This window comes from Myotis nattereri (genome assembly GCF_964212035.1).
Source record: "Myotis nattereri genome assembly, chromosome: 6".
NCBI classification, from domain to species: domain Eukaryota; kingdom Metazoa; phylum Chordata; class Mammalia; order Chiroptera; family Vespertilionidae; genus Myotis; species Myotis nattereri.
The window spans coordinates 72,234,471-72,306,559 of NC_138081.1; positions in this window are offsets into that span (position 1 = coordinate 72,234,471).

Sequence of the window (72,089 nt, forward strand, 5' to 3'; positions counted from 1 at the left end):
ATATTTCTTGAGTATTTATATCCATAAAAACCTATGTCACTTTCACTCTCATCTTAATTAGAGTGAATGGAAACTTCAAAGGAATTGCAATGTAATTTTTTGTAGATTTAAAAAATAACCCCAATATTTTTACATTTGTTTCTAATTTGTGTGTACTTTAAACTATTTTTTTTTCAATGGTGGCAGGATAGGTGATTAATAAGTCATTTTCACTCATATGTGGGATATAAAACCAAAAGCAACAAATGAGCAAACAAGAAAAACAAACAAAGACTCAGACACAGACAATATTATGGTGGTTACTAGAGGTAAGGGGTAGGGAGGTAGTAAAGAGTAAAAAAAAGAGCTTAATATATAGGGATGGAAGATTTGACTTTGGGTGGTAGGCACACAATGCAATCAATACAGATGTATCATAGAATTGTACACTTGAAACCTATGTAATTTTATTAACCAATGTCAACCCAATACATTTAATTAAAAGTTAGGTAGTCACAATAACAACTTGACATAAAGAGATGGAACTGTTGAAGCAGAACATGGACGTATGGAAGAGTAGACAATAAGCCACCAGAGTTCAGTGTCCCATGGATAACCTAGCTGGTATTCAATGGGAATGCATAAGGTGAGTTTTTCTGGCAAAACCATGAAATAGAAGTCACTTAAAATAATATCTACTGTATAAATTAAGAGTAAAGTAAGCCATATCCTTTGATTATGCCCCCTGTTCAGTTATGAAATCTTAGATGAGATTCTTAACTAATTTGGAGAAGTTATAAAATTGGGTTAGCTCTTATCATGTTTAATGAAGACTATTTCTGTAGGTATGAAATATCTGATCACTTAGCAGATAAGGTGTTCAAAGTTTATGCAAAAGAGAAAATAGATGGAGAAGCAAATAAAACATGGCTGGTCTCTTCAAGTTGCTAGAATGCTTCACTAGAGGGTCACTGGTATTCATTTTTCAAATTTATTTTTCAGTTTTAAAAAATAATATAATTTTATAAAAAATTCATATTTTTGCATTGTCTCCTGTAATTATCTTTGTTGGAATATGCCTTAAGATTTTCCTATGTAATATGCAATAAAAAGTGCATAATTTTAAAATTTCTTTTCTATTTTACATAGTTTTCTCTTTAATGCCTTACCATCTTATTATTAAAAAGTATAAGACATTATTTCCATCACCATTTATTCCCCCTATACAGTCTTTCATTTCCACCCACCCTCCTCCTCCCCACAAGCACCACAGTGTTGTCCATGTCCATGAGTTCTTTCTTTTTCTTCTTCCTTTTTAGCTAAATCCCACCACTAATTTCTTTCTTATGTGAAATGATTATGTCTTCACCTTTGGTTATTCTTTCAGAATCGTCTGACAGCAGTGTCATCTTCAAGCTAATTTAGCTATAGAGTTATTTTAAAAGTCTGAATCATATTTTTCCAGAAGTTACAAAGATTGCATGGCATATTTTCTATCTTTGAAACAGAGCAGCTGGCTCAGTGTACATGTATTTTGCTGCTGGCAAAGTCTTTCTTTTTCCAAATTAAAAATATGCAATGAGTTGTTTTTTTTAATAAAATATACATTTTTAAAAATAAGCCCTACTCACACAAAATCATATCAGTGTAAAGGTAAGATATGCTTCCACAGTAAGTCAACACAGAAAGGACCGAGTGGGAAAAAAGTATATCAAGGGAACAGGCAGACACGAACCACTTCCCTAAATACATCAGTTCTTAGAATTTTAAAAGTCTGCATTATTCATATGTTAAGGTATACTCTGCATTTGTCACTGGAGATGTATTGGATATTGCATAGAAGAAAAGCATGAAACCCTTAAGGGTAACTATATACACCAACGTTATAGTAAAATTTATCCTGTAAAGCTGTTCTGAAGCAGAGCGTGGAAGGTACCTTACATAGTACCTGGTATGTGGTATGTGCTCTCTGCTTGGTGCATGTTTATATTTTCTTCTAAAAGGCCGCAGTAAAAATGAAAGGGTGAAATAATGATATCAAATATCCAATATTTAATGGTATATGCTCTCTAGCTGGGTTATTGATGTCCATTGAAAATTTTTAGAATTATTCAGATAGACTCTAAAGCAAGCATGTCAAACACATGGCCCACTGACTGCATGCAGCCCACAATGAATATTTTTGCAGCCCAGCCAATATAATAGTATGTAATAAATGTTTTCAAAAAAATTTCGTAACTTAATTTTTACAATATCCTGTTATACATAATCCTAGATAATAAAAGCCCAGATACCGAAACAGAATGACCAGAACAACCAGAGACCAGGATGACCATGGCCCCTCCCCCCGGCTGGCCCCACTCCTCAACAAGTTGTTAGGGGTGGTCAGGCAGGCAGGCAAGTGGTTAGGGGAAACCAGACAGGCAGGTGAGTGGTTAGGAGTCAGTGGTCCCGGATTGCATGAGGGATGTCTGACTGCCAGTTTAGTCCTGATCTGCTGGGTTTGGGCCTAAACCAGCAGTCAGACATCTCCTGAAAGGTCCCGGATTGCAGGAGGGTGCAGGCCAGGCTGAGGGACCCACCCCATGCATGAATTTTGTGCACCGGGCATCTAGTTATTAATAACAAACTACAATGTTCACCAATGACTGTTTACTGTCATTGTGTTGCATTCATTTCCCTTACACACCTTACACGCAGGCATGCCATTTCGCTCCACTAATAATAGCAGGGAGTATTTTAGCTGTCGACTGCCACGTCATTAGTACTGGTTTGTTTGGTGTGCACAACAGGAAATATTTCGCTTCCAGAGAACAAGAAAAATAGGTTTATTTCAGTGTCTGGTAAGTTAATGTTCAAGAAAAGATATTAATTTTTATGAAAATGTTCTATTATTTTATGTTAATGATTACTCATTTATTTCAGACTTTTGTATTCAGCACATCTCTATCAAAATAAACCTATGAAAAATGAAGCTTTTGATTTTTTGTGGCCCACATACTTAAACCTTGTTTATTTGGTCTGTGTTAGCCTTTGAGTTTAACGTGCTTGCTCTAAAGGCAAGTGTGTAGTATTTAAATAATTGGTGGGGAATCTCACCCAGAAAAGGACTGAGGCTCATGAATAGCATAAGCCTTTTGATAGTTACATTTACAAAAATTTTGCTGTGGTCAGAGTCAGGGCTGTATTAATAAGAGAAAATATTTAAAGAAGAGATATCTTTAAAAAGAAATCTTCTTAATGAATTTACTAATAGTTGAAAACATATTTGAACACTAATACCAAAATTTTAAAATATTAACTTCTGGATTTAGAATTCAAATTACATTGAACAAGTGTTTTCCATTCAGTTTAAAAAATCCATTTCTTTACCCAGATTAAGTATGGACTGTTCAGATCTTTCCTTCCTAAGGCTCAAATATAGAATTAATCACTTCCTCTTTGTCATCCACAGTATGCATTGTTCATATTTTATGTAACTCAAATCACATTCTAATTTGTTTTCACATTTTTCCTCCTCAATATGCTGTGAACTCATTGTGTCTGTTCTGATCACTTTTGTCTCCTTGGTACATAATCTGATACATTGGAGAGTCAGAATGTCTTTAAATAAGTGACCAAAATCATTTATCAAAGAACAATATTCCAAATTTTGTTTTTCATAACTGATGCATCAGTAAAACAATTCTATCATCTGGTGCTCTGATCCTTCTGCACTAGCTGGATTACAAAAGACATACATTATGCCTATCAATGTGAAATTATATATCTAAGATATTAGTGTTGCCTCTAAATTAACTGGTGTGAAATTTCTCTCAGTTGAGATAGATTTAGATATAATTTTATAATTATTGTTCATATTTCTTTCTTTTTTAAAAATATATTTTATTGATTTTTTACAGAGAGTAAAGGAGAGAGATAGAGAGTTAGAAACATCACTGAGAGAGAAACATCGATCAGCTGCCTCCTGCACACCCCCTACTGGGAATGTGCCCGCAACCAAGGTACATGCCCTTGACCGGAATCGAACCTGGGACCCTTCAGCCCACAGGCAGACGCTCTATCCATTGAGCCAAACTGGTTAGGGCCATATTTATTTCTTTGTAGTGATGTTTTTTTAAAAAAGTCAATTGGTGGGTTATATATTTAAGATTGTTGTTATATTTTAATTACCATCTGTATCTCGGTTCTAATAGTGAGAGTAAAACAAATAAAATATGTTGGCTAAGCAGAAAGTAATGTGATATTGCAGATGGATTGCTATGTTTGGGAATAGGTAATCAGAATCTGCTATGTGGCTTGGATAAATTGCTTAAGATTGATTATATTACATATCCTCATCTTAAGAAGTAGATTCAACATTAAGAAGGATGTTATGAGCATCAACTTATGAGGGCTGAATAAAAATAAAGCTGTTTGGTACATGGTAGGATCTGAAATCTTTATATTTCTTTTAGGTTTCTCTTTGAGTAAGATGAAGCTTTGTTATTAAGAATACAAACACATGGAATTTTTATGACTTTTTGGTGAATTGTCCCTTTTATCATTATTACATATATCTTGTTTTCCCTAGTAATATTCTTCATTTTGAAGTCTTCTTTGTTGTTAGCATAGCCACTCAGCTATAGAAACCTTGGCTGTCATTGCCAACAAATTGGAATTGTCAAGTAAAACGTCTGTCTTAACTGCTTAACTAAAGAATTTACATCTAAGTTGGCTGGCACTTGAAAATTATCAGTAATTTAATGACGGTTCAGCATTTTATATTTAAAGTATGCACCAAGATAACACAGAAGGACAACAATAATAAATTTAATATTTGTCTTTGCCTAGTGGGTGAAAACACAGTTTGTGGACTGTGACAGATGGAATACATTACTTGCTCCACACCTGCCTTGAAAAATATATTTAACCTTTCTAAGATTTAGGTGTTTTTTATTATAATAGTCAAATTATGAAAGATTATAATTTATATTTACAATATAAAACATAATTATAAAGGAAACACATATTTTACCAAATCCTAGTTCAAGGAATAAAACAATCCCGGTATCTTGTGTTCTCTTCCTTCAGATAACCGCAAGTCTTTTAAATGTTGTGCCTATCCTTCCTTTGGAGTTTTACCTTCTACATATGCATTTTAAATAGATTGTTTAATATGTTATTTAACTATGTTATTTAACTATGCATTTTGAACTTTACAGAAATAGAACCATCGTATCTTTATATCTAGTGATCTGTTGATCTACCCATGCTAACCTTTTGTGATATACTCTTTTCCCTATACTGTTTGTGAAATATCTCTAGATGGTGATGTGTATTTCTAAGTCATTAATTTTTACTGCCACATAGCAATTTTTTGGCCTGATTTTTTAATTGGATTTTTTGACTGACATTTATGTTTTCTGCAATTTTATGTATTATAAACTGCTGTTATGTTCACCCTCAGACAGGTGAGAAAGTATTTCTCTGCAGTATAGAGCTGAAAATCAAATTTTGGGTTATAGAGTTTTCAAGTCTTCACTGTCTCCACAAAATATTACTATAAAAGTTGCCGCAACTTATACTGTCACTAGTTCTTTTCTGTTGTTAGTTTTATCAGAGTTTTTATTTTTTGGTGGATGCTTGATTCTATTTTTCTATTTTTACTTCACCTGTAAAATTGAATATAGGAGTAGAACAAATGTATTGAGGTATTTTAATGATTAAATAAGATAAGCAATGGTAAGCACTTAAGATAATGCCTAGTAATTAATATTAGTTATAATAAACAGTAATTGCATTGGTGGTGAATAATAATTGCTCTTGAGGTCATCTATTAATTTGATTTTGTTTTATATTTAGCCTATGATCTTTTGTACAAAATGATGTCATGGATGAATAACTCAGTCTGAGGAAACAGCCCACCTTTGTCAATTACAAATATCATTTATATTTGAAGAAAAAGACTATTAAACATAGAGCTATTAGAGTTTGCCTACATTATTTTGTTGCAAATAATAAAGTATTGATTGCCATGTTTTCCTCAGCCATCTGTGCTCCATACTTAATTTTATTTGTTGGCAAACTGTGCTCATGCTTCACAAACTATCATTGTAGCCATCTCTTCTGTGAAGCTATTTATAACTTTGCTTCAGGCAAAGTTGATGCTCTCTGTGCTCCTAAGGCTACTTGATTGGTAACATCAGACCACAGTAATCATAGATCTTGCTCATACAAAAATTGCTAGTGATTCAAATGATCGTAGATAAAACTTTCCTTCCCTCAAGGAATGTAAGACAGTCATACACAGCACTCTCAGAATACCCTTTTTGTTTTGTATTAGGCACATTTTGGTTTTCAAATAACAGACGAGTGGAAAATTTGGGTAATGTATGTGGAAATATTACTCCGTTGTTTCAGTGTTTTTATCCTCAGCTGTACAGACAGAAGATTGTTTACATGACTCACCTGTTTCCTCAGCCTACTCTGCCCCACATATTTATATTTCACACTAATTTACAATAAGCTATGTGGACAAACTTGGTATGTTCTGCTCAAACCCTTCTACTTATAGGAACTCTGTGTTATCTAACTACTAGCATGTTTACAGGGCCTTTTGTGGGAAAGGGGAGTGTTTTCAAGTCATTCATTTTTCTCGACGCACTTTGGGTGTCTAAGTTATAGACCAACCTGCCATTATTTCTTCTTCCCAAATTACAGTGCAGAATAGTTTTTGGAAGCACTAGTTTTAATGTCATCTGATCTAAGTGAAAGGAGACTGGTTTTTTCTCTTTAATTTTCAACTACGAAATCTTTGTTATTGTGTATTCAAAACACATTGTTCTGCCTGGCCAGTATGGCTCAGTGGTTGAGTGCTGACCTATAAACCAGAAGGTCAAGGTTAGATTCCTGGTCAGGGCATATGTTTCAGGCTTGATCCCCAGTGTGGGACATGCAAGAGGCAGCCAATCAATGATTCTCTTTCATCATTGATGTTTCTTTCACTACCTCTCCCTTCCTCTCTGAAATCAATAAAAATATATATATTTTTTAAAAAACACAAAACAACAACACATTGTTATTCTGTTAAAAATGTTTAAACTATTACATGATAACAACTGTTTCTTTGTTACTTATGTATTTCCCAATGCTTTTTATAAAGTTAGATTCCTTAGATTGAAAATACACACATGAATTTATATCTTATATATGTGATTATTCATCATTAATAATTAAGTGTTTTAATGACAGAGCTATAGAAAACCTTACTAATGTGAAGAACAATTATTATTAAATATATCTATTTTATTCTCTATCAAATTTACTTAAAGTGCAATGATTTCTTATTACATATTTAATTATTTACTGGTTTTTAATTGTCTTTTTTTTGTTTTGGTTCACTATACATATTGCTCAGAAGTACATGACATTGAAATTTCAAAGTCATATATTCCTGACTTTGGGCAAAGGAGGAATATGCATTAGCTTGAATTATCCAGTATTTATTTTGTCCTTTCTGCTCTTACTATTTGAATATTTTTAAAAATTATCTCTCAAAGAAATATTTTCAAAATCTGTTTCTTCTTAAGCATGGAATAAAAAAGGAAGCTTGAGAGTTCCTAGGAAGTCTACATCTAGTCCTACCCTCCCATGGTGATTACTCTCATTAATATTACCAATGATTTACTAAGAAACACATTAAATAGTTGCCTGTGTCTCTCATACTTGAATTTTCTCCTACACTTAATACAGTTTTTCAGTACACATTGGGCATTTTCTTATTTTGTCAACTGAGTCCTAACTGAAAATTAACTCCTTCATATGGCTTGGCATTTAAGTGATCACTGTGTCATAGATTCATTTCTGTTCTTTTGATTGCCCCTTTTCAGAGTTCCAGAAGATTTTTATTTCTTCTATGCTTTTTGAGAGTTTTCTGAAGTTCTATTGTGGCCTATATCTTTTCTTGACATTCTCTTTTTGCAGTCTCATCCATATATATGGCTTCAATTACCACATATATGCTGATGATTCTAAAATGTATTTATACAGACTGATCCAGTCTCTCTCTCTCTCTCTCCTCTCTCTCTGTCACACACACACACACACACACACACACACACACACACACACACACACACACCAATACCTATAGTACTGGTTTAATCTAGCGCATATTTCCATTGAATGAGTCACAATAATTCCAAGTTAACAGATATAAAACTGACCTCATCATCTCCTCTTCCAAAAGAATCATTCCACCTCAATTTACTTTCTTTATGGAAAAAAGGGCTATTGACTTATGTACTCAGACCATAACTTTCCCACTTTACCTGGAATCTAGCTTCAATCAATTATGAAATTCTATGTATTCTATTTCTGATATCTGTTGTGCTTATCCACCACCATGTCTAATAGCATCATGTTGGCCTGAGTCATTAACTGTAAGTTACATCCGGGTCTCCCATTTGACCTTCCTGTCTCCAGCCGCACCTCCCTTTCCTACAATGCTCCTAGGTGGATATTTCTAAAATCAAAAGGTATTGATGCCATTACCTTTACATACATATTAGAATGCCTCTTTGTCACTTCTAGGATAAAAGCTAACACGGTTAGCCCCCTTAGTTATCCTTAGTTAACTGTTGCTAGCTTTTCAAGCAAACATCCCCAGGTTCACTTTATGCATCCTGGCTGTCTGTCTGCTTAGTGAAGACCCACAGTGTGGCTAAGAATAATCTCTCATTAGAAAGCAACACATTCGTTAATTTCATGATGCCCTTTAAGCCCTAAACCCTAAACACTGAAAATGGAAAGTAATTAATTTTTAAAAATTCGAATTTTAATAAACTGAGAGCCAGCATCCAGTAATGATTAAGGGTAATGTTTTAAAAACATGAAAACCAGATCTGCTTTCTACTATCAAGTTACTTTGGACAAGCTACTAAAACTCTATAATTTGCTTCCTACTATCTAAGTTACCTTGGGCAAGCTACTAAAACTCTATAACTCAATTTTCGCTTTGATAGAGTGTGCATAACAGTGTAAGCAAAATTATTCACTGAAAGGGACTTGCTTAAAACCAATGATTGAAAATACTGTGTTTTAAAGAGACACCTTGTTAGAATCAATTTAGGAAAAAACAACTTGCAAAATAGCGATTAATTGATTGAACAATTTAACAGCTATAATAGGATTGTTTATCTACTCATAAATTTTAAATGGTTGAATGTCACTTCCTATTTTTTCAATCATTCTTAATTATTATTTCATAGAAATAATAATATACATTACAATTAAATGAGAATTGTAAAATATCTATGATAATTAAGATGTATTAAAATTTTATGCTTCTAATACAGAGAAGTTGGGATATGCTAACTGGAGGTAGTTTGCAGCTAAAAAAAGAAACTGTTGGATATAAAAAAAAGAATGATAATATGAATGATATGGTCTATGTGTTTTATACTTAAAATTTGGTATAATCTAATAATAATGATAAAATTTTAAAATAGATTAAATTACTAAAAGGACAAAGACAAAAGATAAAAGAAGATTGGTAAAACTAAATGCTATAGAGCAGTGGTCAGCCAACTCATTAGTCAACAGAGCCAAATATCAACAGTACAACGACTGAAATTTCTTTTGAGAGCCAAATTTTTTAAACTTAAACTATATAGGTAGGTACATTGTTATTAACTTAATTAGGGTACTCCTAAGCTGGCCTTTGCTAAAATCGTCCTCAATCTGATTGAGGTACATTCGCTGAGGTCAACCCCTTCCAACTCTCCCATCCACACTTGCTTGTATACTTGTTTCATCTATCTCCTTTAGTTCATCCTCTCTATATGTCCAAACCATCTCAACATGCCTTTCTCAATCCTCGACACTACATCTTCTTTCACTCCATAATGTTCCCTAAAATTAACTTAATAAACTTTACTTAAAGTTTTAAGTCAACTTCACACTGTACGTGCACGCCCACACATGGTATTTTGTGGAAGAGCCACGCTCAAGGGGCCAAAGAGCCGCATGTGGCTCGCAAGCCACGGTTTGCCGACCACTGCTATAGAGGATTAAAAAAATCACTATTCACTAAGAATTCCCACAAGAAATAATATTTTTTTAAAAAATGATGAAATGTGACATTTGTTATAATTTTCTTAACTAATCTTTTAGCATTCATAATGTATCAATTATAATTATATATCATATTATTGTTAATGCTAATATATTTCCTGTAAATTCTTATGAAACCTAAACAATTTTTGGTAAACAGATAAGTGTTTTAATTTGGAAAATTTGGAAAGTTAAGAATATGCAAATTGATCTTCAACAAATTGGTCACTTACTCAACTGGATATTGGAGGCCCTTATACTAGCAATGTGTGAAAACTGAAAACTATAAGAATAATTTCTAAGTTATGGGGTCATGTTAAGAAAAAAAGTGTGATTATGCATCTAAATTTTTAGTATAATGTAAGTAGCTAGTTACTAGTAACTATTAATACAGATTTATTATAATTATTTGTCTATTCTTATTATTGTTGGTGTTAGCATGCTAACATGATTTTTATGATCTTGTCTCTGCCTAACTTCACAACTTCCTTTGTGAAAATTTTTTCAATTTTCCAAATGGCACCAAAGAAAGTTATATTGGAGCTGATCTTCTCCACTGAGAATGGAACAACTTCAATGCAAATGTAAGGCAAGTAAAACACCTTAACCTTGCAGGGGTGTTATATTAAGCCTTTTTTTTTTTTTAAGTTCAGTAAAAACATCCTGTTATGATACCCCACGAAGATAGACAATTTTGCATGGGAAGCCAAAGAATTTACTGTGAATGACTGGTCAGAACCAGACACCCCATGCCTCATGTTGGAAAGTTAAGTGTGGCCCTGGGTAAGAATCATTGGAAGGAAGGTCTGAACTGGTATACTGAGCTACACACAAAGACACGGGATTGGCTCGAAGTTACTGATCTGGGGACATCTTATGTTAACACTGGAAGTCTAGCAACCTTGATCAAGTGACATGATTCAGAAACAAGGATCAAGCATGTTGAGAAAGCAAACTGACATACGCTGTGACATAATTTGATCTATTTTTATTATGTATTATACTAGAGTCCCGGTGCACGAATTCATGCATTGGGTGGGGTCCCTTTGGGTCGCCTGTAGGGTTCAGGCAGAAACCCGTGGTCCAATGCTGCCTGCAACTCCTGCCTGCTGCTCCCACTCATCCTGGCCCCACTGTGCCTGCTGCGGGATCGTTCCCAGTCAGTCCCCATTGGCAGAGGCTTGCGTTGCTGCAGCAACACTCACCAGCCATGAGCCCTGCATCTGGCGCCCTCCCAAGGGGAGTGGCCTGTGGGATCAGGCTGAAACTGGCTCTCCCACATCCCCTGAGGGGTCCTGGATTACGAGAGGGTGCAGACCAGGGTGAGGGCGGCCGGGGAGGGAATGTGGGAGGGCTCCAGGGTATGTCCAGCCCTTCTCGCTCAGTCCCCATCAGGCGGACCCCAGCAGCAAGCTAACCTACCAGTCGGAGCATCTGCCCCCTGGTGGTCAGTGCATATCATAGCAAGCAGTTGAGCAGCCTTAGCATATCATTAGCATATTATGTTTTGATTGGTTGTTTGGTTGTTCTCCCATTTGGTTTATTTGCATATTACCCTTTTATTATATAGGATTCATAGAGTAAGAAAAAAACATAGTTTTATTTCACCTTGATATATCCCCCAAACAGATGAACTGTTGAGTCACGTTCTGTATGTTCACTAAGGGAAACAATTTGAAACCTGATTCTTATAAATCTGTGACAATCATTGCAAGGTATAGCTTTATAAAATGACTATTCATTCACTATGAACAGACTACATGCAATCTTAGTAAACTCATTTATATTAAGTATCTATTGTATTTTTTAATGTGGAGATGATATTCTTCAAGTCTTCACTTCGTGCAAAAACATCATAAAGTAATTTTTCCTTAATTATTTTTTTTTAGTCTTTATTTTACAAATAACACTTTTCATTGAGATTCCCCAGTGGATTCCATCACTAGCCCTAATAACATTGCCCTGAGATCTCATGGACCTATTTAACCCAGGTGTACATTCTTCAACTTGCAGGGTGGATTTCATCATTCTGCTCTTCAACTCCCACTCCATTCCTGATTCAAGTATATTGGTGCTTTGTCTCACACTGACTCTCTGGATTACATTTAGAGACAGTCTGTGATTCCAACTCTGGTGTGGCTATTTTTTAGCTATCCTTTTTATTCCCAGTTTTGGTTTTGGTGATTTTTTTATATCGTCCAACTATCTTTACCCTTTATTGTTGAAGGGTTTTTAAAAACATTTTAAAAATAATTTATCTTAAGAATTGTTATTTCTCTTGGCTTTTGAGTCATCTGCTTCTGTTTCATCATGTCACAAAATTATGGTTTTGTAGTGTTGAAAATAAAGCTTCTATCAAAGCCTACACTGCTACCTAGTTGGCTGCCAATTTTTTATATCTTGTTATTTGTTTTCTTGTGTGCTCAAATAAGTCAGAACAAGAGTAGAAGAGAAGAAACAATTTATGTCCACTAGAATAAAGAGCAGACAGTAGATCAGAAAACATCAGGATAAAGATGCCTTTGAGATTGTCTATGCCATTTTGACCTTCTGTTCTGGAACTGATTCAACCTATCAGTCAATTTTACTGAGATACAACAATTTGTGTTCTATATTTATTTGACCCATGGCTGAAATTGTAACACTGAGATTCCCACTCTGTGTTTGTGAGTGTGTGGTTATGTGTATGTGTCTGTTTATTTAAATAAAAAAAATAAAAGTTTTGTTCTCAAAAGAAATGTGATTTGTCTCTTTTTTACAATGATCTGTTTATATTTATACCTCTTTCTGTGTCTTTACCTTGCTTATTTTTTTTTTCTATTTTTCTCTTTCCTTTTTTGGAAAACTTATATTTACTAGTTGGTCAAAACTTTTAATAAGTTATCTACTCTTTAATAATGTGTAATTTAAAAAACACACATGTCTATTATTACTGGAAAAATAGATGCATTTTTTTAAATTGCAGCTTAAAAGACGCAGAGCTCTGATTCTTATGTAAGAAATTTACGTGGTTAAAATTGCAATTGTCTGAATCAGCTTGAAGGTGATTTGGAATGAAATATAAATAATATAGAATTAATTGCTTCTGACCTGCAGAGAGCTTAGAGTACATCATATTTCTTCCCTTTTTTTCTCAAGGAAAATACAAAATCCCTACAGAAATACGTAAGTAAGTCAAGCCAAAATATGAGAAAATGCTTTATGTGCTGAAAACTGGATGCTATTAAACCTTAAATTTAAACAACTTATAATCATTACTAAAGAAAACAACGTAATAATACATAAAGTTTAGTTATAAACTCCAGATGTCTACAACTTGCTCTTTATTTTAAAATTCTTCTATTATATGAATACAAAATATTTTCTGAGCAGAGTACTATAACTTTGCCTACTGTTTTGCTTTATCTATTGCTGCTTAGCAAACCACTCTATAACTTTGTGGCTAAAAGCATCAATGTATTATCTGTTTCTAGACCTGTGTGTCCACTAGACTTGGTGGGGGTTCTCATCTGAGGTTATTACAGGCAATTGCAGTCAGCTAGTGGCTGGGTCTGCAGACAACTAAAGGCTCCACCTGAATGCTCACTCACGTGGCTGGCATACTTCCTTTCATCCGGAACCTCAAATGAGTTTGTTCACAGGAGCACATGGCCTGGGCTTTTCACGGTTTGGCATTTGAGTTCCAAGAGGAAACGTCCTACGAGTAAGTGTTCGAAGAGGCTCAGTGATATTGAATGGATTCTTATAGCCCACACTTGGAAGTCACACGGTGTCTTTTCCACCACATTTTGTTGGTCAAAGCAGTTCACTGGACCAGCCCAGATTCAAAATGAGGTGAAATAGATTCCAGCCCCCAATAGGGGTATTGCTACCAATTTTGGTCCTACTTAATCAACTACCATTTGCCTAACATCATTTATATTCCTAACACATGGAATAGACACAGCTCCTTAAAGACCCTTAACAGCGCCACGTGTTTCACCAGGGAGCTCATCACCTTACGCCTGGATGTAGATTCATTGTTCCAAGTGGAGCTCCTCAGGTACAAGTCCCTGAGCCAGAGTCCTCTCCTGGGGAGTCATCCTTTGTTGCTGTAGAAATGGCCTGCTTGCGTAGTTGAGTAGCTTCCCAGCATGCTTTCTGTGTGTGGAAGGCTGAGGGCTCAGCGGCTTCTTTCCGTCTTGAACTATGTCTGACCCTTTTCAGCCCAAGCTGACAGATAGTGTTGCTACTAATACCACATTTTAAAAAATGGTTGTTAGTTTCCCAGGGATCTTACTGGGATTCACTGTCCAACATAAAGTCTACTGTCATAAATTTTTTTGAGACAGATCCCTCTTTATCTTGGGAGTGAGGATGCTATGGGACGATATCCTTAAATCTTTTAGATGACCTGGTGTCTACTCATAAAGGCAAGGAGACAACCCCCTAAGGTCCCAGAAGACATTTCATCTAGCCAAGAGGGGGCACACAATTAAGATTTTTTGAAACCTTTCCAGCTAACTGCTCTAGTCTAAGAGACTCTACTTAAATCTTTCTGAGTTAACAAAAGGTATTACAGCCACAACTTGGATCAGGAACGTAACCTGAACCACATTTTACTGATATTATCCCCTTAGATTGGATTTTTGCTCTGTAAAACGAGTTTATCACCATATGTTCTGAGGGTAGTCTCAGCTGTTGCACAGCCTAGGCCCTAGGGGGCATGCAGCTGGCCTTGGGCGGAGCTGGAGTCCAGGCCCAGGGACTAGCTCCAGGCCGCTCCACCGGCTGGGCCCCACCACGGCGCGCCTGATGCAGCAGACGCAGGCCACGTGGAGGTGCGCCCGGCTTCCTGGGATCGCGTTGGGGGCGAGGCAGGTGGCGGGGGTAGTCCTCAGGCTGGAAGAGTTTTACAGCCTGACTGTCATGAGGAGGAGCGATACTTCCCAGATCTTGGAGGAAAACATCCCGTTTCGTAAGGCCAAAATGATGGAAACGTGTGGCATCCACGCCCAAGTGGACCCGAAGTCCACGTGCTCTGCGGCGGTGGCTGCTCCGCGGGCCCCGCTTCTCCAGGAGGACGCCGGCCACCCTGGTGAAGGAGTTGCCCTGGTGGCACGGGACCCAGGGCGCCGGGAAGGCGACGCTCCAAACCCCCAGCCACCACCTGTGTCTGAGCTCAGGGACCCTCCAGTCGGGAACATAAATGACACTGCGGAGCAGCTCGGGTTTCCCTTTCCTTCATTGTTGTCGATTTGTTTTCTGAATTTCCTCCTCATGGAGTGGGGTTTGGAGAGGCCATTGGAACCCGTGCGTGGTGATGCCTCAGAAACCACAGCTGGATGAGGCATTTGTTGCTGGCAATTGGCCGCCTGGTGCTCTGGATGAGGCCGTGGTCCGAGGAGCCGTGGCTGATGGATGGTGGAGGCTCGGATTTTCCTTTCTTTCTGAAGGACTTTGCGTGGGAATCGTGGGGGTTGGCTTGGTGCCACCCGGCTGCGTGGCTCCAGGTCCACGTAGGTGTGGGCGGTTTTGTCTGCAACCCCAGTGCCTACTGGCCTTGTGGATCATCTCAGCAAAGGCGTCAGGAGCTTAAGGACAGAAACTAACCATACCCACCTACCCACCCGCCAAAAAAAGAAACAAACCCCAAACCACAATAAAACAACTACAAGAGGCACACGAAAAGTACAACCTAAGGGCAAGCATTTCAAGAAGTTCAGATGGAAGCCAAAGAACATTTTGTGACTTATTCTCGGATTTCCTGCAGAAATGCTGCCATTGAAACCTTGTGGCCAGATAAAAGGTAAGAAAAAATTGAGTCACAAAGAATTTGTGGCCATTTTAATTGACTTTTTTTCCACCACAGAAAATCAATAATTAGATCAGTGATTTTCAACCTTTTTCATCTCATGGCACATAAAGCTAACTACTAAAAATCTGTAGCACAACAACAAATACATATATATATATATATGTATATATAGCCAGTCTGACAGAAAAATAGATATAATTTCAATTCATTCACAATGGACAGGTACTGTTGTGTTGGCTGTTGTTAATTGTTTTCTCTTTAAAATAAAAGCTAGAGTTCTTAATCATTATTACTTGTTTTTGTTCACTTTAAATATTATTACTCTAAACTAAAACTGAAATCATTTCTTCACTGTAATTACTTAAGCTGCTCTAGATGCTTATGATCCTATTTTGCATTATCTAAGTCTTTATGATATTGGCTTTCTTAAATTCAAATTTAAGAGCTCAAAAAATCAAAATAATAATAAAACTGTTATATTTCTTCACACCACACTGCCTTTGAGATTTCCAGGATAAATAATTGACACCAACTTTTAAAATATTACTTTATAAAAGAAGAGATATAAAAAAAAATTATGTACACTTGGCAGTTTCTGTATTTAAAAGTAGTTTAAAATATACAGATTGCTGTGCTAGTTATAAAACTTTCACTGTGGAAAGTATTGACAAATCAAAAGAAGAAACTCAGACAGGGTCCCTAGATTAAGTAGATACCAACAGTCTGTGAAAAATAATTCAGCAGTTATGCCCCATTCAGAATGAATAAAAGCAACGTCATGTTCATGTTTAAAGACTGTCAATAAGTGTCATCAAATTGATTTATAAATTTATTTTGTAATTTCTTGTCAATTTGTGACAAGCACAACAAACATTTTATGAGATGAATGAGAAGTCCCTGAAGATCCATCAATAGCTCACTATTCATAATACATTTTTACTGTCAGAGTTATCACTGACTTACTCTTTAAAAATTGATCATTGCCTCAGTAGAGAATTCCAGCCTCTTTTTTGAATTTTCAGTATATTATAATAACCAGGATCTTTCAGTCTCATTATGGACAGATGGTTTCTGCTCTTCCCTTACAACTGTCTATAAGTCCCTGCCTGAGTATTCTTGAAGAAAGTTCAAAAGAAAAATAACCTCATTAAGAGCCTTACCATGCATTTTTGAATATTAATATTTAAGAGACTCTAGACATAGACAGGTTTTTCAAGTTTGCTGACATTGTCACTATAAAGAGATTCTTTTCATTCTTTGGGACTGAGTCAGGATTTCCAGATTCTTTCCAATCTAGTAGCTGAAACTTCATGAATGTAGACTCTGAACTACACCAAAAAAATCAGAACGATAATTAATTCTCTAGACAAAATAAAATGGATTTATTATAGTCAAAGTTCTATTTTCTAATGGACTCAGGAGAAACAACCCTTGCTTTTCTTCTTTAGCTACATATAAACATCAATTTCAAAGACTATATTTATATAAAGAAATACTGTTTCATTAGTTTCTTGCTCAAATCAACCCTGTATAATTCAGAAAATACAGCTTGTAAAAAATCTTAAGTATGAGCTAACAAATCAATAGGAAAACTTAATAATAAATCTACAGGGACTAGAAATAAGGATAAAGAGATAGGTTGGCCTTTCCTGCAAAATTACTCAGAACTATAGTAAAATATACAAAGTACTTTTGCAAAGTCCTCTTACAGTTCATATCCATGTGACTATTGACAAAGTGCAATAAGAATTCATGTTTCACCCAAGGCCTGAACTTCATTTGTGTATTTGATGCCTAAATGCCCTCTCAGAAAACTAGCATAGTATATGTTCTCTACATAATAGAAGTCTACTATACTTATAAGTAATAATGTATGTTTCTTCCTCAGTGGTCAAGTGCATTCAAACACATATTGATTTACAAAGAAAATAAAAAGATATTCCTAGATTGGTGCTGTAGGCAAACCTGGTAGAGATGAGTCATATCCTGTTTCTAGCCTTGAAGTAGTCAATAGAAGCTTATAAGAGCAATAAAAACTATTTCTGGCATGTAATGTGATTGAGTTGTGATTCAAATCAACACAACTTTAGAGTGTCTCCAGATAGACATGAACTCTCAAGCCCTAGTATTGACAACTATCATATCATACTCCTCTAGTTTTGTTAACCATAACACAGTTTATATGTATTAATCAATGTGTCCTGTGGTATCTGTGGGATAAGAGCCAGAAACACAAATCAAAAAAAAAAAATGACATTGAAAGAGAAAATGTCTAAATTTAATTATGTGGTAAAATTGTGGAACTTACCTTCAAATAGAGAATGATAATACATTGACACAGGGCTTTGTCACCATAATTGGTTTGTATCCCCCTGTCAAAAATAAAAGGAAATAAAAATTAATTTTAAAAAAATCACTTAGTACCTTCAGATAAATAATAAAAAAAAAACAGCTAAAAATCAAAGTCAGGCTTTTATCATTCCTAGAAAAATAAGAGATGTGCCACATCTGTACTATCTGATGGTAAAACTGGTCTTAATATTTTGTGAAAGTGTCTTAACTCCTTAAAACTTTATTCCCTCATTAAGTCCCTCAGGCTCTTCTCTATTCACATGAAGTCTTCCCTGTCATCTACAGAGGTTAGAGGCTTCTCTTTAATCCGCCGGTGTACCTGGGGATACCTTTATTAGTGATTAGCATTTTGATGTAAACTCTCAACTTCTGTTTCCCTTATTGAATTATAAACTTGATGAGGATTATACCTTATTGGTAGTGTCTCAAGTGAATGGCATAGTATAAGGACTCAAGTGTTTCTCTAATTACCTTTTCTATTATACATTTTTAAGTAATTTATTTTCTTTCTCAATTTTTAGCTTGTCTTTTTCTTAATCATATAGGGCATTTGACAGTTCATCTGACAGCTCTTTCTATTCTTACTGTTTTTATATATGTTTTTCTCAAATTGTTTTAACTAAATACTGAGAATTTTTAAAATAAGGATGGACTGTGACAGATAAAAAAGTATTGCTTTTTGTCCACTTGGCAGCATAACTGCATGATATTTACTAAGCAAGAATGCAAATTCCATATAAGCCTGTGTATTTATATTTCTCAGATGAAAAGAACTCTGGAATTTTATTTTACTTAATTTTCTTAAGCTTGAAGACATTTAATTATGCACCTGTGGTTTTATTATCACCATAAAGTTAAAGAACTTGTAGCATTGTTATGCAACAACAGGATAATTGGAAAATGAATGATAGGATACCCTAGAATATCTTTACTGGGAAGAATCCAGGATTTGTACTTTAAAATGACACACAGATTGGATCAAAGAACACCAAAAAAAGAAAAAGGCAACCAAAACAAAAAATAAGCAAAAGCTTCAGTTGACTGCTGAGAAGTAGTTTTTTTCTAAAACCATTGCTATAAAGAAGTGCTATTGAAAGTGTGGCAAGCCCTGGCTGGTGTGGCTCAGGTTTAGAGCAGTGGTTTAAGTACTGAAGGGTCTTGGGTTTGATTCCCAGTCAAGGGCACATACCATCCCCAGCCTTGTGGCATGCATGCAGGAGGCAACCAATGATGTGTCTCTCTCACATCAATGTTTTTTTTTCTCTCTCTCTACTCCCCCCTTTCAACTCCCTTTAAAAATCAATGGAGAAATATTCTGGGGTGAGGATTAACAAAACAAAACAAAACAAAAAGTGTGGCAGAATAATTTTGAGTGCACTCTACAACATTGACATATTTATACAGTTCCCAAAAGAAAGATTCGTGAACTGTACATGAATGCCTATGTCCAGGTTGCTGTAAACTAAATGACATTCAATTGCCTCATTAAATCTATTCATTTTCCTAGTATGTAAATTCTAGAAGCTGGACAGTTTATGAGTGTACTATGAGCAAGAGAGAGTGAGTGCCATCTTGTTTTTTAATACTCTGGTAACATATACTTACCTGAATAATCTCCGCACTCTTTGGTATTTGCTTTGCATGTGTCATTTCTATCAATTGAACTTGCCTCCTCCTCCTCCCATTCTGTTTCCCATACCTTTTGCTGCCCCAATGCCAGTTCACAAACTGTAACTCATCCCTCAAGTTTTGGCTCAACCATTAGTAATTTAGGTGTTAAGCCTATAACCCATATTCCACTGCAAGATTATTGCGCATGCTAAGGGATTTATATTCTCTTGATACTGCTCCAGAGAATCTTTATTTCACTTGCCCCTCTTACCAGATCCTGTTTATTTCAGTCACATAGTGACCCATTTTTGTAACTCAGCTTCCTTTTCTTTATTTACACACACGCGCACACACACACACACAATCTTCATATTGATCATTGGACATCAGTCTGGTGATCTGTTGATGTGAAGCCTAGCACTTTTGCTTGCTCCTGCTACTTCCCAGAAATTACAAAAACATTACTCTCTCTTAATTATGCAGTACAATTCTAGTGACTAAACCCAAACACATTTGTAGCCCCTGTTACAACCCTGCTATTGAATTTGTCAAACCATGGGGTGTTTTCTCCAATTCTCACCTTTTCACATCACCCAAGAATTTTTGAGAGAGGATAAAATTGATATCAAGTTTGATTATTTCAACTCCCCTCTATAGCCCCACCCCACACTTAAAATTCAGCAGCAACTACAATAGGTACAGATGTTCAAATATTTATATTTTTTCACACTGACAACTGTTTCTACTATGAAATCTCTTTGAGATTTCCCTTGGAAGATTTAAATGCATGTTTTTCAAACTTTATGAAAAGTTGGAATCTCTTTTCCAAATAAAACATTGCATAGAATTCTAGTATGCAAAAGACAAGCAGAGCAGCAGTGTTTGGGATGATAGCACAGGGTATTTTTATCACTCTGCAAGGAGGAAGTGTTTCCTTCATGGTGCTCCAACGCCATGAACAGTGCCTGCCATATAACAGAGATCAAAAACCACTAGTTGAATATATACAAATAAGTTTGTAAATCACAGGATTTTATAAAATCCATTTGTGGAAAATAAAAACTTAGTCTGATTCTTTACAACAACCTCCTTAAATATATAAAAATTAGTATGCAAAGCATGGAGTTACTGGTATTTATTTACACTTAATTGTACCCTCTCCATATACACATTATCCTCCAGAAAAATATTATAGTATTAGAAATATAAGGATATTTTTAGTTTCCTCTACTATAAGGGCCTTTATATATTATTTCAGTGATTCACTTTATAATACCTGGGCTGTCTAAAATATTACACTGCTGTGGAATAATTTTTTCTTTGCATATTCTGTGAGCATCTCTGTTCAGTTTTTTAGCTTATTAAAAAAACTCCTATAAATGTTTACCTGGGTTCCACAGATATTACTTTTGAAAATGCCACTAAAAACAAGGGTTTAATGGAATAATAGATCCCGGATTCTTAAAATTTAAGTGTGGAGAAAAAAAGCTATAATCATAACTGGTGAAATAGGTTGGAATTAAAAACTCTTTGCACATTTAATTTCTTTTTATGAAAATAGGTCCGATATACTAAGAGAAGAATCACAGAAGAAAATTAATGAGGCAAATCATTTATTTCATTTCTCCACATCACCAGTCCCATCTGTAGCTGTCATATTCTGTACTAGTTTATCTTTATTCTTTGCCAGACTTTTGACTCCACAGCTTTTTCAAGGTGAATCATGATCTGTATATATAAAGAAGAATGTTCATATTCTCACATTACAATGAGTGTAGAAAGCTTCATTTGAATTAAAAATACATTTAAACAGACAGTATCTGTTTTCAAATCTTTTTTCATCTCAGATGCTGCCAGTTGTAAATTCATGGGACTACAGTGCCTCTGATGTAATATCTAATGATTTCTCAGAAGAATTAGAATCAGTTCAGATCAATACTAGAGATAGTGAATGACCACCTGCTTTGCTCTTTTGTTCCTTTTCTTTAGAGATGCTGTCAATGACTTTCTTCAGGCCTGTAGGATTTTTATTTTTATTTTACACCATGGTAATTTATAAAAGGGGAATAATCTGGGCATTGTGCAAAGAGCAACAATTAGAGGTTGACAAAGAAAAATCTACCTCAAAAGAAATGACCTCATTCCAGGTTTTCTCTGGAAAATGGTAGAGAAGAGATGGACTGAACTTGGAATAATACCCAATGTAAAATGGTTTCTGGGGGGAAAAAAGTCTGCTGTTCATTGAAGAGTAAATATATCTAATTACAAAATGGGAAATTTCAAATAAATAGGGAAAAATTAAATTGATCTAAATGCCAAATGGCTTAAAAGCCAGTAACCTTAATTGAATGTGACTGAATGCATATTCATTTAAAACCCATATTTTTCAGCTACACTTTATTTGATATTTTAGATTAGTTTCATTTATCTTTGAAATTTTATATTCTTTTAAAGGATGATTTTATCAACACAAGTACAATATGTCGTACTTATATATAATTCATCAAGTGTATCCTTTCTTGTCATTGCTTCTTTTTGTTCTAATTTTCTTTTTCATGACTCAAGATATACTAATACAAGATGAAATATTTTAGCATATAGATGATTACATCAGGATACATTCTAAAAAATTAAATTACTCAGTACTAGAGTAAGTTATATGGAAATTTTCTGTGTCTTGTTGTCTTTCAAAGTTGCCAATGTCAATTTTGCAGTATTTTTACTTATTGAATGAGTCAGACAATTAAACAAATAAATACATATTTTAAAAAAATCCCACATCTCTCCAAGAGAAAAATTTCCAAGTTGCCCCACCTTCCTATATAATTTAAACTTTTAAATCAAGCCCACACGTTTCCACCACAAGGACAGCCTATCAAGATCATTATAAACAGGTTATGTTTCCCCAAAATACAAAATAAAACCCAGTAGGCAAAGTCCTGCAGCTTTAAATGCTCTTTGCATTTTTTTTTCTCCTCTTAAAACTGTTATTTTCTCTAAAATGAAAATGTCTAAACCTGCTTTCAGAACATCTTGCAACAAATAATCCTTTATTTCCATCTTCCAGGTTGTAAAAGGATAACCTACATTTTTAAAGGTAGACAAGCTTCTATTTCTTTTCAGTTAAATAGACCAAAGGAAATAATTTTTACCTGTATCATTATCTATTCTCTGTCTCTCCCTCACCCTATCTCTTTTATGTATTACCTTCTTCTTCATCTACAATTTACTTGGCTTAAGGTTTGAAGTGGCAGTTTTAACTAGATTTTTATCTCCTTGCTACTCCTCCCATGACCAAATTACTAGCCAATAACCTCAAAGCCATTATTAATTGTGTATTTCTTTGCTACTGGTTCTTTCCCTCAAGATGAAATTGGCTTAATTTTTTCCCTGAGTATAAAGTTATTAAATATTCATCTGATCATTTAAATAGGGAAAAATTTCCAACTTTCTTCCCACTGCTTTCCTAAATATGTAGGGGCACTGGGGAGAATGATTTACTTCAAATAACTTTCTGATGCCAAAACATGATATAGGGCATCTAGATTGGTTCGATTTCAACAAATTTGAAATAGACAAATTTCCAGGAAAAATATAACTTCCCATATCTGGCCCCAGGAAAAAGTTTTAAACATCTAGTTTTTATACCCCCCAAAATGAGAATAATATCAAAGAGCTACCCCTAAATAAGCACTGGCTTAGAATGATGCTTTAAAAATCATAGATGACTGCTGGGGTCCAACCCCAGCGGGTCCAGGGGTCCCCAAAGGTGTGGATGGAGTCGGCGAAGAAGGAATGACACGGAGACAGCGTTCAGTTGATCAGCAGCCTAGCCAGGATCTCTAGCCAGGATCTCCAGCCAAGTTCTGGTCTGGATCTCCAGCGAAGTTCTGGTTAGAATCTCCAGCCAGGTTCTGTGTCCATGTTCTCTTGCTAGGTTCTCCAGCCAGGTTCTGTAGCCATGTTCCCTCACTAGGTTCTCCAGCCAGGTTCTGTCCAGGTTCTCCAGCCAGGTTCAGTCACCAGGTTCTAGTCAGGTTCTCTTGCCATGTTCTATCCAGGTTCTGTAGCCAGGTTCTGTCTCTAGGTTCTTCAGCCAGGTTCTGTCTCTAGGTTCTGTCTCTAGGTTCTGTTGCTAGTTTCTGTCCAGGATCTTTTGCCATGTTCTCTCCAGCGAAGTTCTTCTGTCTCTAGGTTCTGTGTAGGTTCTGTCTCCTAAGTTCTGTCTTCTAAGTTCTGTGTCTTGCTGTCTTGTTACATCTGTATTTATACCAGTTGATTCAATCCTATCAATCTCTATTACAAAGGTTAGGTGTTTCTTATATCCATTCTAGGGAGTAAAGATTATGTAGCTTAAGCATGATTGTTCATAGTTAAAGTGATTAATTACCCACCTGGCACTTAGTTGAGGGGTTTTATTCCCACCCTAACTTCAGGGGAAAATCCCTACCTGGGGAAACAACCTTTCTCAGAGAGGAGACCTTGGTTAAAACACATAGTGCCAAGAAGGTGAGCAAACATATCAAGAACAGTATGCCATATATGCCAGGTCCTTTGAAACAGCAAGGATGGACCGGCTCCCGGCAGATGACAATGTGACTTAAAATACACTAGTTAAATTGAACATTTCCAAATTCCAGTAAGCTTCCCCAGAAATTTCTCTGCATGTTTTCAGCCCTTCTGTGACCTGTTCTGTAGCTCAGTGTCTGGGGCCCCACAAACCACAGTTCCCAGACACCCATACCAAATAGGCAGGCTATCCAATTGGGATGTGCTAGTGCAAAATGTGGTGGAATGAGACATGGAGAAGTGATTCTCCTTTTTTTTTCTTCATGGTTTTCTGGCTTCAAGAACAGTAGAAGCAACAGCAGGGTTGAAGGTGGTGAGAGGGGCAGATACAGCTGCAGTCAGTAACAGTAGCCTGGGAATGTTGGAGCCTATTTCCTGCCCAGGCAGTGTGGGTCCCAGCAACAGCAGCAGTGACCTAGACATGCATGCTTATGGGTTCCATATCAGGCAGCTTGACTCCAACAACAGCTGTTAGGATTGTGGCTCAGAGCTTGCAGTAACATTACTTACTGGTTTGCAGTAATAAATGATTCTTAATAATGTTACCTTCATCTCTTTTCTTCTTCTCATCCTTCCAAATCATACAACTAATTATACATTAAATACCTTTGGTTTCAAATATGTTGAATGGTTTCTGATTTCAAATGGGTCTCAACAGATGCACATGTGAAACATCAATATTTCACTTAAAGGATAACTGCAGATAATCCTTATTTATGCAAATACTGACACAGATATTTGAAATAAAATAATATTAGCCATTAGAGGAAAAACACATTCAATTAATAAATAATGACTAAATAAGACTTTTTTAGTATTCCAAGGATGGAACACAATGCAAAACTTTATTAATATAATTCATGTTTTAAATAGATATAAGGAGAAAAAAAGTCATGTTATTTCCAAGGAAAGTTCAGCACAAAATTGAACATCTTTTTGTAATAAAAACACTCAGTAGACGAATAATTGCCTCAGTGCTTTTCAAATATGATTAATCCATATCTTAAATAGTGGGATGTGCTGGACCAATTTCTGTTTAATGTAGAGAAAAGGTCAATGAGGCTCATTATTGCCAGAGTTTTGAATATTATGTTGAATATATTAAAAAATAAAATCAGATAAGAGAACATGATTAGAGGCATGAGAAAAAGAAAAAAGGTAAAACAACTGTGTGCAAATGCTCTTATAGTTTATCTGGAAAGCTACAGAAAGTCAAAGAAAAGGAGAAAATAGTAAAAACAGAGAGAGGGTAGGTTGGGAAGTAGCAAGAGAGAGAGGGGTATAAAACTGGGTAAGTAGCAATATAAAACTAATATTTTAAAATCAAAGGTCCTTGTGATGGTTAGTTTTATGTATCAACTTAGTTAAGTTATAGTACCCAGATATTTGGTCTAACATTATTCTAGATATTTTTGTGAAAGTATCTTTTAGATGAAGGTAATATTTAAATCAGTAGATTTTGAACAAATCAGATTATCTCTATACTGTAGTTAACGGACTTCATAGAAAAAGTCTGTCCTCCCATGAGGAAGATGGATTTCTGCCAGGAGACCGCCTTGTGATTCAAGCTGCAACATCAACTCTTCCTAGTGTCACCAGTCTATCCAACAGATTTTGGATTTGTGAGCTTCCGTTATCATGTGAGTCAATTCTTTAAAATCTCGCCGAAACCGGTTTGGCTCAGTGGATAGAGAGTCAGCCTGCGGACCAAAAGGTCCCGGGTTCGATTCTGGTCATGGGCATGTACCTGGGTTGCAGGCACATCCCCAGTAGGAGGTGTGCAGGAGGCAGCTGATCGATGTTTCTAACTCTCTATCTCTCTCCCTTCCTCTCTGTAAAAAATCAATAAAAATATATTTTAAAAAAATAAAATAAAAATAAATAAAATCTCTATGCATACATATCTTGTTGGTTCTGTTTTTCTAGAGAACCTAACATGGTTCTTATATATAAAACCAATAGCAAATTAGAAGGTATAATTTATGCAAGGGTCCATCACAATCAAAAAGTAGTATCCTAAGGTAATATTTTTATGAATATGCTTGTCAAAAAAGGTATAAAACCTAAATGAAGAAAACTACAAAATGTTTGTGAAGGATCCAGAAGTGGACTTAAACAAAAAGAGAGGATAAGATGATGCAATATCAGAGATACGTTAATTTGCGTTAAGTCAATAAAATTTAATGGCATCTCAATAACAATATCAGCTTTTTGAGGAGTATGGGAATAGATAAATTGATTCTAAAGGTCATATGGAAAAACAATTACTAGTAGTGACAAAATTCCTTTAAAAATCAATGTGGGAAGAGGGATTAATCAAACCAGCTATTGCGATCAATTAAAATAGCACCTGTAATTTAAAAACTACAGTATTAGCATTCAAATGGAATAACCAGTAACACAGAGGGAGGAGAAGTATTAACCATTTGCTCACAAGTTCCTTAATTGGGGAAGATAAGGTCCTGCTACATGCTGGCTGAAAGCTTCCCAAATTAGCCTTGTTTAATTTCCTTGTCTCGGTTTCTCTATTCTACTTGCCCAGGAATTTTTCCAGCTCCTTGCTATCTTGTAACAGTGACATTCCAAAGAAGTAAGATATTTATTTCTTTTATTTCTGGCGACACTTTATTCTTCCTGTGGAGTAATCTCTGGGAAGTTAAAAATAGCATTAAAAAATCATTTCTACTTTCAGCTGAACTGGTGAGAGGCATTCAAAATATGATCTCCAAATATTGTGGGAGGTGAATGGAGGTGCTTTATTATATTTGCAATAGCCAGTGAGATTTAAAATGTCAATTTTTGCTTTCTGATTTATCTATTATGTGACATTGTTTATAAAAAGAAATTGTCTATTCTTTTGCTTTCTCCCTATAAATCTATATTTAGTAAATGAAATGTTTGAGAAAGACTGATTCTATTGTCTGCAGATGTCTAATAATTTTTATAAGTGAATTCATAAAGCCAGATACATTTTATTAACTGTTTATTGAAAAACATTGCACCAGAGAGGTTTGTTTAATGAGCAAAGGATTTGAACAGAGAAAAATCCATTCTTCATATATTGCAAGAGTATATTTATCACTCAGTGACAATAGAAAAGACATGGTCTCTGCCCAGTGAGATGAAAGGTAATATCAGTTTTAATACCTTTATCTTCTTTCAACAACAACTACTGGATATAGAACAGAAATTGCCTATTCTTCCACTTCAAGGATTATGTACTATAGAGTGATTTATAGAGATTTTTTTTGAGGATTCATTAGTGTAGCATTTCACAAAGAAAAACAGCAACATATTGGCAAAGGAATTCAAGCCATATGGGAGCCTCAAGCTAACTTTTCTTCTTCCTCCTTCTCTTTAGGTTCCTTGAGATTTTCCATGCTATCACTTCAATCATCCTTCTCTTCTTCTTCCTCCTCCTCATCATAATTCTTTTCAGAACCAATTATGTTTAAGACATTCATCCACATAAGAAAACTGTAAAATGGTGATTAATAATGAATTCATATAATTTACTAAAGTCTCCTAGTAAATTTAAATATTAATTTTAATGCCAATTTTATAACAGGAATAGAAAGGTAAGAAAATGCTTTTTTATTTTTCACAAATAAAGCCATAATTTTAAGAAAGGGGATTTTATTTGTTTTAACAGCTCTCCTGACAAGCTCACCTTTCTCTCTCAGGCCATTTCCTTACCTTAACTAAAAATAGTTTCTCCCTGTGAGAGTACTGAATTACAGCTCCCTCATAAAGAGAGTGGTTTATTCTCCTCTCCTGTTCCATGTTCCACTGGGCCAGTGGTTGATAGGCGAGTAAGGAAGCATTATCCTATCTAATAAAAGACAAAAAGGGTAATTAACCATACCTCTGCTACGCTTCCCATTGGCTAATCAGTGAGATATGCAGATAAACTGCTAACCAAGATGGCAGCTGGTAGCCATGCAGCTGAAGCGAGCAGGAGGCTTGCTTGCTCCAGTGTTGGAGGAAGCCAAGGTTCCCCACCTGCTGCGACCTGCTCTAAGCTCCGAAAGCAACAGCTCCAAAAACAACAGTTTAAATTATAGAAGCTGAACAAACTCCAGATACCTGCTTTCAGCTGGCTGTGGCCTCAGAGCTGGAGCAAGCAGGACGGCAACAAAGTTTCAATTATAGAAGGTAAATAAATCCCAGAATAAAAAAAAAGGAGAGGCTGGGAGCTTCAGTTGCCGGTCAGCCTGAAAACGGCCCTCAGCCCCTCACCCAGACTGGCCAGGCACCCCAGTGGGGACCCCCACCCTGAAGGGGGTGTGACCAGCTGAGAACAGCCATCATCCCCTCACCTAGGCTAGCCAGGAACCCAAGCAGGACTCCCATCCTGATCCGGGACACCCTTCAGGGCAAACCAGCCAGCCCCCACCTGTGCACCAGGCCTCTATCCTATATAGTAAAAGGGTAATATGCAAACTGACCCTAACAGCAGAAAGACTGGGAATGACTGGTCGCTATGACACACACTGACCACCAAGGGGCAGACGCTCAATGCAGGAGCTGCCCTCTGGTAGTCAGTGTGCTCCCACATGGGAGAGCTCTGCTCAGCCACAAGGCAGGCTGATGGATGCCAGTACAGCGGTGGTGGTAGGAGCCTCTCCTGCCTCCTCCGCAGCGCTAAGTATGTCTGACTGCAGCTTAGGCCTGCTCCCCACTGGCAAGTGGACATCCCCCGAGGGCTGCCAGGCTGCCAGAGGAATGTCTGATTGCCAGCTTAGGCCCAATCCCCCGGGGAGCAGGCCTAAGCCAGCAGGTGGTCATCCCCCGAGGGGTCCCAGACTGCGAGAGGGCACAGGCCGGGCTGAGGGACCCACTACCCCCGAGTGCACACATTTTTGTGCACCGGGCCTCTAGTATTTTATATTCATGCAGAATCTTATTTTTCATTCATTAAGATTACCTGTTGTTTCCATTTACCAACTACCAAGTCCCATATGTTTATTACATTTTTGTGACTAGTTCACTTTTTGCATTATCTTACCCAAATCTTGGGACACTCTTAAAGTGCTATAAATTATCCTTTAATTCATTTAAAAATATGTATTTAGAACCTTCTTCAGTTTATTGCTCAAATGTCTTTTAGGCTATCTGATCACCCTATTAAAAATTGCCACCGAACTTCTCCATCCTGTATGGTCAGTCCCTTTTAACCTGATTTTTATTTTTTATTACATATGCATTTTTACAATATAACATATCAATGTTATTTAACAAACTTGTATGGTGCTTACTATATGCAAGATATTATTCCCAGTTCTTTATAAATGTTATTTAATTTTAAAACAACCCTATGAAGTTTGTTCTATTATCCATGTTTTATGAATAACTAATATGCAAAAATCACTGAGCTTGGAAGTGTTTGCACTGTGATTTGAATCGAGGCAGTACAGCTTCAGAGTCGGTGCTCTACGGGTAAAAGCCTATGCTATGTTTCTTTTTTTAACTTACTGGTATTATATTTGACTAGAGGCCCCCGTGCCACTCACTCGGGTTCCCTGTTAGCCATCCCCTGATCAATGAGAGCTTGCGGGTGGGGGGAGGAATCAAGCGGTCTGCCTTCCACCCGCTCACCAGTCACTGCTGCCATGGATTCATTGGAGCCTGAGGGACCCAGTTCCCCCATTAGCCATCCCCTGATCAATGGAGCCTGAGGGCCGGGGGATGGACAGGTGTCTGTTAGGTCATGACGGCCCTAGGCTATTATTAGTATAGATTGTCTCTCCCTTGAGAGCAGACTTTTTTCTGTTTAGTTTCCTGCTGTCTCTAAGGTGCCAAGAATGATGTCTGAAACCTGTTAGAAGCTCAGTTAATATTTGATCTGCAATCTTGTACCAGGTAATATAGTTGATCAATAAAAAGTTACAATTTTGGTTAGTTCAGAGAAGATGAAATAGAAATTAAATGCATACTTTTAGAGATAAGTGCCTAGTTTCAAAAATTGACAAAACACAAAGTGCTTTGCTGGACCTTCACAGGGGAATGTAATTTTCACTTGATATATGTATAAAAAAAAAAATCCTTGAGGTCTACTCAAGATTTGAAGGATTGATTGAGTCGGATTTATCCAGCTAAATTAGGAAAGATGAGTTTACCAGAAATAGGGAACTACAGTAGCTGCAGTAGAAATGAAGACAACTGTATAGATATTTAGGAGCGAAATCTACTGGTCTCACCTATTGATTAGATATTTGAGAGAAGGAAGGGAAAGGAATAAAGGATGATTTTCTAGATTCTGTCTTTAATAACTGACCCCGCTGCCACCTAAATAGCATAGGAAAAGTAGGAAATAGGGAATTATGACTTAGGACAGTGATGGCGAACCTTTTGAGCTCGGCGTGTCAGCATTTTGAAAAACCCTAACTTAACTCTGGTGCCGTGTTACATATAGAAATTTTTTGATATTTGCAACCATAGTAAAACAAAGACTTATATTTTTGATATTTATTTTATATATTTAAATGCCATTTAACAAAGAATAATCAACCAAAAAAATGAGTTCACATGTCACCTCTGACATGCGTGTCATAGGTTCGCCATCACTGACTTAGGAGATAAATCATAAATTCAACTTTGGACTTTGTGGACATACCTAAATGAGGCTCTAGAGAGATACCTGTTGGACAAGAGATCTGTCATTTCTTGGCACATTGCGACTATTACTCCCAGTTAAAGCTACTGGAGGAAATCTGACAGACTGGTGAGATCCTTTGTAGTGAGAATAGAAGATTAACCTAGAAAAATGAGTGCCTTCGTGATAACACTCGGAATTTTAGATATGGCTAGAGCAAGAGGAGTCTATAAAACACTGAGAGTTAATGTCAAAATGTATGAGAATCCTTATCACAGTGTTGTTTATGGTAGCAGGAATGTAGAATAAAAATCAATCTAAATATTTATCATTAGGGAAACAGATAAATGTATTTGAAGAATAACATGTATGGCTATGCCTTTTAAAACTTTGCACCAAGTAATAAAAGAAAACACAATAAGGTATATAAGACATTTCCAATATGTAATTTCATATAAACACTGAAGCACAAGAACACAACACACACAAAACACTACACTATATATATATATATAGTTAAATGATGTACACATATGCAATTTAAAAATATTAAATCTATTATCTTGTATATCTCTAGAGAGGGGAAAAATGGAAATGATAAATTTAAAAAGGGGAAAAATAGGTGTGGTATTTTGCATCATGTTAATGGTGTGTTGTCCTGAGAATTATGATTAACTTAATTCTCTGGACTTGAATCAAAAGAATTTAAGAAAAACTACAGAATACTGGCAACATAATCACCTTCTGTGATATCAAGGAATATGTATAAGGCTAATGATGTATCTATTAGCGTTAGTAAAATGGCAGTAATTGACTCATAAAAATATGTATAAAGAAAGCCTAGGCCTGAGGCAGATTGCTTTCTGTTTCTGTTTTCACATGGCTGCTTCCTTGTGTACATGCAGAAAGGTTGAACTCTGGTGTCTCTTCCTCCTCTTATAAGGATACCAGTCATATTGAATTAAAAGCATACCTGTACAACCTTATTTAACTTTAATTACCTGCCTCTACATGTAGTCACATTGGGGTTAGGGTAAAAAATATAAGCTTTGTGAGGCGGTTATAATTCTCTCTGTAATAAAGAGTAATTTGTAAATACCAATGTTGGTATTAGTCCAAATTAAAAATACCCACATGGTACAACTTGGAAAATTATTTTGTCTCAAATGGGTGAAACACCCAAGGCTTACCAAAGGGGCAAATACAAAATCTCTTTTGAAATATGTTTATAATTTAGGGCACATAAGAATCTCATGGAAAAGCAACTATCAAAGATGAATTAAACAGAGCAAAAACAATTATTTTAAGTGCAGTCAAATTATTTTGGTAAGTAAGTAGATGCAAAAAATAAAAACTACACAACTGGTTAAAAATGTTCACAGATATAAAAGGAGAGATAGAAACCACAAGGCAAGGAACAGGTTGTTGTTGTTTTTTGAGATGAACAATAGAAGACTCTGAATCTGTTAAGATAAATGTTATGACTTCTCTCTTTGCAATATTTTTCAGATTTAATAACTGAGACAACTGAATGCAGTTAACTTTAATATCTCCCTAGAAATGTACTAAATAATTATTGATGTAAGTACAATAGTTATTAAAGTGTAGATCAGATTCTTCAAAATCTATCCAAAAGCATCAGGTAAAGCAACTGAATTCACTCTGCATTATAAAACGGCAACTGAGAATCAGATCAATAGCCAGAGTTTAGAGCCACAAAAAAAATGTACCTGAGAAAGGCTGCTTTGGGGGATTTTCAGATAATTATTTAAATCAACCTGGTAAACAGTGCCCTGATTTCCTGGGGGTAGGAAATGGAGGGAGGTGGAGGAGGGGATGGGGGGATAAATGGTGATGGATGGAGACTTGACTAGGGGTGGTGAGCTCACAATGCAATATACAGATGATGTGCTATAAAATTGTGCACCTGAAACCTGTATAATGTTGTTTACAAGTATCACCCCAATAAATTAAATAAAAAGGAAAACTAGGTAAAGTGAATAGTGTTTTAAGGATCAATTTTTTAATCATTCTCTAAAATATCAGACCCCATGTCCTCTTTCAGGAAACAGAATGAATTATACATATTATTAAACAATAAACACTTTTGAAAGCTAATTGGTATAAGACTTTATCTTACATAATAAAAGGGTAATATGCAAATTGTCCCCTCAACCGGGAGTTTGACTGGAGTTTGACGAGGGGGCAGGGCCGGGTCCAGCTGGCCAACCTCCTGCATCCCCTCCCCCATATTGGACCTGCCAGCCAGACTCCTCCCCCCCCCCCCAGTGCACGAATTCATGCACCGGGCCTCTAGTATTTCATAATAGATGATTAAATCTATGTCTAACACCGTAAGAAAGAAATTATTTCATTTGTTTAAAATCCATTAATGAGAGGAAAAAATGTATTTTTCTCTATGTATTTTACCATAGTACTGAAATCTGTTTGGAAAATGAAGAACAGTGAGGGACAGCACTATCTCTGTAACATAATCTACAGTTCCTAAGTTTTGCCGTTTCTTATTCAATAGGAAATATATTGTGCTCCCTTGAAATCCATGGTACATCTCTGATTCCCTATTTTTATTTATTTATTTTATTTTTTATTTTTGTGTGTGTGTCAGACACTATTTAAATATATATATTTTATTGATGTTTTCACAGAGAGGAAGGGAGAGGGATAGAGAGTTAGAAACATCGATGAGAGAGAAACATCGAGCAGCTGCCTCCTGCACACCCCCTACTGGGGATATGCCCGCAACTAAGGTACATGCTCTTGACCAGAATCGAACCTAGGACCTGCAGGCTGATGCTCTATCCACTGAGCCAAACTGGTTAGGGCATGATTCCCTATTTTTAAAAAAAATTATTATTATTTTTTACTCTAAGAGATTTTACAGGAGCAGTTAAAGTAGAAATATTTGTAGTGACAGTTTTATCAATATATAATTCATGTACCATAAAGTCCACCCTTTTACAGTATACAATTCAGTGGTTTTTAGTACATTCACAAAGTTGTGCACCAATCACAGCAATCTAATTCCAGAACATTTCATCATCCAAAACCCTAACCCCAATTGCAGTTCCTCATCATTTTCCCCTCCCACAGCTCTGGCAAACACTAACCCACTTTCTGACTCTATAGATATGCCTATTCTGGAGATTTTATATAAATGGAATCATACAAGATTTGGCCTTTTGTATCTGAATTCTTTCACTTGGCACTATGCTTTCAAAGTTCAGTCATGTTGTAGATTGAATCAATACTTCATTTCTTTTTATGGCCAAATAAGATTCCATTGTGTGCACAAATGGTACCTTATTATTGTTCTGGTTAGTTTAGCTCAGACCTCTTCATCCTATCATGTTTCTGATTCTTGTCCTTAATATTTTACTTCCAAACCTTTGCTTTCACAAACTTAGTGGATCATCACCATGTTAAAGACAATCTCTCATCAAGACTTGGTCGTATTTTCTTTGTAAACCAATATTACATAATTTAATTATTAATAATGTATAAAATGTATTTGAATTTGGTAGGAAAATTCTCCTTTTTGGCCTTTCCAGTGTTGTCTTATTTATGTTATTGTATTCTTTTGTGCAAAGTTAAGACTAATTTTATGAATTCTTATGCCCCCAATCCTATTGGGATTTTAAATTATAATTTTATTGAATTTATAGATCAGTTTTTGGAAGAGTGATATGTTTACAGTGTTGCATTTCTTATCCACTAACATCATGTACCTCTCCAAGGTTTTATTTTCTTATTTCAATTGAATTTCTAAAAAGGAACTTTATACTTCTGTTAGATTATCTACCAAACTATTATAAATTCCTGTTGTATCTGACTTCAGTGTTCTAATTAGATATTCTTTCTGTTAGAGCAGACACCTCTTGTGTTATGTCTAGACACCTCAGTTTCATTTGCCATTTCATGTGCCCTAACCTGGATTTATTTGTGCTTAGCTACTATGAGAAATTCCAACCCCACTGGTGGAGATCTTAAAGTATTTATTCTCACTAACCTAGGCATGTCACAACCAATGATTGTTCAGAGTGAAATATAATTTATAGAGTTCCTGGTAGAATTAGGTTGAGGCTGTTTTCACACCCTTGTTTGACTTCTTCCATTTTCCTACCCTGCTGCCAGCATTTCCTCTGGTGTTTTCTGGAATAGTTCCTTAAAAAAAGTCTCTTGTACCTGAATCCTTGGATCCAGGCCTGCTTCAAAGAGAATTTGACCTAAGAGAGATTCATAGGAGCAGTATTCATTTTTTAGTATTCATCTTGTATCCAGTGGCAATGTGGGCTTTTCTTAGTTCTAGTCTGTCTTTAGATATTTTTTTTGCATTATCATTATAGAAAGCAATGCAAATAAAAATGAAAAGTAGCAATATGTAAGTTAGTTACCTGATAAAACTGATCAAGGAAACACACACACAGAGTACACAACCACATGCACACATTCATTAGTGTTTTGTCTGTAGCTCTTTTCCTTATGTCCTTGTTATGTAGTTCTACCTAATTTATTGTGGTGATATTTGTTTACTGACTCATTCATTCAAAGACATAAATGTGCTGTGTGGTGCTCTCCTCATGCTGCACATGTGTTGGCAAAATCCAGGTCAGCTCATTCAGTCATCCTGGCTCCAGGCTGCCTTGGAACATATTGTCCCCAGGTGGAACTACTTATTCCACTGTGCACCAGTTGTGGGGGACACCACACAGAATTTGAGTTTCAGGACATTGGATGTGTTTGTTCTTATGCATCTCCCTTTGCTGAGCTCCATTTGTTCCCTCCTTTTTGTGCTTCACCAAGGAAGTTGCTGAAACAGGCACATACAACAGTGTGGGCTCCCTGGACTGAAACTCTTGGCCTGACTTGATCCAGGACAAAGTGAGGGGGAGAAAAGTGTGAAGGCAGAGCTCTCTGTCCCAACCCTTCCTTGTACAGCGTCATCATTTCTCTAGTCATCTACCTAAGTGTTAAACATCATTTCCCCCCATAATTAAGTGTAACTTTATATCAGTCAGATCTGTGTATGATTTTTGGCATCTCCAGAAGCTAAATACATCAAAAGAATTACCTGTAACTTATACTACTTAGTTTAAAACATTTGGTTTGGGGGAGGGGGTACTAAAAGTTTATACTACTCCTTGGCAATTGATTTGATTTATAGAGTTTCCTAAAACTTAGTATGGGAATAGTTACAGCTTTTTTTATGACCATAGTGCATGGTTTGGAAAGAAGGGAGTCACCGGGATAAAGCAATGCTTTTGCAGTTTAACGTATTAGTCTTTAGTGGGGGGAGAAATATCTTTTAAGCCTACATGTCATGAAATAGCATGTAATTCCATCATTTTTTTAATAATGGATGAACTGTAGTCCTATTAATCAAGATAGATCAGAAGGTTAGATTATATTGTGGCAAAAGACAACCCTCATATCACATGGCTTACAAATGCAAAGTTTAGTTTTTACTCAGTCTACATTTTCATTGTAGGTAGGATTGCCGGATAAAACACTGGGCATCCAATTAATTTTTAATATTAGATAAAAAAATAAATGTTTAGTATCAGTAAGTCCCATGCAATATTTGGGATATACTTATAATAAAATGTATGCATGATTTACCTGAAAATTAAAACTTAGTGAATATGCTGTGGGTTTATTTGCTATATCTAACCCTAACTGCAGCCCATCAGGAGCACTGCTCATTGTCTGTCAGTCTTACAATTGAAGAGGCAGGGAATAAAGGACATGTTCAACCAAATGTTATTTTTTAAAATCCCATGCTCATAACTGGTACATATCATTTTCCCTTCACTTTATTGGCCAAACCAAGTCTCAGAGTCAATGAGGTTCAGTGAACGTTTAAAAAAAATAATACAGGCCACCATATCAGAATGAGCGAAAGTCTCACTAATATGGATACAGAATGTAAGAGAGCATGTATGCATTCAACATACATTTCTGAGTGTCTATACTATATTCCAAGTCCTGGAAATTCAGCAGTTAACCAATTATAGATAGCATCTGCCTTCGTGGAGAGCACACTGTCAGGAAGAGAAATATTTTAACCTTTTTCCCCAGTTTGACCCAGCTGGACCACTTTTCCTCTACCTCTGATTCCAGGTCTTCTGCTGGCCTATGATCAACTTTGACTCTAAGTAGATGGCTACCAAGAATCCTAGATCACAGTCTTCAAGTCACTCACAGAACCTAAAGAGCTTCATTATTTTAATTGATAACCATGACTCCAGTTCAAAGTTGCACATTTTTATTGTGCCAACTGTTAGTCTTTGATTCAGCCCCACATTGTCCATAAGAGCTGCCTGGCATTTTTGTCCCTAGGGCGCTAACCTGGATTTTCTGTCTTGCATTCTCTCTTTCCTGATCATTTAGTATTTGCTAAACTAGGCCTAGAAGACATTCTTGCTTTTTTCTCACTTCCCTAAACTCTGAATTTTCCTGTTTCAACTTGCATATTTATCAGACTCCCTGTGTACACGTTTCTTTTTCTAACTTTGATTCTGGCTTGCTTTTACTATGACCTTTCACTATTCTTCCCCTGGCAGTATCTCATCCGACCTCTACTGGACCAATAACATAAAAACAAATAAATGTGATTTGTAAGTACACTGTCTTTCCCCACAAGGCAATATGTAACAATTGCCTGCGAGGAAAGAAGCTGAAGAGGGGTTTTGGCCCTTGTTAATTTACATTTAATTTTGGCCTCAGAGACTCTTAAATGCAGAGGTTATATCTGCATATTAATAGGGTTATTTAATCAGTCCAGACTGTCATGTTGATAGTAGTGCTTATCAAGAAATTAGAGGAAAATGTGTGACCATGTCCACCCTCCTGCCATAGAAGTAGAAACAAATCAAATAAGGAAACTCAAACACTATGATTAACAAGCTCATCTGCCCTAGGGAGTCTTTCATATATGTATATTTAATATGCAGCTTGAGTGTACTACTGTGCAGACAGCTTTTTGTGTGTCTTAGTGGTTTTCATGGTAATACCTCCTACATTGAGAAGGTAGATTTTTTTTTCTTTTAAGCCATGTTATCGATTAATAATACAACCTGAAGAGCAGAGTCATGTTGGAAGAAGATTTTAATGATTTTTAAACAAGTATATTTTAATAGACATGTGAAGTACCTCCTAAATTATATACAAAATACTGGTATCTTAGTGTCTCCAACTTAAGGAAACATGTCTTTCTTTCTTATTTTATTTAATATATTCTAATAGTTTTAGCTTAGGCACAGAAATACATATTTCACTCTGCTACCACATGTGAATCTTCTCTTTTCAAAATTCATTTCAGTTTTAAAGCTTTAACCATAACCAATAACCATTGTATTTTACACCCCACTGGGATAGGTATTATGTTCTAGACTTCATTGGTTGAAAGTATTCTCTGAATAGCAGAAAGTAGTTTTTGCTTGCTTAGTTTATTGTTCTTAAGAATATCCAGCTCTACCATAGCTTGGCCTTCTTATCTGAGGATCTGGGGAATCCTTGAGTAAGTTGCAGTCTTCTTCTTCTTCTTCTTTTTTTTTAAATACAATCTTCTAAGCCAAGAACTGTCTCAATTCTGATATATTTGAGTTCTTAGAACCAATATTCCTGTCCAAGGAATTCACTGGCCAATGTCTAGAATGCTTTCGCTGTCTTAGCATCCAGAAGACTCCACTTGTCAAGGTCCATAATGTCTTTGTTTTCCCAGAATTGGACGGCGGGTGGGGGGGGTGGAGGAAATTTCTCCTTTGCCTGTTTTTTCTTGCCATATAAAATCTCCTGAACTTTAGGCCATACTAAACTTCAAAGATATAAATATTTCTCTTTTTTGAAGAAGAAAAAATAGTTCATCTCTTTTTTCTTCATACAAAGACTGTATTAGTCTGGGTTCTTTGAAGTAACAGAACCAATTAGAGATAGATATAGAGATTTATTTCAAGGAATTGGCTTGGCTCATAAGACTGTGAGAGCTGGCAAAGTTAGAGAGCAGGCTAGCAGACTGCAAATTTGATAATAGTTGATGTTGCAGTCTTGACTCAAAATTCCATAGGGAAGCAGGCTACAAACTCAGATAGTGTTTTTATGTTGCAGTTTTAAGGATAATTCCTTTTTCTTTAAGAAACCTCAGTCACCTTCTTAAGGCCTGCAACTCACTAGATAAGACCTACCCACATTATAGAGCGTAACCAGGTAGGCTTCCGCCTTGAAGTAAAATGAAACAGATCCTGACAGCCATGTTTGTCTGGTATAACTGAATAGAAAACAGAAGAATCCCTAATAGAAGGTCAGCTTTTGTTTTGTTTTGGTTTTTTTTTTTTTAAAAAATATTTTATTGATTTTTTACAGAGAGAAAGGGAGGGAGATAGAGAGTTAGAAACATTGATCATCTGCCTCCTGCACATCTCCCACCGGGGATGTGCCCGCAACCCAGGTACATGCCCTTGACCAGAATCGAACCTGGGACCCTTCAGTCCGCAGGCCAACGCTCTATCCACTGAGCCAAACCGGTTTTGGCAAGAAGGTCAGTTTTTTACCATAGGCTATTTGGTAAATCTGGGTTTCAAAGGAAACAGTGATACAGAACTGGTAAGGCAGAAGGAATCTCATTATCACTATGTATTTAGAGGACAAAGTCTTTCTAGAGGGAGAAGACCTGAAAAACAAACAAACAAAAAACAGAGGGAATTTTGAATCTGTGAGAGAGGCTGAAAAGTCAATATCTATCCATGTGATAGAAATTTCAATGCTCCAGTTATAAACTCTCTAGGCTCTCAATCAAAATTCAAGGAGGGCCATGCAGAAGGACTGAAGACAAACAGTGAACGGACTTTTACTAATACCCGAACACAGGTCTAGCTCAACTCAAAACATGGTTTCATTTAGGTATGGTATCTTCCTAACATATGGAAAAGGGGACACTCACTGGTGAAAGTAGTCACTTCATTTCATTCATACCCAGTAACTAGAACACATGTGAAGAGACAGAAACACAGACAAACCAGTAATTAAAGTTAGAAAACAAGGACAAAAAGTAATAGTGTATATAAGTATACACTATGTGTAAGAATTCTACACTGATCACTTATCTTTAAAATTTAAGAATAAATGAGTTGAAAGATACATAATATTCATATATTAAGTGATTAAATATTGTTAAGAAAGAAATTCTTCCCAAGTAGATCTTTAGATTCAATGCAATCCAAATTAAAACTCCAGCAGGGTTTTCTAAAATGGAAATTGGGCCAAGCCAGCATGGCTCAGTGATCCAGCATCAATCTATGAACCAGGAGGTCACAGTTCCATTCCCAGCCAGGGAAGATGCCCAGGTTGCAGGCTAGTGTAGGGCATGCAGGGGGCAGCCGATCAGTGATTCTCTCTCATCATTGATGTTTCTGTCTCTCCTTCTTACTTCCTCTCTAAAATCAATAAAAATATATTAAAAAATTACATGGAAATTGACAACACTTATTCTAAATTGTGTATGGAAAATAAAAAGACCTGGAACACACAGAGCAGTCTTGCAAAAGAAAAAGCATGTTAGAGACCTTATTCTACTGGGAATATATTTACATGTCTAGAAGCTTCCTAAAATTTGTTTTTCCATATTTACTTGTTGTTTTGTCAGCAATAACTTACCTGAATATAGTTTGACTTCAGTGAACAAATGATACATTATTTCATGGCTAATGGAATTCCTAAGAGATTCAGGGATTCTTTCTAAACAGCTATTTTCTTCTAAAACAAGTGTTTTCGTTAAGTTAGTCAGAAAAACCGAACGACTGTATTTGTTAGTTGTATTGTCATCCTATAGTCTATGAATATTAAAAATAAATAAAGTCAGCTGCAGAGACTCTTGAATAAACATATGTTTGGATAAGATTACCTTGTTTTAACTGATTTTTTCCACACGAGAGGGAAAAGCGTTTTTAACAAAACAGCCAGACACAAGATGTTTTTCCAGTGCTGGTCACTCAAGCCCCTGGCACAGCGGTTCTCAACCTGTGGGTCGCGACCCCTTTGGCGGTCGAACGACCCTTTCACAGGAGTTGCCTAAGGCCATACTGCATATCAGATATTTACATTACGATTCATCACAGTAGCAACATTACAGTTACGAAGTAGCAACGAAAATAACTTTATGGTTGGGTCACAACATGAGGAACTGTATTTAAAGGGCCAGAAGGTTGAGAACCACTGCCGAAGCAGGTATTGAATGAACCCTTATAGGTTCTTTACATGTCTGAAAATGTGAAATATATAGATGAATTTTTAAGATGAATAAATACAAAAGACACATCAAATATCAGAGAATTTCAATACTGAATTGGCTGAGAAAGTAGCTACTGCTTATTTGTAGTCCAGTTTTTGTTTTTCTTCTAGAAGCACCCTGATATGGAAATGTTATGTAAAGGGAAGATTCAGAAACTTCTTTTTGCTGTGCAGTCAAATTTCTTAAATGCCACATTTTATTTAAAAACCAAGCAAAAATTTGTTTTTTGAAAAAGCAAAAAATAATTTACATTGCCAAGGTTTAAAATAGATATTAAAAGAGACATTAACAAGGCAAGTAAATATTTTATTTACTGTATAAAGTAATATTGCTAGCTGTTTATGATTTTTAAAATACAAAAGCCACTCGGTGATGTTTTAGAATAAACTTACATTCAGAATATTCAATAATTCTCACAGTATTTATTTACAGTTTATTTTAATTATAGTTGACATACATTAGTTTTAGGTATACAATATAGTTACTAGACATTTATGTACCTTATGAAGTGATCAGCATGATAAATCTCGTACTGATCTGGCACCATACATAGTTACAACAATGTTATTGGAAAGATCTCTTATGTTGTACTTTACTTCCCAGTGACTAATTTTATAACTGGCAGTTTATACTTCTAAATCCCCTTCACTTTTTCATTCATCTCCCTACCTCCTCCCGTCTGGAAACTATCAGTTCGTTGTCTGTATCCATGAGCTTGTTTCTGTTTATTCATTTACTTTATGTTGGTCTTTAGATTTTACATGTAAGTGAAATCATATGGTATTTGTCTTTTTATGTCTCACTTCTTTCATTTAGCATAACACCCTGGCGCATGCATATTATAAATGGCAATATTTCATCCTGTTTTATGGCTGAGTAATTATATTCCATTGTATGTATACACAGTATCCTCTTTATCCACTTATATCTATTAATGGATACCTAGGTTGCTTCCATATCTTGACTATTGTGAAAAATACTGCAATGAACATAGGTGTAATTTGAGTAGTGCTCCACCCTTTTTTCTACAGGGAGAGAAAGCTGTGGAAGGCACTTTGTAGAACAGAAAGTGGGTAACTCTTAGATTGAGGGGAAAAGATAGATGGATAGATAGATAGATAGATAGATAGATAGATAGATAGATACTGACAACCTCAGTATTTTAGTGATATTTTTACATCATTCACATTTAAAGTGACTATTATTATTTTATTTTTTGGTTTTCCTTTTTTAAAAAATTTTATTTTATTGCTTAAGGTATTACAAATAGTAGTACATATGTCTCTTTTTTTATTCCCCATTGACCTCCCCCCGGACTCCCTACCACCTGGCACTAGTCCTCACCCCGCTTTCCTCAGTGTCTTACGTCTGGTGGTTGTGCTTATATGCATGCATACAAGTCCTTCGGTTGATTTCTTACCCCTGAACCCTCCCCTACCTTCCCGCTGAGTTTGACAGTCTGTTCGATGCTTCTTTGCCTCTATTTTTGTTTAACAGTTTATAATATTCTTTATATTCCACAAATGAGTGAGATCAAGCAGTATTTATCTTTCACTGACTGGCTTATTTCACTTAGCATAATGAAAATCTATCATATTGCTTGCTGTTTGCTTTTTTAAAAAAATTAAGTCTTTGTTGAAAGTATTACATTTTGCTGTTTGCTTTTTGTTCAGCTTGCTCTTGGTTTTTCTGGACTTTTTGTATAATAAAGTAACACAATATATGGTCATTTCTGACTAGCATCTTTCAATTAACATAATATCATCCATGCTATGGCATGTACAAGTACTTTTTCTTTTATTTATGAGAAAGTGTTTCATTGTATGAATATATTTTATTTATCTATTCATTAGTTGATATACATTTGAGTCCCTCACATTTTTGTTATTATGAAGAATGCTGCTATGGATATTTACATATTTTGTATGGGCATATGTTTTCCATTTTTTTTTATATATATAGGGTGGAACAAAAGTAGTTTTACAGCTGTGAGTATACAAAACAGAGTTTATTCTTGCATTATCATTTATTGATTATTGTATTATTTCTCATGCAACAGTAAATGTACTTTTGTCCCACTCTATACCAGTAGTTTTTCTGCCCATATGGTAATTTTATATTTAAGTTTTTGAGGAATTGCCAAGTTGCACCATTTTACATTCCCAACAACATATGAGGGTTCTAATTTCTTTATATCTTTACCAGTACTTGCTATTGCTCTTCTTTGGTATCTCATTGTGATTTTGATTTACATTTTTTCTAATGTCTAATAATATTGACCATTTTTTACATAGTTATTGGTCATTGTTATATTTTCTTTGAAGAATTGTTTACTGAAATCTATTGTGTATTTTGAATTAGTATGTCTGTTGCCATTTAGGTGTAAGAGTTCTTTATTCTGGAATCAAGCCCCTTATATATATGATTGGGAAATATTTTCTCTCAATTTTTGGGGTGTCTTTTTACTTTATTGTGTTCGCAAACTTTTTAAATTTGAAAAAGTTTAATTTATCTCATTTCTTTCCTTTTCATTGCTTGAGATTTTTGGTTTCCTATGTACGAAACCATTGTTTAATCTGTCTTTGAGACTTAATGTTTTTTCTAAGAGTTTTATAGTTTTAGTTCTTAGATTTAGGTCTATGATTTATATTCAGTTAATTTTGTATCTGATGTGGAATATAAGATACAAAGTATTTTGCATGTGATTATTGTATTGTTTGAGCACTATTTGTTGAAGAGTTTATTTCCCCCCATTAAATTGTCTTGGCAGCTTTGTCAAAAATTAATCAATTATGAATATAAAGGGTTTTTTCTTGATTTTCAAATATTTTCATTAATCTATATCTCTATCTTTGTACCAGCACCACACTCTCTTAATTAATACAGTTTTGTGGTGACATATATTATTTTTATCATTATTTTAATAATGACATTTTTATGGAAAAATCTACTTATAGCTCAGACAATCTTCTCTCAATTCAGTCACCTACTTTATGAGTATTACAAATGGTGTAATTTATTTTCATTTTTTATTTTATGCATTAGGAATATAAAATCTAATTTTGTAATCCATATTCAACAAATTTTCAGGAAATTTTGTTAATTAAGTTTACTATTTAAATTACTTTTAGCTAGTTAAGTGTGTAGAAATTTTACATTCCAACAATACAATATGTAAACTACATATGCTGTGTATGCCTTTGTTTTTGAAATTATAATATTTTTCTATAAACATAATTGAATTCAAATCAATATTATGGCTTTATGAATGAGATTAACTCCTTATTGATGTTAATTGAACTAGAGAATGAAGTGAACACCCCATAGGATACAAAAATAAACATTATGGTCTATTATGCAGCAGCAGAGAAACAATTGCTTATTGATTAGAAAATATCTTTATGGAATATCAATATCAATGATGGAAGCTGCTTACCTCTGCAGCTGGTTTATTTATCAATCTCTCTATTCAAATCAATAAGCATTGACTGGTTATTGTACTAGATCTGGAATACATATATCCAATATTTCTGGCTAGAAAATATTTATAGTATGGTGTAGACCTAAACAATTAAACAAAAAACGTTCATGGTGATAAGTGCTATGATATAGACAAGCAGAGAGAACAGGCTCCTATACTAGATGGGATAGTTATTAAAGGCTTGATGACATAGTAAAGTTTAAGCTACTATGTGAAATATAAGTAGGCCTGGCATGATGAAACCATCTAAGAGCTACTACTGCTGCCAAATGAACATTAATTTATCTGTTCTTCATTTTAAAAAAATGTATTTCTCTTCCTAAAATTATATTTTAATTTCATTCCAAATCACAGAAGTATTTGTGAGAGTAGAAATATAAAGAATAAAGATATTAAGCTGAAGACATTTTAGATGTTAAGTCAATATTGACTGTTAACTGTGGATATTTGTTAAAGAAAAAAATGAAGAATTAAGTTGTGAGATCTGTTTGGTGCCATTGCCTTGAAGAACGGTGAAGAGTCATTTTTGTAAAAATCATGGTTGCTATCTCATCTTGTACTCAGATCCTGTGACACATTTTTGGGAGGAGTAGAATTCGATAGTTGCTACTCTAGTTACCTATGTTTTGAGGAAGGGAAGGAGGTCATAGGTCTACAGACCCAATCTTTTAAATCAGGGTATGTACTGTACATATTCATAAAAATTGTTGTTCTCAGACATCATGATCTCTCATTGTAAAAATTTCCCAGTAGAAGTCTACAATCTTACAGTTCAATCTAATGGAACACCTCCCCTCACTAAGTGATAAGAGATTATGACATACTTTTACAGGAAAATTCTCACCATAAAAGTCTGATCATTTTTTATTAAAAAAAAAATTGACACCCAGAAACAACTCAGTCACTCTTTCTTCCCAATAACAGAGTATTTTGTTATACAAAATGAGGTTACACTATCATTAGGAGGAAAACAATATCACTTAATGCTGTATTTATTCCATAAGCACAACTACCTGAGAAAATAAACTACTTTTAGAAAAGAAAATAGTATGCTTGCAAATAAATGTGTATATAGACTCTGATTTAAATATTATGTTCTGGTCAGATTAGCAAACACCAAATAGCAACAATGAAGAAAAAAGCCACTGAAATTCTTAAAAGCAAATAATCTGCCATTCTCTATGTCTGTATGTGAATGTTTTCTGCTCCAGCTTTTAGGAAGAGGCTGTCAATCAGCTCTATTGCTGGAATGAAGGAGTAGATGGTACAGTTTAATTTTATTATGGAAATTGATTTGCATCTTTTATATTTCTTGATTGAAATCTTTCCATGTAATGGCATTGAAGAAGACTCATAAAACTGCCATGACTGGGGTAATAACTATTATTGTGATCAAATTTAATAATAAAAAACTTTCCTGCAATATGGGAACTATGAATAATTCATGCAAACTGTTGCTTAAATGTGATAGAGAGGAAAAGACTTGTAGGAAAAATCTTAATGTATCCAGACAGGGATGATAATTGGTTTTTGCAAATAATGAATACTTCATGTGCGAGCCAAGACTAGAGAAGAAAACTCCACACAGAGGAAATAATCCCACGTATCTGATTTTTTAAGGATAAGAGGGACAGATGAATTTTTAAAAAGGAACTGTCAGAAAATGCATATTCTAAAAATTATATTTTAGAACATCACAATGCTTCTTATAAATAAACAGGCATGCAGAATATTTAAAATAAAACTGTATTCATGTGTTTGTGAGTGATCTGTGAAAAAATGAGCATTGACTCCTGTGCTCAAATCTAGCATTTTCCTGTCTACATTATTTAACAGTCTCAGAGACCTAGAAAGCCATGTTAACTCTAAATAATTTTCACAATATTTGTTTTTACGTATTTCATATATGAATTTTTCCAAGCATTGTCATATCTCTAGCTATCATCAAATTTTCAATTTGAGTTTGGTTTCAATTTGCTTTTCTTTCTTTTAACTTTGTTAATCGCTCTCCTGCATTTATTGGCTACCATCTGGTGGAAAAAAATTGCAATAGCAGAGGAAGGTTGAAATATATGCAGTCAGATAAATGTTTTAATTGTAAATATGCCTATTCATCTATCAAATACTTTGCAAGTTTACTGTTAATTATTTATGTATAAAATAGCTGTCATACTTCAACAAGTTCTAAGAAAGTAGGGGCAGATTTGTTTTAATTATTTCACTGTAACCAGGATGTCCTTGTTGCCCTGGACAGACTTGTTTTATATACATTGTTTCAGTCTAATGATTAATAGTGCCCCCTTCACTCTTAAACAATAACTGAATTAAGTGATAAATTATAGAATCAATCTATATATAATCAGCAATTAGCATGGTTCCTGTGGACACACTATGAATTAAATATTTTTAATTTTTCAACATTTCTATTAATGTACTATCTGTACCCGGCCACGTGTTGCTGTGGCTCAGTCTGGTTAAATGGAAAAGAAAGAAAAGAGAAAGCGCACGTTTCTAATATGTTTAATTTCACAATGCTTGTGGGTATACAATATTTTTTGTTGTTCCATTGTCTGTGCAGATATAGAGGTTGTCTGGTTTGCCAACTCTAGAACACGCAACATATAATTGTCCATGTGAGAAGCAATCCGTGTCTAGATCTAAACCGCACAATTCTAAAGACTGGCCCTGAGCTTTGTTGATGGTGATTGCAAACGCCAATCGAATTGGGAATTGCAATCTCTTAAATTGAAATGGCATATCCATTGGAATCATAGGAATGCGAGGAATGAGGACATCTTCACCTTTGAAAGGTCCTGTCAAGATTGTTGCTTCTACGACGTTGCTCATTATTTTTTTACTGCAAGCCGCGTGCCATTGCAAAGCTTTGGCTGGTTGATATTTCACAACATGATAATCGGCACCCTGATTTTCAATTGCAGTACCTGCGGTGGCATCCCTGGCAGATCGAGTGAATTCAAAAATTCTGTTGGATAATTAACCGCTTCATCTGCTTCCACAACAGTGTTGACGGACTTGTATGTGACTGCCTCGCTTTGAATGTTAGACTGAATAATATTGTTAAGTTCGTAGACGTCTTTGTTCTTGGCCGCAAGAATAGCTTGTTCACTCAGCCAATCGTGATTCGTATAATTGGTTTGAATATTTGGAAATACTTTTTCAACCAATTCTTCTTTTGACGTCACTAAATTGCAGAAGTTATGAGGCAATGAAATTCGTCCTGAGGTCAGATCAACCGGCACCTTTCCGTTCCCAATTTTGAGCAATTGATGTGAGAATATCTCAGCTGATTGATCGTTTTGCAGCTGGACATGCATATTTGTAGGTAATTTTATCTACAGTTTATAATTGTAAACAGAAACATTAAATGGAATCATAAAATATTTAGTATAGCGTGTGTTGCTTTTACGTCCAACAGATGGCACTGTTTTTCAAAACATGTTTTTACCTGTCACAGGTGTGACATCTATATACTAGTAGGTATATGGGTATATAAAAGCATGCACGTATTTGAATGCAACGTTGTGTCAAAATTTCAAAGCAATCGGTGAAGAACTTTTGGAGATTTAAGATTTTGAACAAACGAACATTTACATTTTTATTTATATAGATTTTTTTAACTTATGCTAGATAATTGAGCATTGATTCTCTTATATTGGGATTCTTCATGAAGGTAACATGAAGAAAATCAATACCTTTGGACAACGAAGATGGAGTATGTATATACTATGGAATACTACTCAGCCATAAGGAAAGATGAAATGCATCCATTTGCGACAACATAGATGGACCTTGAGAATATTATGGAAATGAAATAGATCAGTCAGAAAAAGTTAAGAAGCATATGATTTCACTCATATGTGGGATATAAAACTGAAACTCATAGGCACAGACAAGTATATGGTGGTTACCAGGGAGGTAGTAAAGGGTAAAGGGGGCCAAATCTATAGTAACAAAAGATTATTTTACTTTGGGCAGTGGGCACATAATGCAATAATAATTTTGAATAAAAACTGTAATAACTAACCAGTTACATTACATCTCATTATTTTAGACTATAGCTTATAAAACCAGAAAATTTTTCTTAAGCAGTTTAAGTACAATGTGGAACACGAATATGACAAATATGCGTTCTTTAGTGATTAGTTCATGGTGTCTCGATATTGATGTCCCTGCACTTATGAGTAAATAGGCTGGGAGAATGATTTAACAGATATAATGAATTATTAAGTGTAATCCATCTTACAATCAATTGAGGGCAAAATTGATATAATTTTATCACATATATGCATATATGATATATATATTATATAAGTAGAATAATTATATATTTTTGTTAATACAGTCTCATAATTTATGTACAATAGATTTATGAGTAATCTCTTAAGATCTTTTTATAAATCTTAAAATTTCTTATTTGTATTTATACTGTTTTTTAAAAATTTTAATCTTAAGCAATAATTTTAAAATATTATTGCTATGGAATTTTTAATTAACATATTTTAATGACTCCAGGAATCACATAACCAAGCTTCTTTATTAAAAACAACAAAGGTTATATTCTAATCTGATGTTTGCTTATGACTTTTCAGTTATGGCAATTATGTTCAAAATGTTTTAAAGTTGTATGACAACAGAAATAAACACAGTATTGAAAATTGTTGCAACTAGTTGAGTATTTCATTATACTTAAATCACAAATGTGTTGTTCAAATTGGATTAATCATCTTCCATTTTTTCTTTAAGTGATTTGCTATCCGTCACTATTAAGAAATCAATGTTAGAGTAGTATGAGAGTTTTGAAATAAGTTTGAATTTTGAAGTTTTTAAATTAATTTGCCAAGGGAAAATGTGAAATATAAATCCCTGGCTCTTTAAAATGTGCCAATATATTTAATGATGTCAAATAATAAATGTAACATTTATTCCTTTATATGAATGCTATATATGAACATTTCTTCCATGTAAGAAATTGTGAAGTTTACATCAGATATACATACATATAATACCAGGTACCATTGTTTTTTTATAACATGCATTCAATGAGCCTTCTCACACCATATCATCTGTGCCTCATATTTTGCAACATAGCTACTTATGTGTTTATCAATAAGATATCTTGAAGAACACTAGTTGATGCAATAGAATTAAAATGATATTAAAATTATTTTAAAAGCTCATAAAACACAGCTTTACGTAATAGCATATTGAAAAGGAAAAACCACATGGTCTTACACATTCATAATTGAGATACCAAAAAATACTGCCACTTATAAATAGTACTAGGGGTCCAGTGCACAAATTTGTGCACCTTGAAAGGAACTGTGGGCCTAAGGGTGTGGTGGGCACAGGGGTGGGTCTCAGCCCATCCTCCGTGCCTGCGCCCAGCCCCTCCTGCCACAGTACCCAGTCCCCTGTCAGCTGGCAGCCCCGCTCCCACCATTGCTGCTCTTACTGTACCTGCTGACAACACTGAGCCATCGGGGCCAGCACCGGGCACCGGCAGCGGGTGTGAGCGGCTGCTCCAGCACCGGCAGAGGGGAGCAAAGAATTTTCAGTAACCACCAGAGGCTTGCTCCTATGACAGTGACTGGCACCCCAACTTGGTCTGATTCCCCAGCTCACCTGCTCCACCATCATACCACGGCCAACTGCTCACTATGCTATCTGCTGCCGACATTTGCCATGTTCCATGCATGCCCCTTGGTGGTCAGTGCACATCATAGCGACCGGTTGTTCAGTTGTTCCGCCATTCAGTCTATTTGCATATTAGTGTTTTATATATATAGATTCCTTTAAGTTCTCCAATGACTCTACAGATAATAAAGCTATTACTAATACACAAGTTGAGCATAAAAGAGAAATTATGGCTATGGTTTAAATATTAAATATTGGTATATGTACACAAATAATGTTATGATTTTCTTGGAAGATGCTAGAAAAATCATTTATTCTTAAACCTGTTAAATAAAATAAACAATCAAGTATTTATTCCCTCCTTTCTATGTAAACTGTATTTTATAAGTTATATCTCAGCCAATAAATGAATAGGGTATTAGAATTATCATTTTACTATTTTGCAACCCCAAAGTCATTAATGTATACAGATAATTATCACCTATTACTTCTAAAAGGTCAAACTCAAGTCAACCATCCATTATGGCCTCTGATGCAAGTACACAACATCTATTTATGTAGAATTCTTTCTAAAATTTAAAACGGAATCTCTATATCTAACTATTTATTCACTAGAGGCCCGGTGTATAAAAATTCATGCACTGGAGGGGAGGCCCCCAGCCTGGCCTGCTCACAGTCCGGGAGCCCTCAGGGGTGGGAGGCGACCCAGCGATCAGGGGAAGGTGATGCCCCCATCACAGCTCTGCTGCTGCCACTGCCGGCAGCACAAGCCTAGGCCAGCCCTGGTTAATTGAGCTTTGGGCGGCCCTGGGCGGCTGGGCAACTGCGATGCAAGGCTTGCCTGCACCTTGGACCGGCCCTGTGAGGCTGGGGGGCTGAGAGGACTGGGTGGCACCATCTTGTGGCTGTGGGAGCTGCCATCTTTGAGGGTGGGGCAGTCAATTAGCATATTTCCTCCTTATTGTCTGTGGGTGCTACCATCTTTGAAGGCGAGGCAAACAATTAGCATATTCCCTCCTTATTGGCTGTGGGCGACACCATCTTTGCCACAGTGTGAGGGTCAATTAGCATATTCCCTCTTTATTAGATAGGATAGATAATAAGATGGAAAACCAAGAAAAACGAAAAGGGAAATTCACTGGATAGTTGATGATAATAAGGAACTAACTCTTAGTGGTAGTTGACAAAATTATGGTTATGTTTTTTTGAAAGATTGCTTATTTATAGAGGTGCATATGAAATATATAAGAAGAATGAAATTATATTTCAGTTTAGCTCCTTATAAATGTGATGTGTGGTGAAGTAGTAGGGATGAAGGTAAAACAAAATTGGTTATGAATTTTAATTTATTGAAGCTGAGGGATGGATACATGGCTACGTTGCTATTCTCTCCCTCTCTCTCTCTCTCTCACTATATATATATACATATATATATACATATATATATGTGTATATATATATGTATATATATGTATATATCATATGTCTTTTGTGGATACTCTTAACATATATAAGTCTTTCATGGATATTCTTAACATACTCATACACCTTTTAGCGTTTTTCCTGAATGATATTCTTTAATGTAAATACCTAAATTATATGCTAGATTTAGTAATATTCTGTATTGAAATAGGTCTGCTTCTCTCTGTGCATTATAATATATTTATGTTTTGGTAGTACCTATTAAAACACACAAAAGGAATTTATAAAATGCATTTTGCATAAAATAATGACATATTTTGTCTTCATCAGTTGTGGATGAAGCCTCTGAATAACAAAATATTCCCTTGACTGGATCTTGAATATTTGCACAGAAAACTCTGCTTAGTTGTTTTAAGACTCCAATTGTATTATTTTTATTCCTCATAAATTACATTTTAAATCCTTAAGATGATGTAGTTCAGTGCATCCAAATGTTGGATGTGCACATTTTTTCATTCCCCAAATTATAACAGGCAGTGAAGGGAACACCTAGACACATCAGAAGCAAGAGAAATTCAATTGCTAGAACAAGTCTCACCGTTACATTATTTCATCTGGAATAACAAAATTCTTTCCTTAGGAGAGAACTACCAAATATTAGCTCTAAAGTTACGGCCTTTATCTATTTATTTTAAATAAAATGTGGAGTGATAATGAAAATTGTGGTAAACATGGCTTTCATTAAGCTCAATTTTAAACTTTAGTAAGTTAATCATTTATGCATAAAATATGTGTTGCATTAAACATGCTTGCTATAATCAGTTTCTATGACAACCAAGAAGCTGTCAGATTATATTGATTTATACAGGATGGTTTATAAGGTTGTGACCAATGTATTAGAACTAATTATTTTATAAAATGACTGGCAATACTAACTGTAAAGTTAGTGAGAGTGGTTCACTATTTGAAATAGCTTTTCACTTCAAAGAATATTTACATGCTTAAAAAAATCCATATGTAAATAATTGGAGAAGGGAAAATTGAAGAGTGAGTATAAAGTAAATAGCTAATAAAACGAGAAAAAGGAGATTCTACATAAAACCAATCTTTTAATATTTAGATAAATATTTTAATTACTGTATGTATTACTTTTAAATGTTCTATGATTGTTTGAGAAAAATATTGATTTACTATCATAAATTTAGACTACTTCAACTTTAATCAAACTCCTCCAAAATTTTATGAAGTTGTTGTCATTTGGTTTAGTTCTTTATTTTTAAATTTTTTATTTGGTAAAACATTATTATTATTAATTTAAATTTATATTGTTAACCATTTATCACTTTATTTGGTATTCATTATTTTTTGAATTTTACATCTTTTTACATAAAATAATTTTACTGTTCCTTAAGTGAAGGTTTTCATTAGGGACAGTGGTCCACTATTGGAAAATTTTTTATTTTAATATATGTTTTTAAAATGTATTTTTTTTAATTTAAAGATAACTTTAAAGATATTTATTATTGCCCAGCCAGTGTGGCTCAATGGTTGAGCATAGACCTATGAACCAGAAGTCATGATTCGATTCCTGGTTAGGACACATGCCTGGTTGCAGGTTCAATCAATCCCTGATGGAGGTTGTGCAGGAAGCAGCCAATCAATGATTCTCTCCCATCATTGATTTTTTTCTCTCTCTCCCTCTCGCTTCCTCTCTGAAATTATATACATACATATATATATATATATATATTTTAAAAAAAGATATTTATTATCCTCTTTATTGCAGGTTTAATGTGTAGAAATCAGCCATCAGTGTCATTGCCATCCACTTGAAGAAAACTTGTGTTTTGTTTTCTTCTGGCTATTTGAACTCTTTTTCCTTTGTCTTTTACTTAACAAGTTTATACTCATATGTATAAATGTGGATTTATTTTTAGTTAGTATGATTGTAATACTTGGGGTTCTTGAATATGAAAAATTTTGCTTCTATTCTACTCAGGCTTATTGCTGTAAAAATATATGTATAAAATTATTTTTAAGACATATCCAAGAACTTACAATATTTACTAAAGTATAAACATATACTAAATTTGGTGAAGATTTGACAGATTGTTCTTAGAATGACTGAACCAGTCTAAACTTCCACTACTGGGGTGTTTATATTTGCATTTAACTGCCAACATTCGGCATTCTCCAGCTTTTCTTTTCCAGTTAAAAAATAATAACCCATTTTTAAAAAATTTGCATTTCTTTGTTTCCTAATTAATTTAAAACCTTCTCATATGCTTGTTAGTGTTCTGAGTTTATTCTTTAAAACATGTAGATTAACATCCTTTTCCATTTTTCTGTCAGGGTTGCCGAATTTTTGTTGATGGTATGCAGAAGTTCCTTTTATATTCTAAATATTATTCTCTTTCTGATTTAGACCAAACAAAAATGTTTTCCCAATCTTACATGTATCTGTTAACTTTGATTTTGGTGTCCTTCATTGAAGACAAATCCTTAATTTTGATGTATCACAATAATTTTTTTTTATATAGTTTGTCTTTTGAAATTTTTTTCTGGTTAAGTACTTTTTAACTACCCCGCTTACTCTTTTGTCACAAATATAGACTTGCTCATTTACTTCTATAGCCTTTGAAATTCTATCTTGGCATGTTTCTTTTAATCTCTTTGGGACTCTTTTGTCTGTAGGATTAAAGAATGAGTTTTCATTTTTCTCCTATGTTGAGCCTTTCTACTATGTATCTATGGGTGATATTTTGTTTCACCATTGATTTATGCTGCCAATTGATCCTATGTTAAATTTATGCATATACATGAGTCAATCTGTAGCCTCTCTGTTTTGTTCCAATAACCTATTTCTCTGTTACTGGAAAACACCAGAGATTTTTACTTCTGTAACTATGCACTCTATTTTACTTTTTAACTTTGGATTTACTTACTTGTTTGTATATTCTTCCATGTAATATATTGTTTCTTTAAAGAAACCCAAAGGTCTTAAAATAGATTTTGAAATATGTTACATAATCATAATATACTATATAAAATTTCCATGTAATAATATTAAAAATATATTAAAGAACTAGAGCATTTTTGGGTTTGCTGCTATTAGCTCTGTTATCTTGAGTACTAGTTATATATACTAATTTTGTATATTTAGCAATTTGAAAGTTTATGAATATTTATAATATAATCTGGGCAGTTTGTCAAAAAGTAGGGTTTCATGTATACACATTTTCCAGAGAGTTTCCCTTTTTTTTTTTTTTTTTACTGTAAGACAATAAAGCAAGGGAAATATTCATTCTCTCCATTCATGGTAAGATTTATCTTGATCAGGGCTGGATTGCAGCTTTGGGAAGACTCAGTCTTCTTTTATTTTACCTTTATAGAGGTGTGGCCTTGTAAATTTTCTAAATTACTGGATTGTGAGCCACAGAGTTTTCTCTCCACAGATCTGAAAATATACAAGTCTTCAGAGATTTCCTGCCCTGTTCTTAGGCTACCTGCTTTATACAGCTTCATTAACAGGCAGTTGCCTAAGGCAAAGAACAAACAACATTGTGCTTAAGGCTACCGCACTCCCCAACAGGTCTTTGTTTCCTAAATCAGGCAATACTGACAGATTTTATTCTGGCTTTAGAAACTTTCACATTAACTCTTCAGCCTTTCACACTGTCCATAGAATACCCAGATAGCACTTATCTCATGGGAAAAACATAGTCAAGCAGTTGAAGCCCTTCAGGTTACAATGTGTTACTTCATCTGTGCACAGCTGCCAAATAATAAATGTTGGCTTCTTTTTCCCTAGAGCTCTTACCCTAAGCTTCCCCATTATTCAACTAGTGTCCAGGATCTGCAAATGCCCTCAGGAGTAAAAATGGTTGATCTGAGTGATGAATATATAAATGGACAATAGCAAGACCATTTTTGAGAGCAGATATCTGAGCCACAACTTGCTGCGAACAGTCCAGAAAGCCAAATCAAAATCTATACAGCAGCTGTCCAAAGGAGTCAGACCTTGGATAATGTCTGCTGTGTTCCCTAACTTTTGTCCTCATTTCCAACTCAGGGTCATCTGGAGTAAGCCAGATATGGTCCCCCAAACAATCCCACGGGAAGCCCCATTTCTAGTCCACCTGCCTCCACCTTGCACATACCAACAACCTCCAAAGAAAGCATACTTAAACCTTTCTTACCCCATAAAGCTTTTCTACTGCCTGCCTGCCTTTGCATCCCTACCAAATGCTGTTATGGTAGCTGACTCTTTCTATGGCAAGTTCTGAATAAATAGCCTCTTTTGGTTTTCTTTATTTTCATATAATTTGTCTTAGAAGTGTTCTACTCTCCCTTGAATTTTATTTCATTCAAACAGTTCATGATATTAATTTTTGAGGCTCTATTTTGGGGTTATCTGATTTTTTTTTCTAGTTTTGACAGCAGTGGAACAGATATACCATGAATTCCTGAATTCTTGCTAGGAGAAGAGGTTCAGGTAAAATATTCTTAAAGGAGTAAACAAAGCCTGGATAAGTGCAAGTTTTGTAAAAGGGCCAGGGGTTTGATACATGGTGCCCAGCTACTATCACACAAAGAAAAATTCTCCCAGACAAAGAATGTTGGCCTTGTTTCATACCTCCAATTCTTTAATCAAAAAAATTCTGGGAGTTAAATTTTAATGGTTAGAGTGAGAGCTGGCAAGTAAGGCCCTCAAGCCAAATTCAGTTAGCCACCTATTTTTGTTAATAGTTTTATTAGAACACAGCCACATTTCTTTTTGTGCATATTGCCTATGGATGTTGCTTTAGTGCTGCAATGGCAGAGTTGAGTAGTTGTGACAAAGCCTAAAATAATTACAGCATGTGCACTAAACTCTTTGTTTAGTGGACATATTTCAGGTATTGTATTTTTTTTTCAGCTCTAGATTTTTTATTGGATTTTTAATTAGTTTTAATATATCTCTATATTGAGTTTATGCTTGTCTTTCATGCTTGAACATATGTATAATAGCTCTCTTAAAGTTCCTGACTACTGATTTCATTTCTGTCATTTCTGGTTCTATTTGTATTGACTAAGTGTCCTCCTGGTCCTGAGTAACATTTTCTCCTCTCTGTGTAAGTAGTGATTTTCAGTTGAATACTGGATATTATGAAAGTTATATTGATGTTGTCTTCCTCTGAAGGATATAAGGATTTCTTCTAGTGGGCCGTTAGGTTAAGCTTTGTTAGGGCACATCTAGATTAACCGTAAGAAGTAGCTTAATCCTAAAGTGTGACATTTCTGAAGTTGCTACTGAATTCTCTGGATGTTTAATAATGTCTCTGCTATGCCTGCTGAGAATTTGAATATCTCCCAGCCAGTACTATTTGGTTTACAGTTAGTGCCTTTTTAATTGTTTTCTATCTAGTAGTTGTTTTTGCTCAGCTTCATAGAGTTTCACTCTGTTCATGTGTAGTTTAGTATTCAGCAAAGACTCAGAGGAATACTGTGCACATTTATGGAAATCTTCAACTATATAGCTCTTCTTATCTTACAGTCTTATACCAGTTTTTAAGCCATTTGAAGCTTTTCCCTCAGCCTAATAATACTGCTGTCCCCTGTTTCAGTTATTGCTTTTTGCACCACAGTCTGGAAAGTGTCTCCAGGGTGATTGGGCTCATCATGTTTATTTTCTTTCTCTCAATCCTATGCTGAAAATAGGTATTAAATACATTTGGGATAGTAATTTAATTTTTTACAATATAAATTATAGTCTGTTACCAATAACAACATCATGCCTGGTTGGGTATTAATCTAGTAGTCCTATTAAAAAGGGGACAAAACTAAATGATAAATTCAATAAGAATGCAAGGTGTTATGGCTGAATTGTGTCCCCGAAAAGTAAATATGTTGAGGTCCTAAATTCCAGTACCTCAAAATGTGATTATTTGGAGATGGGGGTCTTTCAAAGGGTGTTTTAGTTAAAATGAGGTCATGAGGGTAGACTCTAATCTCATATGACTAATGCCCTTATAAAAGGAAATTAGGACACAGAAAAACACAGAAGGAAGATTATGTAAAGACAGTGGGAGGAGATGACCAACTACTAACTAATGAGATAGGCCTCAGAAGGATAGTCCAAAATTATATTTTATTATTTTTGAAACTAGAGGCCTGGTGCACGAAAATTTGTGCACTCGGGGTGGGGGTCCCTCAGCCAGGCCTGCGCCCTCTTTCAGTCCGGGACCCCTCGGGGGATGTCCACCTGCTGGCTTAGGCCCACTCCCCGAGGGATTGGGCCTAAGCTGGCAGTCAGACATCCCTTTGGCAGTCTGGGAGCCCTCAGGGGATGTCCACTTGCCAGCGGGCAGCAGGCCTAAGCTGCAGTCGGACATCCTTAGCGCTGCTGAGGAGGCAGGAGGGGCTCCCGCCACCACCACTGTGTTACAGCCATCAATCTGGCTTGTGGCTAAGCAGAGCTCCCCCTGTGGAAGTGCACTGAACACCAGGGGGCAGCTCCTGCATTGAGCATCTAACCCCTGGTGGTCAGTGTGTGTCATAGTGATCAGTCATTCCTAGTCGTTCTGCTGTTAGGGTCAATTTGCATATTACCCTTTTATTATATAGGATAGAGGCCTGGTGCACGGGTGGGGGCCGGCTGGTTTTCCCTAAAGGGTGTCCCGGTCAGGGTGGGAGTCCCGCTGGAGTGCCTGGCCAGCCTGCGTGAGGGGCTGATGGCTGTTTGCAGGCTGGCCAAGCCCCCCAGCGGGAACCCTCCCCCTATGGGGGTATGGCCAGCCTGGGTGAGGGGCTGATGACCATTTTCAGGCTGACCACGCCACCCAGCAACCCAAGCTCCCAACCTCTCCTTTTTCTTTTTCTTTTTTTTCTAGGATTTATTTCTCTTCTAAAATTGTAGTGGTACCCAGAGCCGGCCAGGGCAGGCAGGAAGCTTGGCTTTCTCCATTGCTGGGGCACAACCCAAGCCTCCTGCTTGCTCCAGCTCTGTGGCCTCCATCTTAGTTGGGTTAATTTGCATACTCGCTCCAGATTGGCTTGTGGGCATGGCTTGAGGGTAGCAGAGGGACAGTTAATTTGCATGTTTCTCCTTTATTATATAGTATTATAAAAGCAATAACATTGTTTCATATATGAAAGTATCCTAAAATTTCATTATGCACACACACACACGCATATATATATATATATATATGCACATATATATGTGTGTGTGTATATATATGTATATATTTATATATATATATATATATATATATATATATATATATATATACACACACACACATATATATATATATAAAGGGCTACTATGCAAAGTGTCCTCTTGGGAGTTTGACGTGGAAACTGGGAGTTCGATTGCTCACTATGACGTGTGCTGACCACCAGGGGGTGATGTGAAACATGGCGGGTGACCAGTGGTGGCAGCAGGTGCTGAGGAAGCGAGGAAAGGAGGAGGCAGGGAGTCGGGGATATGGTGGGCAACCAGTAGCGGCGTTGGGGCACTGAGGGAGCGAGGGAAGGTGGGGATGGGAAGGTGGGGGGAATCATGTGGTGGCAGCAGCAGGTAGCCGGATGGCGAGGGAAGGAGGAGGCGAAGAGGTAGGGAACCTGATTGGCCCTGATTGTCGACCAGGCCTAGGGACCCTACCTGTGCATGAATTTCATGTACCGGGCCTCTAGAGTGTGTTTGTGTGTGTGTGTGTGTGTGTGTGTATCCCACATTCAAAGGCGGTTAAATCGCATTGTTTACCTATATCCTCAGAAAAAAATCACTTCTACTGTTGTGGTAAACAATCTGCTTCCCTATTTATAATGGTCTGGCCCTTTAGCAACTTCAGTGTGAAATTATAGCTAATTTGCCTACAAACGTCAGGTGATCATAATAATCTGGCCATTCAGTGTATATTCTCATATTATAAAGTTTGTTATTAAGTGCTGGTGTAACTTATAGCATGGTATTAAATATAGTCAGAGATAAGTGTGTCTCTCTAAGCTACTGGTGCTCAAAATGTTGACTATTACATCCTAACTACTATGAAAATATCATTCGGAAAGTAATGAACAAGCACAATAATTTACAAAATTTGGAATGAACTTCCCATGAGTTCATAGACAACTTATAAACCATGAATAAACACATTTACTCATATAACAACATATATTATTTGCTATTTGGATACAGAATATTTCCTTTACTAGACTTTTATCTCATTCACTTCATTTAGGGCTTATATCCAACTAGTGAGCACAGTTATAGCTGGCATCATCTGACTGGTACTGATCGTGCCTTCCTGGTCACTAAATATTTTTAATATCACAGCTTTGCTTTCATGTAGATGATCATAAATCTGTTTACAGGCTTACCATTTGGTAGCAATACTTTAAGTAAACCTTGTGTATTAATTGGCTGGGTTTACCACAACAAAATACCACATAGTCAGTGGCATAAACATGAGAGATTTATTTCCTCACAGATCTGGAGGCTAGAAGTCTGAGATCACAGTGTTGGCAGAGTTAGCTCCTTCCTGTGGCTGCAAAGGAAGAATTAGTTCCTGGCCTTTCTCTTTGGCTTATAGATGACTGTCTTCTCCCTGTTTCTTTTCTTATTCTCTCTCTGCATATCTGTCTCCAAATGTCCCCTATTTATAGGGACACCAGATATATTTGATTAGAGCCCACCCTAAGGACCTAGTTTTTAAGTTGATTACCACTGTAAAGACTAAATCCTCAAATAAGGTAACATTCTGAGGTAATGGAGGCCAGAACTTCAATATATGAATTTGGGGGGAACACAATTCACTTCATAACACAGGGACAGTTGATAAAAAGACCCAAAGGCCAATAATTTCTCTTTTTTCAATAATCTAAATGCCTATTTGAAGTCCATCCCCAGTTAGATTGAGGATAAAAACTGCATTAGGTTGATACGCACATAGCAGAAAACATAAAACAGCAGTGGTTTTAAAAGCTAGAGGTACAATTTTCTCCCATATGAAGGAAGCCCAGGGCTAGATTGATGTCATCAAGGATATCTGGGACCCACCTTCCTCCTATTATTCTATGAAATCATCTTGACATCCATGATCAAGGTCACTTCATATTTTAAGAGCTCTAGAAATGATGGCTGTGTTCTCAGGCTGTTTCCCATGTTAAGTCAGGTCTCTTTAAACTCCCTTATTGGGTGCCCTGAAGGCACTGCTACTTGTAACTCATTGACCAGAATCTAATCAGATGGATTATTCTAGCAGCTAGCTGCAAAACATAGTATTTCAGCTGTTTTCAAGGAAAAATGGGAAATGGGTATCAGGTGGTGAGTAGAAGTCTCTGACTCATTTGTCAGGGATTGATGGCCTGTATATGTAGAATGGATAACGAGGGATCTGCAAACAGACTAAAGGTCAGGTAAGAGTTGCCATTTCATTAGAGCAGGGGTCCTCAAACTACGGCCCGCGGGCCACATGCAAATACAAATATTGTATTTGTTCCCGTTTTGTTTTTTTACTTCAAAATAAGATATGTGCAGCGTGCATAGGAATTTGTTCATAGTTTTTTTTTAAAACTATAGTCCGGCCCTCCAACGGCCTGAGGGACAGTGAACTGGCCCCCTGTTTAAAAAGTTTGAGGACCCCTGCTTTAGAGAAACCAGAGAATTTTATAGGTTTTTCAGAGATTGCTCTTTGAGAGGTGAAAGTGATTATTAATGGTGAGGGTAAGAATTGCATTACCCATATTTACCAATGTGAAAATTTACCAAGTTTCTAAGCATACTTCACCTTGGAAATTCTGGAGGTGATTCGAACTATTTTGTTCTTACACTCTGAGAGTCAGCAATATAAGAATAGGTAAGTCTGTAAAACAATGTACAAATCCATACTAGCTTTGACGTTGCTGTAAAAGTATGAGTTAACATTAAGGCTCTAGGCCAGTGGTTCTCAACCTGTGGGTCGCGAGCCCTTTGGGGGTCGAACGACCCTTTCACAGGGGTCGCCTAAGACCATCAGAAAACACATATATAATTACATATAGTTTTTGTGATTAATCACTATGCTTTAATTATGTTCAATTTGAAACAATGAAAATACATCCTGCATATCAGATATTTACATTATGATTCATAACAGTAGCAAAATTACAGTTATGAAGTAGCAACGAAAATAATTTTATGGTTGGGGGTCACCACAACATGAGGAATTGTATTAAAGGGTCGCGGCATTAGGAAGATTGAGAACCACTGCTCTAGGCCATGCTCAATATAATATAGGTTCTGATCTGTCAAATGAGATTTCTATGTAACCAGACCAATAAAATTATGTTATTACAAGTTATCATTTATTAGGTCTACCAAGCACTGTGCTAATTATCTATTATTCTATTACTACTTCAATTAACTCTTTATGGCAAATGTAACATTCCAATTTTACCAAGTAGGATATTGAGAATTGGAAAAATTATTTTATTTTAATGATAACATGATTGCTTAGTGGCTAATTTGGGATTAGTAACTACAGCTGTCTGACATCAGAGACATTTTGATATGATGAACTCTAATCCTATATGAAAGTAGGCAATTATGAGCCATTCTCTCAAAGTCAGACAATTGGAATTAAATCCATTTTCCTAAAAGACAGATGTCATAGTTTTCACTCTGTTCACGACATATTAAAAAGGCAATCTAGTAACACAGGATGGTGTATCATGAAGAACTAAACTATCTTTAAGCATCTAATGGTCTATAATATTGGGAAGGCAATACTCTCCATTCTGTATGGAGTCAATAATAGAACTAGGGAAATAAGACCGATGGGATTATGTTACAAGGAAGCTATTATTTTGTTTACTGTAATTCTGAGCTCTCCACTTATGAAAGTGGTAACTTACTAAAGTGTGAGTTTCTAATGTCAGAAAAATTATTTAAGCAGAGTTACTTAGGGTGTCTCTATGTCATATTAATGAGTGATTAGTCTAGATCAGTGGTTCCCAACCTTTTTCTGGCCATGCCCCACCTAAGAATCTCTAAAATCCTGATGCCCCTCCTGTGACGTATAATTCTTATTATTCAAAAAGTGAACTCCTATTCATGTGGAAGAAGCCTAAAAGGCCATTAACTTGGTCTAAACAAATTTCCAGCCAAAACCGGTTTGACTCAGTGGATAGAGGGTCAGCCTGCGGACTGAAGGGCCCCTGGTTCGATTCTGGTCAAAGGAATGTACCTGGGTTGTGAGCACATCCCCAGTGGGAGATGTGCAGGAGGCAGCTGATCGGTGTTTCTCTCTCATCGATGTTTCTAGCTCTCTCTCTCTCTCTCTCTCTCTCTCTCTCTCTCTCTCTCCCTTCCTCTCTGTAAAAAATCAATAAAATATATTAAATATATATATATATATAAAATTTCCAAAGAACATGACATCCATGAAAGAGAAAAATAAAAGGACAAAAGGACAGCTGAGGTACTGAGGGAGAAATCACTAAGAAGTTGTTAAATAATAATATGAAGTTATAGAAAAATAGAAAATAAAGTTTCAAAACAGATAATAGAGAACTGAAATGCAAAAATATGTCACAATATACATTTATATACCATATATGAGACCCCTAGAACCATAAGAAATGCAAAAAATTCACTGTTAATAACTCATTCTCGAATTGCCCCCCTTTAAAAATCAAATTGCCCCCCTGTGGGGCATGTGCCCCACGTTGGGAAGCACTGGTCTAGATACATTTGAAAGTCTCTATTGTAGATTGAGTTGTGTCCCCTCAAAAAGTATGTTGAATCCTAACCACCCTTATCTGTGAGTCTGACCTTATTTGAAAACAAGGTCTTTGCAGGTATAATCAAGTTAAGATAAAGTCATACTTGATTAGCATAGGCCTTAAATCAGATGACTGGTATTCTAATGTGGAGAGAAAGATTCGGAGATTATATATATATATATATATATATATATATATATATATATAGAGAGAGAGAGAGAGAGAGAGAGAGAGAGAGAGAGAGAGAGACAACCATGGGAAAATAGAGGCAGAAACTGGAGTGATGCATCTACAAGCCAAACACTGCCAAAGATTGCTAGCAATTACCAGAAGGTAGGAAGAGTCAAAGATGGATTCTATTCAAGAGCTACTCAAACAAGCATGGCCCTGCTAACAGGTTGATTTTGGACTTCTTGCTTCCAGAAGTCCCTTTCAAACCTGAAAACCTCTAGTTGGCTCTAATGAGACTATAGGTCTCATAGAAAAGAGCCATAAGCTAAGGCAGATTCCAAGGAGACAGTGATCTTAGGTTGGTTCATAAGCAATGGGTGGTCTTTTCTATCATTCAGAGAAAAAGTGAAAGCAAATAAGGAAAGAGAAACCATGTAAACCCATACCCAAAGATTAGGGTAGGATGTGTACTCAGGAGAAATTAAGAGACTAGAGTGACTAATAACTGAGGGAATTAGTTTGGAATATTGTGAAATAAGCTTGGGATGATTGTGTGGAAGACAGTGTAGATGGTATGTGGTCCATTACAAGTAATTCAAACTTTTAGGGGTTTGAGGGACAGATAGAATGATTAGAGCAAGAAGGAGTATGCATAGAACAAAGAGTACAAGATTAGCCTGGAATACCTGCAAGGCTGGCTAAAGAACAGTGATTTAAAGTAATCTGTATAAGAAAATGAGATTCTGGGAGTAATATTTACAAAAAAAGAATAAATGTGGGCAGTATTTAAGAGGGGAAACTGATAAAAAGAGAGAGAGACAAAGAGATACAATGAGAGAGTGAGAGAGAGAGAGAGAGAGAGAGAGAGAGAGAGAGAGAGAGAGAGGCATATACAGAATGAGAGAGGAGGAGGGCGGCAAAAAGATGAATGCGTGTTTTAAATCTTTGGGATAAGGAAAACGATGTTCAGATCTGTGGTCTCAATAAAGAAGGAGGAAGTAAATATTTTAGGCTTTTCAGGCTGTAGAGTCTCACAACTATTTATGCTGTTGCCTATAATAGCAAATATATCTAATTTTTCAGCCTTCCCCCAACCTGAGGACCACCAGACAATTTGCCATCTCCTAATACAGTTGATTTTATAGCTCTCCATTTTATGTCTAGGTATCTCGATTAGTGTTGATTGTTAGAAACTGTAATGTTTGCTTGCCATTTTTCCAGTTTTTTTTCCAACTATTGTTCATCCTAAAGTAAAATTTCATTTCATTTCACTGTGTTATTATATTCTTTAGGCAAGTGATAAAATAATATTTTGGGTAATATCCAGGTATTAATGCAGTGAAAGGGAGAGTATTTCCTTATGAGCATTTTTTTCCCCCAAAGAAAAGGTAGCAAGTATAAAACTGTACAAGTCAGAGAGAATATATCTGTTCTTTCCTTTCAGTAATAGGTTTGCATTTTAACACCTCTTTTATGAATCGATGTTATCTCATTGCGGATTGCTTATAAGCAACTACTTCTGATTTAATGTAGAGCATTCCTGATCTAGAGCATTGTGACAAACTCAATTAGGAATGAAAATGTGCTCTTCTATTTTCACATTTTCTACAAAAATTTAAATCCAAATTCACAACTGCCTGCCAGGTCCACATTATAAGAATAACTTTCACCACTTTTTCAAGAATATGTCACACCTATCATGGTGTGGAATTATTGTGACTTGTTTATAGTATTCAGTGCTTGATACACTTTTATTTATATAGGATTGGTGGAAAATTGTTTTTCCTAGTCAAATAAGTACTTTTCATCTCTGAATATTATTTAAACAAATAAACACTTTACTGACCTCTTTTTTTTTAACCCTACAAAAGAGTCATAGTTTTTGGTTATTGAATATCAACTGAATATTAATGGTCTGATAACCAGACGGGATTTTATAGAACATGGCTATAAATTATTCAATGTTTAAAGTATTATATTTATATTTAATTTCATAAAACCTTCTTCCAAGCTAGTAACAAAACACTCAGTGGTGTTATGAGAAAAGGGATGGGTCTAGTCGAAAATGGTGTATTTCAAATATTATTATATATGCTTAATTTAGAATAGTAGAATTTTGACTTAGCAGCTTCCTTTAGAATCTCAGTTCTTTGTAAGTAGAAAAACAATGAATGTACACAAACAGGGCCCCTTTCTTAGTTTGGGCAGCTAGAACAAAGTGTAATAGACATGGTGGCTTAAAAAGTGACTTATTTTTTTCAGTTCTGGAATATGGGAAGTCCAAAATCAACATGATAGTAGATTGTCTGATAAGAGTGCTCTTCCAGTCTTCTCATTATGTCCTCACATGGCCTTTCCTTAGTGCTTGCTCGCACACAGGTAGAGAGAGAAAGAGAGATCTCATAAATTTACACTTCATTTTATGTGTCTTTTCTCACATGTGCACCCATGATTCTCCTCCAGTAAGTCCATCATCAAAACACTAGCAATTAGGAAATAAGTGATAGGCAAGAAAATATTTACATAATTTTAAGCACATTGGAAAGCAACCGTAAAAAGTTATATTTCAGTAAAATGAGAATGAGCAGTAATTTCTAAATAATGTTGTTGTATTCAATTCACATAATAGTGGCACTCTACCTTAATCAATCCTAAATTGGATCATTAGTTAATGAAAATAGTCACTAATTAAATACTTCTGATTTTTACTTGTATCATGAGATCAAATTTCCTGATGAATTCATTATGAGGATTGGATACATTTAAAGATTTCTGTTTATGAATTATACTGCAATAGAGCTCACTGTAGAAATAAAGGTTTAATAATCTGTTGCCAGTGATGTTAAGTAGATGCAATATTGTTTTATGATTATTATGAATCAGACAAACCAGAAAAATCAGAATAACAATTTAAATGTTAACACTTCATTTTATTATCTAGGATGAATGTAAATTGGAACTTACAATTTCCTATTCAGGGAACACATAATTCTAGAACATTAGATCTGCAAATATCCTTAGAATCTCTGAATGGAATACCCACATTTTACAACTGAATAGTAGGCCCCTAAATATTGTAATTTGCCTAAGATTAAAGTTTTAGAAGGTGAGCTGAAACAAAATCATACTTCCTGACGCTCAACTTGTGCTTTAGCAGCTCATCATTCAACCCTCTTTACATTAACACATTTAACTGGCTTATATGTTACCCCTCCTGTTTTTCAAAACAGTCAAACAACTCTTCCTTTGACATTGGGCTATAAGATTGGTTGATATAGAGGCAGAATTGTACTTCCTACAGAATACTGTGAAAAATGGTAATGTCTATAAAACCTAGATAAGGTCTTAATTCTTTCTTGGGCCACTAATATTTTCTCTTACTAACAACTATAAGAAGGTATAGGACTCCCTGAAACAATGTATTTTCCACATATATCAGTAAATAATCAGGAAACACACATCTCCATTTTTAGACCTCCAAATTTGTGGAAGAAGTCATTCAATGTGAGGAAAAATAAATACTATGGGGCTGTTAAGTTCTTCCAGGTAGGCTAATGATCAAATCGACATGAGACAGATTAACAGGAGAAAATGTCCAAAGTTTATTGCAGATGTACAGACAGGGTGTCCTAAGATGTGAGACTCAAGGACAGACTAGACCGTTGAGGCTTAATATCTATCATTCTCAAACTAAGGAGAAGAAGGTGAGGGTTTAGTGGTTTGGGACTTGAAAGGGCAGGAACGCAATTTACATGGAGGTGGAAAAGCAAATATTTGGTAAATAAATGTGTCCTGGGACAACTTTAACAATGGGACACAAAAAGGACTTGAACAAATAGGCATTGCTAGGTTGTGTTTATCACACAATAGTTTATATTGAACTATAGTTATCTTTGATGACATCTTTTTTCCTGAAGCAGGTCCTCTATCTAAATTATTTTTAGGCAGTTAGGGGGAAGGTTAAAGGTTTTCCCTGAGTCTTTTGTTCCTTAATAAACAGCTTAAAATCAGTAACCCCAAAAGCATATTTTGGAGTGGTCAAACTTGGCTTTCCTTCAGCCAAGAGAAGAAGGGAAAGCAGAAGTTGCAGCTGTAAGAAAAGAGGAAAATGTTCAACTGACTAAAAATGCCTTGGGTAGTAATAGGCTTTATAGTATTTTTTTTAAAATTATTTTTATTTCATGTTAAATATCACCTACTCTTGTATGTGTAAGAGTCTTACATTTTTAACAATTTTCCTTTATATGTAGTACAAGAATCTTTGAATATGAAAGGAAATATACTAAATTAGTGTTCTTGCCACTGTAAAATATACTAGTTTTAGACAGATAAGATTTCAATGACATTATAAAGAAAATATCTGTGAGGGACAATATGATTCTGACAGAGAGTGGAAGGGTTAAACACCCCTTAATTTCTCCACTTTGGCAAACCTCCCAAGGTTTTTACTAGAAGACTGTTTATGTTTTCTCCCAGGTGGATGCAAATTTATTCTTCAAAAGGGAATTAATTTACTAAGGTATGACGCATCTTTTTTCTATTCTGGTAATTGAATATTCATCACAAAACAAGTACTGCTAATTAGCTGATTATTCCATTTACTGGAAAATAATGAACATGCTAGGCCTATCAAAAAAGGAAAAATTGGAAAAAATCTACATTTTATTTAGTTACTACTGCTCAGATAACTTTAAAAACTTCAAAATATAACAATGCATTTCACTGTAATGAATATTTATTCAGTAACTGTTTAAACTTTAATGTCTTTAGGAAATGGAGATTTTAAGTTAACATATATTTACTCAGTGTACAAACTCTCTGATTTTAGCAGGGCTGTGTTTTTGCCTGCATTTAGTAGTTTAATAAAATTAAAAATAATTGTGGGTATTTCCTCAAGTTTTAACTTAAGATGGGTGACTAATTTTGGGATCTATTTTAACAAAGTTTGTTTTAGAAACTTTAATTATGTACTATGGAATTTTGTAAAGAGGTTATTTAACTATTCTTTCTAAAGGCTAATTTAAAAAGTAGCTAAAATATTAAACAAATATTTTATCAAGATTAAAAACTTCTCATTGGAACTCACTGTGAATAAAACTAAAATTTAGACCACACATTAGGATAAATCATTGTTACAAAAAATCTGAAAATATCCTTGTATCCAGAGTGTAAAAAATATATCTGAAATATTCTTGCATATAATAATAATAACAACAAACAGCATTATTTATATAGGCAAATTTTTATAGAGGCGCCTTATAAAAATATATACATATGAGTGGCCACTATGCTCAAGAAAAAATGTTTAAGAGGACTAGGTGTGCAAATTAAATAACACACATTATAATGGTTAAAAAATACAACTGAGAATAATCAATATTGGCAAAGATTTGGAACTATTGGAATACTCATAAATTGCTGGATAAAGTGACACCACTTAATTGGAGTGTAGCCTTATAAATTTTATAACTTTCCAGAGAGCCTAACAATTGCACCACTAAAAATTTACTCAAGAGAAATGAAAATGTACTCCACATAAAGAATTTTTCATGAATGTTCATTGCCACTTCATAATAACCAAGGATTAGAAACTACCTAATTCTTCAACAGTAGACATGTAAATAATTGTTATATGGTCATGCAAAGAAATGTTACGAATTATTTTAAAAATGAAGTAATTTTAGTAGTTACATAAAATAACATATTTGACTTTAAAAAATATACAGAAGAAAAGAAGTCAGAACAAAAAATCATATGAAATTTTTAAAAAGACACATTCAATCTATAGTAACAGAAAGCAGATCAGGGGTTGCTTGAAGTCAAGGATGGTGGCATTAAGGGGTGACATATATTCTATATCTTGATTGTGATGGTGATTACCAAGGTATTTAAATTTGTTGAAACTCATATTTGTGGTTTTTCCCAATTTCTTCTTGCAGTTGATTTCTAATTTCAAAGTGTTGTAGTCAGATAATATACTTGGTGTGATTTCAAGCTTGTTAAATTTGTTGATGGTCTATCATTGGGAATTTTCTATGTGTATAATCTTGTCTTCTGGGATAAAAGGCTCTGTAATGTTGGTTATGTCTATTTGGTCTAATGTATCATTTGAGGCTGATGTTCCTTTTTTTGATTTTCTGTTTGGATGATCTATCCATGGCTGTCAATGGGGTATTTAGATCTATAACAGTATTTTTGTCAGTTCTTTCTTTAGTTCTATTAGTAGTTGCTTTGCATATTTTGCTACTCCCTCGTTGCAATATATAGCCGCAAATATCTATATTGGTAACTGTTACATTTTCTTAATGTATTTTCACCTTTATTATTATAAAATGTCCACTTGAGTCTCTTGTTACCTTTTTTATCTTGAAATCTATTTTGTTAAATATAAGTATGGCTATATCCATTTTTCTCTGGATGCCATTTGCTTGGAGAATCATTTTCCACCCTTCACTTTGATAATATATTTATCTTTGTAGCTGAGATGTATTTCCTGGAAGCAGCATATAATTGGGGTTTTTTATTTTTAAATCTAATAAGCTACTTGGTGCCTTTTTATTGGTGAGTTTACTCCATTTGCATTTTGGGTGATTATTGATGTATGAGGATTTCCTACAGCATTTTGTCTATTGTTTTCTGAAAGTTCTGTGTCTTTGTTGTTTCTTTTCCCTTGTGTTTCTGTCTGTTGTTTTAGTAGTTTGGTAGAAATCTATGATTTTCCAATTTGTTTCCTCTTTTTTATATTATACTAGGGGCCCGGTGCACGAAATTCGTGCACTGGGTGTGTGTGTGTGGGGGGGGAGTGTCCCTCAGCCCAGCCTGCCCCCTCTCACATACTGGGAGCCCTCAGGCGTTGACCCCCATCACCCTCCAATCGCAGGATCGGCCCCTTGCCCAGGCCTGATGCCTCTGACAGAGGTGTCAGGCCTGGGCAGGGGACCCTCATTTCCCCCCATCACTGGTTCTGCCCCCAGCCCAGGCCTGAGGCCTCTGGCGGAGGCGTCAGGCCTGGGCAGGGGACCCCCAGACCCCTCCGATTGCTGGCTCTGCCCCTTGCCCAGGGCTGATGCCTCGGCCAGAGGCGTAGACCCCCATCACCCTCCGATCACCTGATCGGCCCCTTGCCCAGGCCTGACGCCTCCGCCAGAGGTGTCAGGCTTGGACAGGGGACTCCCATCTCCCCCCGATCACTGGCTCTGGCCCCTGCCCAGGCCTGAGGCCTCTGGCCCAGGAATCATGGCTGGGCAGGGGACCCCCATCTCCCTCTGATCGCTTGCTCCACCCCCCGCCCAAGCCTGACGCCTCTGACCCAGGCTTCAGGCCTGGGCAAGGGGACCATCATATCCCCCCAGTCCCCGGCTCCACCCCCCTCCCAGGCCTGATGCCTCGGCCAGAGGCGTTGACCCTCATCACCCTCCAATCACCAATCACCGGATCGGCCCCTTGACCAGGCCTGAGGCCTCCGGCAGAGGTGTCAGGCCTGGGCAGGGGACCCCCAGCTCCCCGCAGTTGCAGGCTCTGCCCCTGCCCAGGCCTAACGCCTCTGGCCTAGGCGTCCGGCCCAGGCAGCGGGGACCTGCAGTGGCAGCGGGGGGTGCCACGATCGTGGGCTTCGCTTTAGGCCCAGGCAAGGGACCCCTAGCTCCTGGGACTGCCAGCTTCGACTGTGCCCAGCTCCCATCGCTGGCTCCACCCCTACTTCCTGCTATCACTGGCCAGGGCGGCAAAGGCACCTGATTCTCCGATCATGGCCGGGGGGCAGGGCAAAGGCGGCCCCAGGGCCGCCTTTGCCCTGCCCCCCAGCTCTTAGCTCCCCCGTGGGTTTCAGATCACTGTCAGTGGCAGGGGGCTTCTTCCTGCTTTCCCTTTCGCCTTCCTGCATTGTGCCTACATATGCAAATTAGCCGCCATCTTGTTGGCAGTTAACTGCCAATCTTAGTTGGCAGTTAACTGCCAATCTTAGTTGGCAGTTAATTTGCATATAGCCCTGATTAGCCAATGAAAAAGGTATCGCCGTACGCCAATTACCATTTTTCTCTTTTATTAGTGTAGATGACTTCATTCTGTGTGTGTGTGTGTGTGTGTGTTTTGTGTGTATGTGTGTATGTGTTTGCCATTAAGTTTATACAAAAGCAAGTTTCATATATACAGTAGTCCTTTTTTTTCTTGAATGCATCTTATCTCCATTCCCCTTTTTAAATCCAAACCTTTACTCCTTCCCCTTTCAGATTTTATTATGACCTGTTTAAAGATATTCCAAATATGTGTATTAAAATTTGGCAGAAAATGACATCCAGAATCATGTTTCTGT